We start from the raw sequence: 72,089 nt of genomic DNA, 5'->3' as shown, positions 1-72,089 counted from the left end.
ACCACAAATTGTCATTTTCTAAACTGCACTTGATGCTATGGTATTGCTGATTGTAACATTTGGCCTAACATGTTGTGATTGATCTAATCAGTTTTCCTTCCTAGTATAAGGAAAATAAAATACCCTCAGAGTCATTAGAGCCTCAAAACCTAAACACAAGCCATATCTAGAAGACACCTCTGAAAAGCAATCATTCCGCAAGGGTTTTAAACACAAGCAACACAGATACCTGCATTAAGCAATTTTGAAATATCAACCCAGGAATTAAACCAAGGACAATACCAAAAACAAAAATGAGAAGACATAAAAGCAAGGCACAAACTCAGGCTTGCATGTCACAAAAAGGAAATTCTGGGCGACATGAGGTGGAAAAGTTGGATAATCAACCACCTGGACACCCTGAACTGATAGCACCGGAAGTAACAAACCAGATACATGAGGCTCTGGAAAATTCAAAGCAGAAATAATCTCCCAGATAAATACAGAGATGGTGAGTAGAGTGAAAGACATGATTAGAGGCCCTAGAGCAGAAACAGACAAGAAAATAGATGAGATCAGAATCATGTTCAAAGCCATGAATGCCCAGCATAAGAAAGAAATGGAATTCATGAAACAGATTCAAACACATATTCAGGAGATTAAAAACTCCATTGAAAGCATGCAGAGCAGACTAAGAGAATCTGAAGACAGAATATCAGATATAGAAGACAGGGTCAAAGTTAATGACCATGAAAACAGATATCCCTTGTTCCTGGGTAGGAAGAATCAATATAGTGAAAATGGCCATACTTCCAAAACTACTATATAGATTTAATGCAATACCAATGGAAATTCCAAGAATATACTTCACAGAACTAGAGAAAACAATCCCAAAATTCATTTGGAAACAGAAGAAACCTAGAATAGCAAAAGCAATTTTGGGCAACAGAGACATGGCTGGGGGTATCACAATCCCCAATTTGAAACTATACTACAAAGCTACTGTGATAAGAACAGCATGGTACTGGCAAAGAAACAGACTCGAATATCAGTGGAATAGATTACAAGATGCAGAAACAACTCCAGACATACTCAGCCACCTCACTTTTGTCAAAGGAGCCAATCGGCCTCATTGGAGAAAAGATAGTCTGTTCAGTAAATGGTGTTGGAAAAAGTGGAATTCAACCTGCCAAAGATTAAAACTAGACCCATACCTATCACCGTGCACTAAACTAAGATTGAAGTGGATTAAAGAGCTAAATATCAAGACAGAAACAATAAACTTGCTGGAAGATAAGTTAGGTAGAACTCTCAATGATATTGGCATAGGAAAAGACTTTATGAACAAAACTTCAGTAGCATGGGAGCTAACAAAAAGAATCAACAACTGAGATCTCATCTTATTAAAAAGCTTCTGCACTGCAAGAGAAACTACCAACAGAGCTAAAAGACAACCTACAATATGGGAAGAAATTTTTAGCAGCTGTACCTCAGACAAAGGTCTACTATCTAGAATATATAAAGAATTGAAAAAAATCAGACCCCTCCAAATTCAAAGACACAATTCAAAAATGGGCATCCGAAATGAACAGAGATTTCTCAAAGAAGTAAAAATAGCAAATAAATATATGAAAAAATGTTCAACATCACTGGTAATTCGAGATATGCAGATGAAAACAACACTGAGATTCCACCTCACCCCAGAAAGAAACGCTGCTGTCAAGAAATCAACCAATAACAAATGCTGGAGGGGGTGTGGAGAGAAAGGAACCCTTCTCCATTGTTGGTGGTAGTGCAGATTGGTGTAACTACTGTGGAAATCCATATGGACATACCTCAAAGAACTAGGATTAGAGGTTCCATTTGACCCAGCTATTCCCCTAATGGGTATCTTCCCCCCAAAATTAAAAGAATCATACCACAGTGATACATGTGCACCTATGCTTATAGCGGCACAGTTTGTAATAGCTAAGGTTTGGAAACAGTCCAAGTGCCCATCAACTGGAAACTGGATAAAGAAGATGTGTTTAAAAAAAAAAAAAATGGAGTACTACTCAGCCATAAAGAATGAGAAACTAGAGTCATTTATAGCTAAATGGATGCATATTGAGGCCATACTCTTAAGTGAAATAAATAGGACACATATGTGTGAATACAAAATTGTATCTCTAGTGTGAGAAACTGAAAGTGTAAATAAGGATGAAAATGATTAAAACGAATAATTGATCATTTGAAATAGCAAAAGGTCCAAAGGTGGAGGGGTGATGTGAGGGGAAGGTGAAAGGGAAGAAAGGAAAGGAAAAATTATGTGAAAGAAGAAAAAAATGGAAACAAATTCTATGTAAATAGGGAAGGGTGGTGGGGGTGAAGGGCGCACAGGTAATGGGGAAAAAAAAAACACTAAGATACATCATGTTCAGGTACAAGCACTCAATGATAAATGTAAATGTATTGTATACCTAAAAAGTACCAATTAATATATAAATTTTAAAAAATGAATGACTTATTTTTGAACAATATTAAGAAGGATAAAAGAGACTGAGTTGAGAAATATGGAAAAATAAAATAACAACATGAGGGGAAAGAGAAGGGAAAATAGGAGGTAAGAGCAATCTTTCCCACTAAGCAATATCCAGTATAGCTAAATCAGCGTGAAAGTGAAGGACTTCCCATTTTTTATAAATTCCAGAAATGACATAAAAACACATCAAAATTTTAGAATTAATTTGAGGAGATTTTTCATAACTGGTGAGAAATATGAGGTTGGTTTCATTCTTCTGCATGTAGAGATCAAATTTCCCAGAATTATTTATTAAAAGGACTGTCCTTTGTCCAATGAATATTCTTATAATCTTTGGTAAAAGTCAGATGACTGGAGATGCATAGGCTTCTGGACTATTTCTCTTCTAGTCACGTATGTGTCTATGTCAATATCATACTGTATTTACTACTAGTGGTGTGTAGTTTATTTTGATAATAAATGCTGTTATGCTTCTTGCTTTGTTATTTTTGAGTAAGATTCATTTGGCTATTTGGGTTTCTAATTCCTTATAAACTTTACTTTTTTCTTCCCTTTTTGTTCTGTGAGGAAGGTCAATGTTCTCTTGATAGTGTAGAGTACTTAGGGCAGTAAAGACACTGAAACAATAGTGATTATTCCAATCCTTGAACAATGGATGTCTTTCCATTTTTTGTGTTCTCTGAAATCGCTTTCACCAATATTTTATAATTTTCTTTATGAATCTCTTTCACATTTTGGGGCTAAATTTATTGTTAAGGTTTCTGTAGATACAACTATATCTATTATATCATGTATATGAGATTTCTTTCTAGATTTCTATTTCAGATAATTTACCATTAGGATACAGCTGTGCTGCTGATTTCAACTCAAAATAAGTATAAAACTTGAACATAAGATCTGACACTATGAAAATACTGGAAGAAAACATAAAGGAAATGTTTCCAGATATAAGAATGATGAAGGATTTATTTTTAGCAACATTCCTACAGAACAGGAAACATAAGCAAAAATAGACTACTAGGATTACATCCGAAAGAAGCCCTCTTGCTTAGCAAAGGGAATAACCAATAGAGTGAAACTATTGAATGTGAGAGAATTTTGCTAACTATAAATCTGATTATACACATGTACACATGTGCATTAGAATATAGAAGGAGCTCAAACAAAACTCAATAGCAAAAAAAAAGGAAACCTGATTAACTAAAGAACATTAAACCTAAATATTCATGGGCTGGGGATTTAGCTCAGTGTTGTGTCTGCCTTCCTTACAAGCCCAAGGGCCTGAGTTAGATCCCAGAACTGGAAATAAAACAAAACAAAACAAAACAAACCCTAAATATACATATCTCAAAGAAAACATGCACATTTCCAATAAGTATATGAAAAAGTGTTTACCATCTCTAAATCATCAGACTGATACAAATCAAAAATACAGTGGCATAAAACTTCAGAAAGAATGGTTACCATCAAAAGAAGCCAAAAAACAAAAAAACAAAACAAAACCATAGCAAGTGCTGGTGAGAACGTGGAAAGGACCACTTGCACAATGCTTCTGGGAATGGCAATATTAATTAGCACAGTCATTACAACAGACAGCATAGAGCCGCCATATGATCCAGCAATTCCACTATAAGGTATATATCCAAGGGAAATAACATCAGTATATTGAAATACTCTTAGTGCAGCACAATTCACAATAGCCAAGAAGTGCAAACAAACTGTGTCCCTCAAATGATGAGTGGATAAATAAAATATAATGTATATACACAATAAAACAATAGCCGTTAAAAAAAATTCAATCCTGTCAATATGGACAACTGGGGGTTATTACATTAAGTAAACTGATAGAAGTCCAGAAAGAAAAGTACTTCATGATCTCGCTCATATGTGGAATCTAAAGACATCTCAGAGAAAATATGATAGAAGTTGAAAATCAAACAGTGTTTACCAGAAGTTGAAGAAAGTATGGGAAAGCTGAATGGAGAGGGAGCATGATTGATGGGCAGTGAATTATACCTAGAAATAAGGAGTTTTGGTATGCTCTTCTACAGTAGAGTAGAATAGCATAGTAGAGTTTAGAGAGAACAATAATGTATTGTATATTTCAAAATTTGAAAGAAAGAAATTTGAATGGTTTCATGAAAAGTAATGTTAAACTTCTGAGGAGACAAATACATTTAAGCTGATGCAAACATTATATAATGCATATATGTTGGAAACATCACATAGTACTCTACCATATATATGATTTTCATGCATGTATGTATCAGTTAACATATTTGATTTTAACAATAGAAAAATAAAAAAGAAAGATTAGCAATATAAATTTGTACATTTAAAGAAAAGTATAGTAACATTAAGGGGAAGAGAGAAAAGTGATATTCAACGTGGAGATTGAAGAAATCAAACAGATGCAAGATCAATTTAAGTAGGCAGAAGCTATACACACATATACTCATGAAATATAGGAATGATTAGTTGTGAAATGCAATGAAGAATTTGACTGGACAAAAACACATTTACTGGGTTAAAATAGATCATTATTGGTGACATGAGCAGAAGTGAATTCAACAGAGTGGTGGAGTTATAAATACAGTTAACAAGGGTTGAGGAAAACAACCGCTTTGCGTGGTTTAAGAAGTGAATTGTAGATCACGTTTTCTTTTGAATTGTTTAATTAGATGGAAGAAAGAGGAAGAGGTATAATACATGGACAAATCATTGAATAAAATAGAGCTTTTGAAAATTATATAAATAGGAGGTAAGTATATTTATACACTGAAAGTAAAAGTCTAGCAGCAAGAGTGATATTATGTTTGGAAGTGATAGAAGAAAAATGAAACAAAGATTGTGGCTGAAGAACAATGTAGACTTGATAACCTTAACTACAGACAGCCAGTTAAACAAACATTATTTTTATTTCCAAATCCTAGTTAGTGTTCCAAATCCTGAGTTACCTCAGTGAAAATAAAAAGGGAAAACTGTTTAGCTCATACTCATTTTCTCTCTCAAGAAACTATCACACCTAAATTATGGTTTGAATTTCAGATACATATCCAAGAAATTCAAAAATCTAAACATTTTTAATCATCTTATAATTAGTTGCCTTTTCTTCCTAGATTGAGATTCAAAAGAAAGACTCAAAAATTTACAACCCATTTAACTTCACTTCCTTTCTCAGGTTCAGTGCCTAGGGGTAGATTTCCAAGTGAACTTTAAAGTGTTAAGTAGCTCAGCCTTCAATGAGGAAATAAGATAGGATAAGGAGGCCATAGCAGAGCTCTTAAGTAAGCAGTATTTCTATAAGAAATCATAGAGAGCCTTGCACAGTTGGCCTCATTTTTAGGTGCTGAATCTCAGTCCTACTCATTTTATTTGTAACATGCAAATTGCATAAGAGATTAAGGAATGCTTCACGCGTCATAGAAACGCAAAAGAACACCCTTCATGAAAAATCTTATCTCCAGCACTAGGAACAAAATATACCACTTGTTTGCCCTTTTCTCTTTAGGAAAGACACCAGCTGAAATAATGGTCTATTCAGTATAAACTATAAAATAGGCACACTGAAATTAATTTTTGAATGTTTACTATTACTAGAAAAACATGGATTTCTTTTTCTGTGACTCCCCTGTGGAAAATGACACCTTTCAATAGTTCACATGTCCTGAAAGAACACCAAAGTTAATCATGCTAACTCGAACTGTATGTTAAAATCTTTCATAGTCACAGAGAAATTTAGAAATAATTTCTCATGTGTTACAATTGAGAAACCTCCAAGAAAACTAGACCTAGAGAGATCTGGGTGGTTCAAATAAGTAAGCTAATTACTCTAAGTAGGAAAATAAAATATGCATTTTCTTTAAGGACATACATGCATACTTACTCATTTCATGACTGCAATAGTGTATGCATCAAAGTTTATCAACATGGCACTCATATTGAATATGCTTCCTTGGCACTCACTGTAAAACACTTATTTGTTTAATCTGCTTGATTTCTATCCAGAGGAAATGACAGGCAAAAAATCAGTTATGTGTCAATTAGCTGTTAAAGTAACAAAGATAACTAAGTTATTTTAAAAATCTAATGTGCTTATTTGTAATTTACAATAAAGGAATATTTCAGTTAACAGATATAACAACTACAAAAATATCAGTTAAAAATCTCCATTCTCTACTTTTGGTAGTGGCACATACACCTGGCAAGATTTGAAAGTACTTTTAAAAACATATCTGCAAATAAGAATAATGAGACTAATACTCCTGACAGTATAACTTGAGGTCATACAAACATTTAAAAAATATTTCTTACCTCCTTGGGTTAAAAACTCATCCAATTTCATTTATACTTGTTTTCTCTTCCTCGCCCACTGCCTTTATTTGTTAATTAGAAGATATTTTCTGATTGCTTCCTTTGTGCCAGGTACTTGTCTGAGCACCAGGGACACAAGATAAATCAAAAGAACAAAAATCCCAAGCCAAATCCACAACAATAAGGAACCTGTATTTTACAGAGCTTAAACTCAAATGAAACCATTCTATTTTTTCTGACTTGATGATTATTCCCCTGTACTTCACAATGTTTTTCTTTGGCTATTTCACTCTATTTTATTTTCTGTCCTTGTTTCACATCTAATTACTAAAATGCCTACCTAAGAAATAATTCCTCTATACAATGTATCCATTCTTTAGCCAGCCAATCCTCTTCTATAACTGTTATTTCTTAAAAGCTTTCTTAAAAAAAAAAGAGTTATGATAGAATGCTGCTCAAAACTTTTTTTGCTTTCCCATCACCCATCCACATTGCCCAAATGCTCTTCATTTTTGGACAATTAATTTTTCAGAATTCCCTGTCAAATTATACTACTAAATAAATACTAATACAAATGTTGAACATGACTGTTTTCTACTCTCAAGTCTGTGTCTGGGACTTCTGGCTTCCATGTCTAATTGCTCCTGTACATCAGACAGTTCTGACATTTACCTGTCAAAATCTTGCTTTGGAAGCATTAAATGGTATGACCTTTTCTATGATTTTTTTCCAAGCCCATGTATCTTCCTTCATTTGGATTCTCATGATCTCCGTTTCCATTACAGTGGGAGACTTCAGAATAGATTTTTCATATATATATTTTTTTCTATACATCCTAGGTTTTAGGGAGGGAGAGGAGACCACTTCTAAACCCTCACTTCACTGCTTTCTGAATGGCCTTGAAACAATTAATTCTCTGTGCTTCATTTTCCCAAAACACAGTGTGAATTGTAAAATTGGAAGAGATCATGCATATAGAAATCAGCAAGACATCTACGACCACATATAGACTACAATTTGAAAAAATATGATTATATACTTTAAGAAAATAGACAATGGTAAGACTCTTCATATTTATATTCACAGTGTCTGGCTAATGTTAGGTATGTGATATATATATATATATATATATATATATATACACACACACACACACACATATATATGTACATATATATGTTATATTTATTTTGAGCAGTGTTCATTTCCAATGTATATCATAAATACCAAATACTAGGTATTAATTAAAACCAAAATTCTCAAGCAAAAATATGCACAGAATTTGGAATTGAAGTGGTTGTCCACCAGTAGTTTTGCTTTGATTAAATTGTCTTCCATTTCACCTTCTGGTTTCATTATTTAAGAACGGAGATCTTAGCGCAATATATAAGAAACACGCCACAGCACACTTCATTATAGATTGACCTTCTGTATTTTATTTTCTTACCTCATTATTCTCATTGCTGACTTCAAAAATTAGTCTCAATGAAAGCTTTCAAGCTTTATTACTACTGGTAAATTCCTTATTAAAAGAATTTTGTTATTTAGTAAACATGATTTGTATTTAGGAACTAAATTTCTGACATATTTTATTTAATCTCATAAAAGTAAATTGTAGAAATTCAAAGAAAATAAGACACTAAGTGCAGATGAATGTTGATAAATATAAAAAAATCAACTTACTGCAATATCACTTTATGATAGTCTACTGATTTTCACTGCCAACAAGTATAAGCAGTATTTTCAGCGGGAGTATTTTCAGAAGAATTTAGAAGAGGGAGCATTTTTTTTGGCAAAAGATAGTACTCTAATTATACATACAACAATATTGTAGTACACACTTGTTATAAACATACCCGATTTTGGATATAAACTTTCAAAAAAGAGCAATAGTTTAGCATAGTTCCTGGTAGCTCAGGGCTCAAAAATTGTTTTAACTTAAAATGTTTAGTTACAATTATGATACCAAACCTTTTTACATGAGTTTTGTTCCTCTCTAGGATAACAAACACATATAGATGGGGTATTTATAATATTTTTTCAATTGTGTTAATACATTTTGAATTAGTCACCTTCTATTATTAAGAAAATTACCATGATTGCTTGAATTTTAACCACTGTGAAATTAGGTGAGAATTTATGTAAACCCATAGAACTGAAACTTGAAGGCTTTTCCCCCAGATTTTAAGGGAATGGAGGATTTTCTCTTAAGTGTCATTGTGTTAAATTGTATATACTATTCAAAATTATTTTTGTAAATTTTATTTAAAGATCTATCTTTCTGCCATAGTCATATAGCTAGAACCAAAGTAATATCTGAAATTACTACATTCCAAAGAACTTAGGATATCTTTAGCCAGAAGAGATTAATCACAGTAAATGCTTAGTAAATTGTTTTTAAGACTAATCCATCCATTAGAAAAGGCTTATTTAGTTGTAAGCTCTCTCTGAACTCAACTAATTATTTCAAGTACTTATTAAGGAAAGGTAAAGAAGGAGGAAGAGAAGACAAAGAATGAACTCTTTAATGTCTTGCAGAAATTGATGTTACTTGTCTAGACAATTAGTAAACTCATCAGTAGTAAAGTATGTGTAAGATTCAGGGCATATTTTCTATCATTTCTATTTTCAGTAGTTACTTTTTTGTTATCTTTCGCCATTCATTTTCACCTGCTGTCAGAATATGATAGAATGGGAAATTTACTTCACAAATGTACTTTCCACCTCGTGTAGGTAGGCCACCTCTTGAGGGCCTCCACTCTGTGTTAAAACATGGCAGAAGGGCAGGTGAGCAGGCTCCAAAAAGAGAAAAATTGTGCCAAACTGCTGAATTTGTTCATCCATTCACCACTCAATATTATTATCATAGCTATTATATTTCAACATGAGTTTCAGAGAGGATATTCAACTCATACTAGTATAAATATTAGCTTTAAAATAAATTAGTTAAAACCAAGTTTTAAATGTTTTTGTAGAACTAATGAATAATACTCAATGTTTTAACAATGATGAATTTAAATGAGCTGAGTCAAAATCTCAAAAATAAAATAGAATGTTCTGAGCAGTTTTCAAATACAGTATGGTTTCAGCAATGAATGACTGTGATTTAACAGAACTATGAAAATAATTCAAAGTAATCAGTCTTTAAATAAATATTTGTTTAACATTTAAGTAGCAATGTTTTAGCCAGATTTCTAAATTCAAGTGAGAATATAAAATTATTTTTTAAAATTTTTAATGTGCATTTTTGCAGAGTATCTTCTTCGTGCTTTATGATAACTATTAACCTAATAAGACTTACCATTCATTTATTCAAAATAAGAGTTTAAACTGTGCCTGTTATGTTAGCAAATCAGTCAAAATTAATCACTTTCTAAACAAGAACTATAGTCGTCATCAACAAGTGACCAATGAAATCTTTTTGGTTATTTTATCCAACACTGAGCTAACTCTTATTTCATTATCAAGACCACCCAATAAAAGCAATATGGCAAGTTTTGAAAATAACATACCTTACTGTTGTGATGATATCCTGCTTTTCTGAAAGCGATCAGAATGGCTATCATCTTACTTGTCATGTTACATTTATTATATAAATATAATATACATTATTTATATGCACAGTATGTAATAATTTGATACCGTTTAGTGGTTGTCTCATTTTCCAAAAATATTTTCTATCTTCCACTTTTTCTCTTTGCTTCATTGTCTTCTTATAATTTTCACAAATGTACACACACTTTCTTGTGAGCAAAATCAGCTCCTGTCTCTAATTAGGAATACTGTGCTTCAAATCATATTACAAAAGGTTCATATGAAAATTCTGACTCACATGATTTTCATAGTACTTTTTAATAATTAGATATTCATTCACATGCTATCTCAGTTAATCAGTGAGCCACCTTATTCATGACTTGACTAATCATTACATTATAAGGATGCCTAAAAGAAGTTATGTTCTCTAATCAGAAATATACAAGTCCATAAGGCTTTCTGAAAAAGTGATCAAGTTGAGTTTTAATGAACACTTACTATATAGCCTTCATAGTAAAATTATATCAATCTTTTAAAAAGTCATACGCGGAGATAACTATTTCTTTTTATTTCTTGGTCTAAACAGGAATAAAAATTACACAAATTGTTTACAATATGATTTTTATTGGGTTTTTTTTTGGTACCAGGGATTGAACTCGGGTCCTTGCGCTTGCAAGGCAAGCGACAGAACCATTGAGCTAAATCCCCGGCCCTACAGTATGATTTTTTAATGATAAAGGTATTTATTTATTCCTGGTATAAAAATTGCCCCTTAAATAGACATATAACTGCATAATATATTGTGTCAACACTTTTTGCAATGTCAGACTACCTTTATGGGTGTATATATGTAAACATAACATTAAATATATCATTTAACTAATAATTAATGTCATATTTTTAAGACCTCATTATTCAACTACCAAATGAAAAGCATAGAAATTTTAATTTTGAATGCACATATTCAAATATATTTGTCACTAAAATAGATTAAATTCATAGTTAACAACTGTCAATGAAAATTGAGTATTTTAAATAAAATGATTCCCACTCTTCCTTTGAAGAGTTTTTTTTCTGATATAAATCAAAGTTTAAAAACAAACTCCCAACAGACACAATTTGGTCTACAATAACCCTTAAGTATTATTGTCCTGTGTATTACAAAGAACCATATGCAACAATGTTCAAAATAATTTTTAAAGCCTAATTTATATTGCTCAAAATATATTTCCAGGTTATTTATTTTTGCGTTTTCTAAATATGAAAACAACAGGAACTTCTACAATTCTAAGAAATTAATTATACTTCTCAAGGCCTGTGAAAGAACTTCAAGGTTGTTAACAGTAGGTGAATATTGTGAACAAGAGATAAACATCCTGTGTATGATTCAGCTCAGGATTCAGGGTTACATCAGCAGCTCCAGGGACAGGAGACTAAAAGGAGACTCCTTATTACATAACACATCTTAGGGCAGCCTCCCAGTCTTCTTTTCAATGTATCTCTGCTACTATCCTCTCATTCTAATTTAGATTTTGTCCATAAACCAACAAATAATAGAATACAGCTAGAGCTACAGTGTTTATGCCATTTACAAGTCTAGAGTTCATTGATGTCTATCTGCCTGCATATCTACCTCCAGCTATTGTGTAGTGTTAAGAAAATCAAGACAAGCCTATCTTGAGAATAGGCAGTAAGGAGAGCTGGTAATTTCAAAGCCAAAAAATGCTCGGGCTGAAGAAACACTGAGCTGTTAGGACTACTGATAGGTGTCAATTCCAAAGCAAGATCTCCAAGTGACTCTGATTAGTAAAAGGAATCAATTACTGTAATTTGAAGAAGTTTAGAGGTCACCGTAGTTTAAATTCAATGATCTATATTCATAGCCATTTATAACCCAAATGTGATTACAGAACTGAGAAATAAAATAACAGAACTTGACTCAGAAACAAATGAATTATTCATGCTTAACAATAACATAATATTCACTTTTACATTGTATGTTTTATACAATTTTTCAAAGTAGCACTTGAGGCTTCAATAGTACCCCAACGAATAAATTAACTAAAGAATAAATTTTCCCAAATTTTAGGTTCAATACAACACATCAATTAAGAAAAAAATTTAAAAGCTTAAAATTAATAGTTCCAAAAATGACTTTTCATTATTTTAACTAAGAACCTCTAAATAATTATGTAACTATTATTTAAGAGTGGACTCCACATTACACAATATATCAAGGGAAAGGAGAACTAAAATAGCGCACAGCAAGTAGACCACTAGCATGCAAAACGCAGGGGGCTCTGTATGAATCATCTATAACAAATTGATTAAAAATCAAACTCAAAATGACTTGGAATTATATAACAAGAAGTATTTCAGTATGCTTCAATAATTCAAATATTTGAGTTTAGTAAAGTAGAGGAGAAAATGAGAAATATGCAAATAAGTTCAAGAAAGAATGGCAAGGATAATCTTTATCAATAACTTGCTGTTACATACTTAATATGTTATATCTTATAAGGCAAAACATATCGAAGACAAGACTAATTTACAGTTATAGGTCAATATTTCCCATGGTTCTGCTTTTTTGCCTTATCTCAACTACATTACATTTGGTTTTGGATTATTTGTAAAACAGAGAAATTAACACAAAATTAAACTCTACTTAATGCTGACCTGCATTATGTATATTGTTTATTCAAAAATCTCAATTTTTTCTGGGTCTAGACTATGTTTTTAAATATTCACATATTTAACAATGAATGTGAATATCAATGAATATTGCTAACATCTTCTTTATCTCAAGTCACAAGCCAAACAGATATGCAGCTGAGAAGGTATAGATTGCTCTTGAGACACTAGTTAAACTACTCTATTCCTAAGAATAAAATGAATGGAAATTTTAATTTACAAGTCTTCTTAACATAATTTTCTTCTTGTGATTAATATAGTGAAAGGATTGCTAAGATACAATGTTTTCCTTCCTCCAAATCTTCACCATTACTTTATGTAAATTATATTGAAAATGTTCATGATGGCTTACAAAATAAAAAAAGAAACAAAACACATATCAGGCAACTTTCTTGAAAAACTTGCAAAGCGCAACACGAAAGCACCTATAACCTTCAAAAATACTGAACACAGGGGACATTATTTACTTTTCCATTTCTCATATTTGCATACACAAAAAAGGTAAGTTTATCATACCAGTTTAAAATTGTGAACCAAATTCTTCTCTGTTGGTTATATATTGCAGCATTTAAGCATATTGAAAAATACTAATGGTACTGAATATTCCCAAAATAAAGAATAATCATTTTAATTTTAATTTGTTCATAATATTGTATTCTATGATTGTGATGTTGTGATAAAAGTACATCCAAGAGTAAATCATTTAGATGATCTTATAGGAAAAGTATTTAATGCCTGAGTTTGGGTTTTCCTTTTAAAAGTCTGACTCACAAGACTAAAAACATTTCTGTGGTTCAGACTGCATTTTAAATGGTCAGCTCAAAGATGTATTTTATTCAGAAAAGAATCACAAAATCATATTATTGTTTAAGAGTAGTTATGTTTTTACTTAAGAGGTTACTCAAATCAGAATTAAGAGGCCTTTGAAAAGAAAGAATTAGCTGTTCATTTGAACACAGCTTTCAGAAAAATGAAATACATTAATCAAAGTAGAAATAAAAGATATATGAACAATAAATGACTTACAATTGCATAGTATAACACTTAAATATAGCTTTTCCAAGTTTATGTTATATAAATACATAATTGTTATATCAGCCAAGCAATGAAAATAAGTATAGTATATGGAAAAACTGATAACTATTATAAATCCACTGCATTTTTCTATTAGTATCCTTTGAAAAATGAAGCAAATACAATTTTAACATGTTTCAGTTTTAAGACTCAGATATAAAGTACTTTAAATTATCAGTTGTGGGAGTTAAGGCATAATTTTTCTTCAATGTTTTGACAAACTCCCATCTATTGCCCCTCGTGACCATCATTTGATATTTATAAACCAAGAGGAGAGTTGTTGTCTCATGTGTCTGCCTTTCCCTTTGATGGACATGTTTGGCCTTTCTGTAAGATGAATGTGTTGTGAATTACACACTTTCTGGTGCTCAACTGCGTCCCCTGCCTAGGATCTCCGACTATCTTTATTATAACATAGCCTGTACTTTTACAGCCAGAAGTATAATCATAACCTTAAAATCATTTTTACTGTTGGATGTACCTTTATCACAACATCACAATCATGGAATACAATGTTATGAATGAATTAAAAATTAGAAAGCATAAATTGGTGAGAATATGAATATAATTTCAGGTGATGATGAACTTCAGTTTAAAATGAAAACCATAGGGAGAACAAGACAGAAAGAGGTGGTATGTTTTATCTACTTTAGTTTCTTTAAGTTCAGATTGAGTGAATTTCAAAAGTAATGCAGAACACTGCAAATACAGTATTTAAAAAGTACCATAATCAAAGTAATGCCAACAGACAGTAATATAGTCTTTCACTGAATCTAATATTGTCAACACACATAAGTATTTATAACCATTTAAGATATCTTGAGTTCTATATATAGACATATAAAAATCCTTGTACTCTATTTGATTTAGTAAACAACTTCATCTGGCTCATTACATTACAAAAGAATTAGACATAAATGTTACATTACGTACATTATGTAATGTTACATTACGTTTCATGCATTCATGAAACAAAGAAGGTATAATCTAAAAGAATAAATATGTGAAGGACTCATGAATCACATATAATTATAGCTATAGACACGATAGTAGTATATGATGAAAGGTAGTCCAGCAGTAATATAAAAACATCAATCTGATTCATGTGAATAACTCATTTACAGAAACTTAAGTACCAAAATTTTGTATCCACTAGGGAACTAAAAATTAGTGGGAAAAATGTGACACCCAAGTCCCTAAATCATGGTTAATATACACTGTCATTCCAGGATTTCAGTTATAAAACAGTGTTAATTCTTAATCCAAATGTAAGGATCCATATATTTCCTGATGAATAAATATTTGGCATGAGAAGTTATTTTATGTATGTTATGAATTTTCTTCACAGCACCCATAGTTCCACTGCAAGCCCTCCAGGTAATAAGACTTACGTAGCCTTTAAGCAGAGAAGGAAGAGAAAACAGTGGCAACAAAAATCTGTTTCACTTAAAAAATTAAATCAAATGGAATTGGTCCACTTCTCCCAACATTTTAATATGCAACCTCAGGCATTATTGTAAGAGATTATGATGTATTAGGACTAAGCACTTATTCAAAATAATGCAAAATTTTTGTGATGATCATATTTAGTTGTTTACTGATACTAAAGTCAAAATTCTAAAAGTAATTTATTAATTTATTATTTTAGTAATTTATTTGTTAATTTAAAATGTTTTAGCTAAATTATACCTATATTCTAAGTTTCCATTTAATCTGATGGGACATTTCCTGTTTCTCAGGAACATATTCAAATTGAAGATAATCATTATTAGTAGTAAATACAAGAGAACAAAACTAAAGAAGCTTTGTAGTTCCTATTGTGGTATTTACAAATATTTCAAAGTGATAGCTACAAGTATGCAGGAATAATTTTCATTATCATTTGTTTCAATTTTTTTAAGTGGTATTTTAAAGGAGGCTCTTTGGTATATAACTCAGATACTGGCATTAGTTATTATAAATGAATGTATAGAGGGTCTGAAAACTTGTATTACTAATTGGTTTACTGTTCAAAAAATGTAAAGTGAAAAATAGCCTGAAGTAATTTGCTTCCAAAATATAATTTTTTCTACATATTTTTAAACAAAATTAATTCAAGTAGTTTGTTGTCTGGAACTGGAAGTAATGTACCTAGTATTATTCATACCATATATAATAGATGAAATTTTTAATGTAATTTTATTTCTAAAACATTTCCAAATAGAAACTTCACTACATAGAATTAAATAATACATGTATACCTCATTTAACTTTTAAACAAAAATATTAAATATGAAAATTTGTATTTTTCAAGTTACTTTACAAAAATATTCATTACGATATATTGTCATATATTTTATCAGCACAAAATTTTTTCACTTAATTTTTCTAGACTTTTTTTACTAACACCATAAACAAAAATATAATTTCAACTACTGAGACATTATCTGAGTAATTGTGCATATATATTATTTACATTTCTATTTAAAAAGCGAGGTAAATAAAAGGGAGGAGCTTAGTACCTTTCATATTTTTCTTTTTGAAAGGTATATACTATGTCCTAGTATACTAAGAGATTTGGTTTCTACTTTATGAAATTCATTGGTAAAAGAACTTAGTTCTAATTAAGTTTAGTTTAAGTCATTTGAATATGCAAATAGATACATAAAACTTAGGAATCAATTAACTTATTATTTTTATTTCAAACAAATGGTGATTTTATTTTCACATAAATAGAAACTGAAGTTAAGCCATTTTTGAATAAGAGTAGGACGTGATTTTATCTTGAGAAATGAAAGAGAATACCAGAAAGAAAATATCTTCCATAAATACAAAAAAAATAAATTTTTTATTTTAAGGTTTTTTTTTTTTTTTTTTTTTGGTACTGGGGATTGAACTTGGGACCTTGCACCTACGAAGCAGGTGGTGGAACCACTGAGCTAAATCCCATACCAATCTTAAGTATTTTTAAAAGGTATTTGTTTTTATTCTTAAAATGTAATGCATTTTTCATATTTCAGATTTCTATTGAAATATTTTGCAATTTCAATCTTATGAAATAAAGTCACTGGAGTTTAGTTATACAAGCATACATTTTACAAACAAAAGTGAAATATCAACATATTTTACTATATTAAATCATATATTTAACATTTAATTGGCTCTGATCTTGGAAATAAATCTATAGAGTCTGTAAGAGAAAAAAACAGCTAAAGTTTTAAACCCAAGGATTCAAAAGAGTTTTCCAATATATTTAATGGGCAAAAGTAGGGACTTAGAATTTTTGAATATGCAAATATTCAACATAATGATAAAAGAATTAAAGATGTGGTTACAAAGTCAAGCAACTTCATATTCTCAACTCATAAACTCTCCAGAATGTATGAAGTGATGACAATAAATAAATATTTCATTATCCAAGTGCTTATTGAGGTTAAAATTTTAAAAAAGCTTCTAGGTAAAGAATGAAAATATATATTTTTTATAATCAAAGTAGCTTAATAATTCCTAAAATTGTGCTATTTGGGGTTCATAAATGAAACTCAAAAAGCACTCTTCACTTAAGCCTTTTGTTTTTCATCTCTACATTTAACAAAACATGTTAATTACATGTGACTAATTACTTCATTGTACCTTAAATAAGACACCTAAAATGCTTACAATAAAATTATGTAAAATATGATTAATGCATAAAATGCTTAGCAAGATATGTTAATATATTTTTTAAAAATACTTCATCCTGAAACCATGGAACTTATGAGAAGATTCATGTCTCATGAATATCTTAAAATATTAAAACTCAGCTGAAATATACATGCAGTCACCCCTAGAGAAATACATGTCCCTGTGCAGACAACTGCCCTGAGGAATGTATTATTCCTTCTGGATTACCGTTTCTCTGGAGGTAACATTCTCATTAAAAAGATTAACTGATTTTCTCGAACCCAGGGGTAAATACATAGTGCCCAGTAAATGCTTTCTAAATAGATAAGCACCAAATCAAAGTTTAAAAACACCAGGAACATCTTCAGAAATTTTCACCGGTATCCCCATTAACTCATGCCCTAAAATTTAAAACATCAATGTAATTGCAGAACAAGAACAACTACTTTCTTTATTATTAAACAAAACAGAAACAGCCAATTATTCTAACAAGCAAAATAAATTACAATAAAAAAACTTGGATATGAGTTTTATGCCTGACTGACCTACTTTTTTCCCCTCATTTTCCCCTTAACTATTTGAACCTTTTGCTTTTGGAAAAGTGGACTAAAAGAAAACCATTAAAATACTTTATATGTTTGTTATTTCTAAAATTCACTAACAGGATCCTCAATGATTGTCTACAAATTTTCATGCTAGGATGTATTACACTCACCTAATATTCTTACTGAAATTTTAGCCTTCCTTGAAGTTTATGCTGAGATAAATGGTGTTGTAATGAATCATTCAGGAAGTGTATGATATTCACGGAATTCATTTTAGTCTGTAGACAGCTATAAATACATATTTGCAAATTCATTAAGTGAATGTCTAAGAGGTGACAGGTACAGTTCTAACATCTGGGGATAGATGTAACCATTATGCCAACTATCTTTTTCTTCTGCGCTACTTTTAATAGTAAATGCTAATTACAGTTTTTCCTATTTTATTTAGAAAATTTTGTCAGATAATTAGAAAAAAATTCTGATTCACGTAATGTTGGGTTAAATCTCCCTTATGGAATAGGAATGCAACACTATGTTGTATAATACAAATGTTGTAAGTTGTAAGGTGATATTCACTGATAAGATTGTATTAATATTCTCATGAATGTCAGTTTACTATGTTCCCAGTATCTTTAAAGATATTATTTTTATAGTACTTGAGCCTCTTTAGTAATATAATCTGATTAAATGTATTTGTAGTGGATTTGTCACTCCTATTCTTTTAAACTCTAGTTATTAGAGTTCTCAGTTTATATCGTTGTGTAAACATTTCCTTAAATATTTGAGGAAAAATTCAGATTTTCACTAAGACCAGTAAACAACATTAGTAATGACATTGTAAATATTGAGAGTAGAAATTATTGTATTATTAGGTTAATAGCCAAATTTATATAATAGCAGAAAAAAAGCAAATTAGAACTATCTATATTATTAATCTTTATGTAAAAAGCCATTATTAAATTCAAAATATTAGAAAGGAGAATGATATATTTTGCTACATATTCCCACTGATTGAAAAAAGGGCAAAGATTCTCAAGTATTGAAAATATGTTCAGTATCATTTGAGTTAAAACCAAAAGAATGGAAATCACTCTAGAGCTAATTTCTTTTTCTTTTCTTTTTTTTTTTTTTGGTACCGAGGATCAAACTCGGATCTTTTGCTTGAGAGCAGGCAGCGGAACCACTGTGCTAAATCCTCTATTTAGACCTCATTTCAAAATGTTTTAAATGAAAAGAAAATATGGAAACATAAAAGCCATTTACTAACTTATAAAACACACTCAATTTTGAGAAATATATGAGTTTATATTTTTAAATATATACTGAAAGTTCATTCAACAGTGTCATTTCAAATGGTAAGAATATGTATTAAAGTCAATAAAATTGCACTGTTTTCTTTTCATGGAAGTTGTAACTTTAAATTTACTGTTAATTACTATGAATGAACATTTAATTTTGTTTTGAAAAATTAATGAAAAATTGAATGGATACATTTCAAGTATCTTTTTACAGATAATATACATACACAGTAAGAGAAAGATGTTTTCATCTCAAGGATATAATTACGATTTTTGTATGTGTATAGTGTAAATAGCAATGATTATTAATTTCCATATTGCTAAATTGAGCACTCTGACATACATCCAGTAAGGAAAACTTAAATATCTAGGTTTCTTTCAGATCGTCACAAACTTGAGTTCACTCTACTCATCTTTACAGACTGAAATCAAGGCAGAGAAACAAAGAAAGTTGTCAAGGGACACACCATTAACCTATGGCAGAAAAAATAATATCATTTTGAATCCTAGAATCATTACATTACTTTTGAGCAAATGATTACAATTTGGTATAAAATAACCGCAAATAGTTTCATTATTTTATGCACAGAAGTTTACTTTCAACGAAGGAACAGTTAAGATTATATAATCAATAAATCAAATCAACAATGAAAATTAAATATCACTAAATTATAAAACAAAGCAAATTAACGTGTTAGAAAAATGATAAAGATACAAAAATTATTTACAGTCTCTCAATGTTTATTCTTACAAAAATAAAGAAAACTAACTTAAAAGTAAACATATGGAGAATTTTAGAATTTCATTATATTTTGTTTTAGTTCCGTAGGTATATAATCAATTTTACAACTTAGGAACAATGTCAGTAATACTGAGAAGCAGATGGCATCTACAGATTATTTTGCTCAAATATATTGAAAAATTCCTGAGAATTAACTCCCCTTTAAAAAAACAATTTAGGTCCGAATTCTATAGATCAGATTTTCTAAGTTATAGTCTCCATCCTAAAAGAAATTCTTATAATACTTTATGTTTGACATTTTCACTGGACTGAACCTTAGCACGTTTTTCAAAGGTATCAGAAATTGGACATTTCTGGAAAGCTTCTGGTGTAAGTGGTAATTATTCTTTCATGATAACATACTTCTTAAGTGACTGCTTCCCTTATGATGTCCAGAGCCCTGTGGGAGACAGCACATGTTACAAAATCATCAAAATAGTAGTAATCTCAACTCTGGGAGACTCCAAGTTATGAAAACAGTCAACTTTAAAACATTGATATTTCTAACAAAATATTAATATACAATAAATGAGCTTCCTTTTAACATAAAACCATAAATTTTTATTTTTCTTATATTTCATTTTGATTTCTCTATAATCTAAGTCCACATAAAGTTTGCTAGCTCATGTATTATATTAAATCGGTAATAAACTCTGAGTTTCCACAGAGTAATATCTGAAAATTTATGACAGTTTTTTAATGAAATGAGTTTGAATGTTCAAATGCTCTCATGGTCTAACATAATATAATACTATATATTGTCAGGTTAAAAGAATATAGAAGAGACTCATCCAACCTAAAGTACTTCAAATTTGTCAAAAATCAAAATAATTTTTTTGACAAAATAAAACACAGGTTTCTAAGGAACTGACTTGTGAGCCACCACATGTCAAACATGGCATTGGTATTTGTAAGCATACAGTGATGTTGCTTTGAAAATTGTATGAGCTATTCTTGATAAAGTGTGAGATTTTAAAAACATTAACAAATTGTCACATCTACTTTTTAGTTGCTGTATATTAAGGATTATTAGTGAGTGACAATTCAGAAGTACTAATTTAAAATGCATATCCCCATACTGACATTGTCCAGAATACACAGAATTTTCCTGTTACATTAAGTGATATGAATATTCATATTTTAATTTAACAATATGAGGAGATATCAATAAACTGATAAAAAATACCCTTAAAATTCATGTAAATTACTGAATTGGAGTTATAAACTAACATGTTTTTTAATTAAGAGGGATGACTTGAATTCAAAGAATTAAAACATAGTAATATGATCCATTTTTGATATTTCTGTCCTTTGTCATAGAGCTTTTATATGAAGAACCTGGGGGTGAGTCACAATGGCATAAGATTAGCCAAAGGCTGCTATGTAAAAATGCATTCTCTCAAATAGAAATTCTTTTAAAAAGACAGTTAATTGTCACTTAAACGTCTAAGAAAACACAGACCATATGGAATTAGAAATTTCATAAAATGTGTAATTTCCACAAAGATCATTTTGTAAATGGTTTATTGTACATACAATTTTCTTAATTTTGGAGAAGATATTTTAAATTTAGAATTGAATGTTCAATATTTATTTTTCATGCTTTCTTTTCATATTTTTCAATGAGATTAAATTTTCATCAAAAATCAGGATTCTTTACTCACAACTACATAATGAAAAGATCATTATACTGATTCAATGAATTTAAATGACAGTTTGGTGAATGATTTTGAATAGTCTCTGAAATATATGAGTAATTTCAGAATCTCAGTGTTCTCATTTGGAGGTGCCTATATAAACCTTTAAAAATTTGGGCATAATTATAAAATTGAAGATTACTGTTTACATTTTAAAATTACAGTTTCAAAAATGCTAGTTCATAACTATGTTTTGATATTTGATACTTGCATGCAAAACAAAGTAAAATGTGAAGAAAATATTACGAGTATCTGTATATTTTAAAGGGACTTGAGCAAAGATGAATTTCATGGACATGCAGAAAAACAAGACATAGGAAAGCATATTTGGGAATGGAAATTTAAAACAGATCAAAAACTCAGGATTTAAATAAATGATAGCTATAAGCTTTTCATTATTATTAGAACTTTGACAAGTGAAACATCATTTAATTTTTATTAAATTATAGCAAAAGATAGTCTATTATATGTAAAATGTGTAATTTTATTTAAATAATTTATATACTAAATATTTTATTACATGAAGGATATATTCATTGTCAGGTTTCATTTTTAACTGTCAATTTATATTTTATATTTAAAATTTTAGCCTATTTGTCTCTGAAAACCTCTCCTGTATGAATCATAATCGTCAAAGTATGTGACAAATTTGCTAATCAATTAAAATGTGCTTAGTATTCCTTTCTCTCTCTTTTTTAAATAGACATGGACATGTACCAAACTGAAAATACAAAGTAATTCTGGTTCAGTACCAATATTAAGTATTTTTTAATGAACTATATCATAACAATATTTAAAAAGTAAGTAGTTGGAAAACTATCATCACTGATGGTCTGAATGATTTGCATGTAAAAATTTAAATTATTCACATTCCAGGACACTAAAAAGTAACATTATTTTGCTATTTATATATATCCAAATATAAGTATGACCCAATATTGAAATAGTACAATTAAATTTGAATTGAAACTATATGGTAATACATTGGAAATATTTCTTAAAATGGTTCATATGCAAATAAGTGTGTTCAAAATTAACTAAAGTATTATTGAACCTTCAAAAACAAGTCATAATTCCATCCATGAGTTTGTTAAATTTAAAATTTAAAGACAAAAAATTCACCCATCAAACATTGGTTTGTAGCTTTCATTTTTTGAAACACATTTGTTTTTAATAAGTACATATTTATTTTATAGAAATATACAATATTTCTTCATTTTCACTGAGATAAGTAATTTAAAAAATCATTAGACATTTGCTATTAAACATACTACTATAAACATCACTTCTGTGAAATGACTTTGCTAATACCTAAAAACATCTGATATACTTTGCATTATGGAATATATCACTACATTTTCAAGAGTAAATAGATAAAGTCAAATTATTTCATAATTGCATTATAACATTTCATTTTTTTCTTTTTTTCTTTTTTTCTTTTTTTTGACAAGGTCTTGATATGTAGTTCAGGCTGCCCTTGAATTCACTAAGTAGCCCAGGCTGGCCTTGAACCTGCAGTAATCCTCTTGTTTCACCCTCCCAAGTGCCAGAATTAGCAGCATGCACCACCACACCACACCCAGCTTGCATTATATCAATTCTATCTGCAATATTTTTATTCTAATCATCAACATTTTTGTAAGAAATAAAAATTCAAGCTTAATTAAATTTAAATATTTTTGTTTTAAAATCTGTACAAAAATGACTTGTTTTAATTAACATGAGAAGTATTTGACCTGTGTAATAAGTTAATTGTTCTGCTAAAAACAGGAAGAAAAAAAAGTATCACATTATTCTCTTAAACACACTACACTGAATTCTTTTCTTTTTCACATCTAACATTCTTAAAACAGGAAGCATGAAAGGATAATTTGAAATTCTTGAAAATATTAGAAAAAAACCAAGCCTGGATGAAAATTACATATGTAATGTATCATAATCCATTTGTTTTCTATGACAAAAATATGTTACATATACTGATGGAAATACATATGAGTACTGCAGCTCCAAAAGACATGGCATTGATTATGAATTAATGGTAAAGATGTACAGCTACCAAATAAAATACTAATGAATATAAGGTTTAGTTTGACATAGATTTTAGAATATTTTGGCACATGACTGTTAGGCACAGAACTATTTTAATTTTATTGTCAAGTACTTGTGTTTGTAAAATAATGGGGCATTTCAAAGGGTTTGAGGAACACTATCCATAAGTTTGAGTTAATCGGACAACAATTTAGTTACCATTTGTATAATATTTTATTCCCTTTCAAAGTCAATTCAACAAAGAGTGCTTGTGTTTAAGTGTTTAAAGTAGTTTTTTTGTTGTGGCTAGTTCCTGTCATGATAAAACTTAGTCTTAAAAGTAATAGGAACAAAAATGTGCTTGGCCTTCAAGTATCTTAATTTGGAGCCATCTGGAAAGTACAGTAAGAGCATATTTTCAACTGAATTGAAAGCATGTTTGTGCTATGTTTCATTTTTGTTAATGTGGAGTCATATGATTTGCGGAACAATCCATTGAGCTCTAGAAGTTAAAGAGCCAGTTTTTGGCACTTCAAACAAGGCCTGAACTATATTCTCACTTCATCCTTTGTGCAATTGAGAAATAGTGATGAAATAAGAAGAGAGAAGGGATGAGGAGGCAGAGGGAAGTAATAGCATAGTAAAAGAAAATTAACCACGTTAACTGGAATAATTTTCCCAATATGCAACCTAGTAGCAAGAATAGCATTAATGTATAAGATAAGAATCTAAAGACACAGATTTGACATCCTTTTTCATATTATGTTTAGATGTTTTCACACAATAGTTTGATTTTCATGCTGAGATAGAAGAGCAGTGAAGACACTTACCAAAATTTTCTACTTTACATTTGTGAAGGTGATAATTTGTCCTAAACAAAAAAATGTGTTCAAGTATGGTACATAACGTATAATTTGAATTGATAAAATAGTTCAAATAATTTTGTATATAGGCATACAAATTGGCTAAATCTAAAGTATGGAATATATTTAATATATCTAAGATAATTTAAACATTCACACTATAGCCATACTGAAATGAAAATATTTTGTAATACCCGGAAGTATATTTAAATGAGATTATGCAACAAAGAAAACAGCACAAAGGTTACCTTTAGTTTGCACCTCCATTGTAATTGATGCTTGAATTTGCAGGTTTCTTTAATGCAATCATATACTACTGACATGCTCAGTCTGATTATTTATTCAATTAACAACCTAAACAATCAAAAACCAGGTATGCATAAGCACACAAACAAGATTCTACTGTGTATGTGAATGTATTGGAAGGAAACTATTTATGAGGAGAGAATAATTCAGTTTTTCATTCTATACAGTTTCAGATTATGATGTGACAGAAATTTTTCAAGTTTACTAGAACCAGGATGGGTTTACAGTTACCTTTTTAATATAGTTGGTAAATTTAAAAATTAAAAATAACTTTTGTTAATAAATTATAAAATGTTATTTTCCATCTTCAAAAGAGTTGGACATAAAGAAACAGTAAAGATAGAAACGGGACAGCTTATATGGGACAGATTATATGGCAAGATTATAAGAAATAGTACTGATTCAAAAATATGGAACATTTTGTAAATCTTCAAAAAATACATTGACAAAGTTTCTTTGGATATTATTTGTACTGTCTAGAAATATGTCTTTAATTTTGAGTAATTCTTACCTTTTTATCTTATGTGTTAAGAAATAAAGCTTAGTTACATGGAGGATTCAACTTTGAATTAATATTTTGGACTTTATAAAATACTGTTATATCTTTATATAATAACATTAAGTGGTAAACATTTTCCAAAAAAAATCATAACTAACAATGTAAAGAAAAATTAATAACAATCCCAAATGCAAAGTCAGATTCTAGTATTTAGTTGTTTTTTTTTTTCCTTTTCTAATCCTGGAGCTAATATAGAGGAGGTAGATGAAGAGCAAGAGATTCATTTTATTCTCATGATAAAATCATAGGATTTATTAAGCTTCTTTCTTTCTCCTTTGAAAATAAAATTGACAGAAAATGTGAAGAATATGAATAGTTTACTGCACTTGTTCGACATACCATTACATTTTTTAAAAAATTCTTTAGGGGAACTGCTACCACCAGTTCAATCTGAATTCAAGTAGCTACTGTCAATTTACTCATGGGTGAATGCTGCCTCTATGTGGCAGAATGCCATGACAATTGTTTCTTAAACACGAAGTTCATGAACAGCCCTTGATATTGTGCATATTCCAGGTGAGACTGTGGGGATATCCACCAAAAGAAATGAAGCAGGTGACTCTTTACATTTCAGATTAATGTAAACATTTTCTACCCTTAAAAATTAACCTAAATTCACTGGCAAAACTTATTTGGAGGTGAACAGCTTATACTCACTTACATTTTCAATATTTAGGACACAGGTCAACTTTAGGTGAAGTATCCATCATAATGCTGACGTTAGGTTTGTGTAGTTTAAAATATGGAAACTATTAAAAAAATTAAATTGAATAATACTAACATGACAAAATACACAATATTGAGAGAAAGTGAATATGGAGTACATTACTTACCATGCTCCTTGTATTAGATGAATACTTCAGTAAGGAAATAATGTAATCAAGTGAAATATCATAAATAAGCACATTAAATGGCAGCAGAAAAACATACTTCCCTGAACCAAGAAAAACATTAATTATACATATGTATATTTTGAAATTATTATAATTAACAGGAAAACTTTTTCTATTAGGAATAAAGTTTATGTAGTATATTTTAAATTGTTAATTATGAAGGTTCCACCAATCACACATAGCTAAGTCTTGTGCACCTCGAGTAATCATTACTTCAATCCCTCATATTTGACATAGTTATCAAGTGTTTATTCAGAAACTATTTAAAAAATTACATGTGCTGGGATACATATGAGACTGTAACAACAGTAGCCCCATCATACAGAGATCCTGTTTGTCATTATCATCATTGCTCGCTGCCCAGAGGGATAAAGACATTGTTGTATAAGACTTGTAACAGGCTGTCTTTTGGTCTTCTGAGGTGCCAGTACATGTGGATCTGTACAAATGCAAGTGGGTTTGGCTAAACAATTGAAACTCGGCTACAATAGTAGTCAAATCAATACACAGTTTTGGTTCACTAATAAAAATACTTTTAAATCTTCTCTAATAAAACCAAAATCTTGCACACAATTCTCTTGAATGGCCCAATTAGTCACCCTAACTTTTTTTCTTTTATACAGTGGGATACAATCAGTATAGAAAAATACAGGTTCAACTGAGTGGGTTGCATTGGCTTTTAAAGATTTTGCCATTAAGTGCTCCATATTTTTAATGATCTAAAATGCCTTCTGGATAATCACTTCAGTTTTGGAAACGCAGCTCCTGATACAATGTGACACCTCTGCGAAAATCATAGGCTAAATAGTGAAGGAAAGAGGAATGCTAAATGTGCATATAAAAATAGGTGCTACAATAAAATATTTGTATATTTCATCAATAAGTTATTTTGACTAATCAATTATGGATCATATAGCTCTGTAATTTTAATGATTTGTCCACATCTCTAGTGATCCTTTTCTGGATCACAATATTTTTGTTTTTAATTCAAACGTCCAGAATGCATACAAACACATCCTTTAGAAACAAAGGAAAGGAATAAGGAAGGTGGGAAGGAAGGGAGGAGGGAGAGACACCAAACTTCCTATTTAGATTGGGATGTGCTAACCTCTCCACCAAAGCCATTTAGACCCACCCCTGGCTTACAGAGGGAGAAAGGGGGAGGGGGACAAGAAGAAGAGTAGAATCTGTGAGTTGACATTTTCCACCATTCATAGCACTTCCAACCACTACAAAAATGACTGCGACCTTTAACAAGTCACCCTCTCAGCAAATCTCCCTCTGTAAAGCCCTTCTCCCCCACCCCCACCCCACCCCCCCACACACAAGAAGAGAAAGTGATGTGCCCAGTTTACATAAATGTTTCCCCCGTGGAAAATTAAAAGGAAATTGCACACCCTTTCAGTATCTTCCGTCGAAGCTGAGAATCCCGTGCCAAGGCACTTCACCCTAAACGTTGAAATGACACAATCGAATGTGTTCACCGCGTGTGTCTGCTCGCTTGTTTGTTTTAAACGCAAAAGCTCCAAGGGAGTTTCTTTGCTTTTAGAACTGGCTAAATGTGGTCTGTTTTTCCAGCACTTCGAGGTAGTCCGGCTCAACGTTTAGTTTTGCTTTTAACTCCAGATACTCGTTCCGGTTGGGTTCTACAAAGACAGCACTCGGGGGGCTGTAGAGCACCGGTTCCCGCAGCCTACTGTCCCCAGCCCCCGGGTGCAAATACTGATGGGGGCGTCTCAGGTCATAGTTAGGGGAGAAGGTGTAAGCAGCGGGGCTGCACGGAAATTTGGGGTATTCGGGGAGGCTACTGCCGGCGGGGGTGGTGGAGCAGAGTTTGTCTGGTTCTAAAATGCCCCTGTAAAAGCGGTCGGCGTCCTGCACCGGTGACAGAAGGTCCTCCCGGGGCTCGATGGTGCTGACGCTGTAGGCGGGGCTCCGCAAGTGGTGGCTTTCCCGCCTCTCCTCCTCCGCGGGCTGCAGCTGCAGCTGCGGCGGGGGCTGCGGTTGGGGCGGCGGCGGCGGCGGCGGCGGCGGCTGCTGCTGCAGGTGGTGGTTGCTGCTGTAGGTGACCTTGAGCTCGTGCAGGTCTTTGTAATCCTCCACGGAGTTTCCTTCCCGGGACCGGTAGATGGGGTTTTTGCACATGTGGCCCAGAGGATGAGGGATGTACTCGTACACGTGGCCCGCGGGCGTCTTCACCTTGGGCAGCGCGGGCCCGCGGTGGTGCACGCGCGCGTGGGGGTGGCCGCCCGCGCCCCCGCCGCCGCCGCCGCTGTACACGCTGTACTGCATGTTGAAGGAGCTCACGTCGGAGTTGTTGGTGCTGGTGTGGTCGCTCTGGTTCTTCTTCCTGCGCTTCATGACCAGTACAAAGAGCCCAGCGGCCACGAAGACTGACATTATGAAGACCAGGAGCAAGCTGAGAATCAACACAGACAAGGGTACAGAAGAAACCCCTCCGCCTGCGCCCAAGCCCGCGGGGGCCCCAGTGCTGGTGCTGTTCAGCCGGACGGCAGGGGTCACGGCGCTGGTTCTGGAGGGGACTTGGATGGAGGAGGGCGTGGGTGTTGAAACCACCACATCTGAATAGTCTGGGCACAGCGACTCTGACTTAATGGATCGCATGTCAGTCTCGGCGAATTTCTTGGGTGCCTTACAGATCACCTCGTCTACTAGGACCCCCACTTTGAGCTGCTCCACCCACAGCTTCATGCCCACCACCTCGCAGGTACAATCCCAAGGGTTGTCATGTAAATCGATTTGAATGAGTGAAGTTAGCTGGTCCAAAACTCCACTCACTGGCAAGGAGCTGAAGTGGTTACTCCTCAGGTTCAGCCTGAGGAGGGTCAGGCCAGAGAAGACTCCAGAGGGCATGGACTGCAAGAGGTTGTTATTCAGGAAGAGCAGCTGGAGGTTTGGGACTGGATCAAAAGTCCCAGCCTGGATCTCGCCTATGAGATTGTATTGCAGGAAGAGATACTGCAGGCTCTGCAAGCCGTAGAATAACTCTGGGCTAAGCCTCTCAATCCTGTTGCCATTTAGGTAGAGGCGTCTCAAGTTGCTGAGATCCCCGAAGGCGCGGTCCTGGATCATAGAAATGCGGTTGTTACCCAGGTGCAGAAGGTCCAGCCCAGTGGCCTCCAGGAAGTCTGTCCTGCGAACGACAGCAATGTAGTTCTCCGTCAGATACATTTTCTTGGGATTGTAGGGCTTGGGCTGCAGCTCAGCTATGCTTTCAATCTTGCGCTCCTGGCAGTTGACATTGAGACCCAGATCAGAGATCTGCAGGTTGCAAGTGCATGCGGTGGGACACTCCAAAGGCACCGGGGATTTGGTCTGGTAGGCAATGCTGGGGCCATAGTTACTGTAGCCCAAGTCCTTAGAGGGCTGCCTAGAGGTGGGGCGCACTCTGGGCTTGTTGGGTTGGCGGGTTCCCTTGGGGGGCTTCAAGGGGGGTTTGTAAACAGCAGAGGAAGAAGTGGCCACGGAATTCACTGAGGCCGGGGTGGTGTGTAAATACCCCGTGGTGCTCAGAGGTGTCTGTGGCCTCATCTCGTAGTCTGAAATAAGTTTTCTAGGGCAAAGTTCCTGCTTGGATATCTCATCCAAGTCCCTGCCATGTAAGCGGAAGGGGGTCTCACAAACCACATCCCCCACCAGGGCCGAGTAAGAGATGCTGTCCAACCAATCTTTGAGAGAGATCAGCTCACAAGAGCAATTCCAGGGGTTTTCCTCTAGCTGTAACTCCACAACTTTATCCATGTGCTGCAACAGCCCCAGGTAGGGAAGAAGTTTCAGCCGGTTCCCCCGAAGGTCCAAGTGCGTTAAGGGCACAAAACGGAAAAGATTGTTGGGTAAACTTGACAACAGATTGTCATTGAGGATAAGCACTTGCAACAAATGCAGTTTCCCAAAAGCATTGGGTTCAATGACACTGATGTAATTGTAATCGACCTGTAGATATTCCAGGTTCTCCAACCCAAGGAAGGTATCATCTCTCAGAAGTTCCAGTTTATTGTTGTTCAGATGCAATCTCCTCAGACCCTGCAGCCCATGGAAAGCCCCAGTCTCAATGTCTTGGATAACATTGCTACCCAGATGCAAAATTGAAGCCCCAGTGTAATTGACAAATTCATTAGGATAGAGACGGTTCAAAAGATTTCCAGACAACAAGAGGTGATAGCTTGGGAACCGGGGAGGGCTAATTTCAGAAAGACTAATAATCCCCCGGTTTTCACAGCTCACAGTTAAAATGCCATCCTTTTCCTCACAAGGACATGCATTGTCACAGATTTCCCCATAATAATCGATGGTTTCTGCACATGAGAGGACGAGAGATGTCACAGCAAACGCTAGAGTCTGCAGCATCCAGCTATGCATTTTTCTGTGAAGGTCCTGTTCCAAAGTTACTGGGATACAGCAAGGGTGCATTTTACCTCCTGCAAGGGAGAGAGGAAACAAGGAGACAACAGAATATGACAACATTTAAGGGATTAATCAGAAACTCTGTCTCTTCCTGCATACTTTCTCTGAAATCTAGGAGGGGATATGAATGGCAATCCCCACCCCCACCCCAGTGGAACATCAGACAGTTTCCAGACTTTATTAAAATTTGATATTCATTTTGATCTAAAGGTTCATTTCATTTTCTAATGAGCATGCCATCAATGTGCTGCTCTTCACAAGATGAGGGCAGATAAAACCTCTTTTTAGTTTTCTACTCTGCTCCCCCCTTTACAAAACCAGTCCATAAATATACATAAAATGGCTGTCAGTTCAGTTTTACGCTTCTAATTTAAGAGAAAAGAAACATCATTTTACAAGGTTCCCCTCCTCACCTACATCCAACCTCCCCCCTTTCTTTCAGAATCACTTCACTTTAGCAACAGTTCACCATGAAGGGCTCCCTTTTCCCCAGAAAGCAAGGAGCCCCAATACTTGGGCTATTTTAAACCATTGAAAGAAATGCCAGGATGGGAAACTAAAAGAATACTTTCCAGAGGCAAAAACGATGCAAGATAATCCATCAAAATGAGTCAGGACTAGCTCTTAAATTTCCAACACCAATTGTCCTCCAGAGCGCTGAGTAAGGAGAGAAAGGAGCGCGAGTTGGCTTTGATGGTGGACCTCACTACCACGCCATTAAGCACATCAGCGTCCTAATTGCATGCACGGTGCCACTTAGCAGCGCTTCCCCGAGAGCGCCCTGCCACCACTTCTCCTCATTGATCAGGTCAGCGACGGCACCAAACCGCATCTCTAACCACTGAAATAGTTCTGCACGATGGATTACAAGAACTCAGGGCAGGCAGCCGCAATCTCCAAACGCCTCTGAATACCTTGAGTTTAAAGAAGGCATTCCTACCGCTCACCCGGAATCAACTAAAAGTAACCAAGGACCAGCGCCAAAGCCTCCCTTACCTCGGGCTCCGCGTCTGTTTGCCACGGTATGCAAAACTAACCCTACTGAATTAGCAAGATTTGGAATGATGTACCACCTCGCCAGCCAACATCTCCATCTTTGGAGTTGCTTATTACATTTAATTGTCAATGCCTCCCCCCATCCCCCCCCCCCAGGAAAGGGGTCCTGGGGTGATTGAGAAGAAATAGAAAGGTGGAAGGGAGAACAGCAAGTGACATAGGTCAGTGTTTTAATACCCGAATTTCATCTTCCCAGTGAATCATTCCCCCCTCCCCCTTCGCTCTCTCTCTTTTTGTTGCCTGGAAGGCTTCTTCGGACTTCCTACTTCTGGTCGAAAACAGCACTCTTAAAGGAAGGGCATAAAGGGAGCGAGTGTGTGAGTGCTTGTTGCCTTGGTTAGCGGGGCAGCAGGAAGGGAGAGGTGATAAATGCTGGGCTCTGGGAACCAATGCTTTTTCTCCAGTCAGCCTTGGTTTTCCCTCACCAGCAAAGTCGGGTGTCAAACCGCAACCCAGAACTAAAGCTAGGACGTTTCTCAGACACAGGTTCTAGCCTGGAGACCTTGCTCTCGATCCAAGTGGACTCCAGCCCGCGGTATAAAAAGCGCCTGCATTCACACGCACATGTGCAAGTGTGCCTGCGAGTCGTTCACGTTTGGCCACCCAGACGTGTCGAGACGAATCGGAACACAGTGCATAAACCTTGCTAGTATCTCCCGACCTCCCATCACCACGGTCGAAGACTCCCGGCTTCAAACACCCCCTAGGAAAGCAAAACGTTTACCTTGAAATTTCGGATCTCCGCTGGATCAAATGTGCACATCCATTTGGCTGGGCTGGGTCCCCTCCCCCTCCCTCCTGGTGCTTCCCCGCCCCCATTCACCTCCTTCCCCAGCTGAGAGCCCATTGCAAATTGTGTCCAGCCCGGATTAAACTCGAGCGTTTACAACTTTAATTCACTTCTGGTTAGCAAGGGTTGAAGAGCTTCCTCTCGCTCCACTCCCTCTCCCCTCCTTCTGGCCATCAAAGGAGACCGAAAATTTGAGCAAATAAAGTTGAATGAGCCCGGGAAGGCTGACATTCTGACTGGAAAACGCACCACCGATGTAAATTCGCGGGTGCGCGGCACATCTTCAGATTAAATATTTTTGGAGGGTGGGGGCGGGAGGATTTTATACCACCCCTTAAAGAAAAAAAGAATCGAGACCCTGGATGGCTGCCTGGCACCTCCCTGCATTAAGCAGCACGGAGCCTCTCGCGCTGGAGCCCAGCACCCAGGCCTGCCCGGGCTCCGGGCACAGCTGCCGAGCGGTCGCACAGGCGCAGCCCCCGGAGTTCCAGGGCGCGAGGCTCCCCTCCCCCAACCCGCCCCGAAGCGAAGGAAGGGTAAAGGGAGAAGGGGAGGGAGGAGAGGGAAAGCAAGCCAACCTGCTACACACACACACACACACACACACTCACACACACACACTCACACGCGCGCACACACGAGCCTCTGTTGCAAAAGTAAACGACAGACTTACCCCGTCTCACATCTTCGGCCCACTCATCCTAGTCACCCTTGAAAAAAAAAAAAATGCCTCTTTGGGGTGTGCGCCTGGTTTCTGAAGCCCAGGCAGAAGAAGAAGGCGGCGGGCACTGCGGGGCTGAGCCTCTGGAGCAAAGAGGCGCCCGGACTCCGGCAGCCCCGAGCCGCCGCCGCGGTGGTGACCGCGGGTTCCGGGGCTCCCCGAACGGCTCTCCCCAGCGCGCTCCGCGGTCGTCAGCGCGGGCCGCGGGTGGGGGCGCGGGGGAGACCGCGAGCCGAGGGATGGGAGGCGCGGGGGAGGGGTGCGGGGCCGGCCGGAGAGGCGCCGCGCAGTAGGGGCGGGGCGGGAGGAGGGGGACGCGGAGAGGCTGCCCGGCCCCGCGGCCCCGCCAACGTGACGGGCAGCCCTGCCGAGCGCTCGGGCCACTCACACGCACGCCGCCTCGCACACTCGCTCCCACCCCGCGCCACGGCGGCGCTATCGCGGGGTCCCGGGAGCCCCCCTGGCGCACCCCCGGGCGGGTACTTACAGTTCCCATCTGCAGAGGGGGCAACTTTCACCGACCCCGCGGTGGCCGCCGCCCCCTCCAGCCTGTTCGGGCGCCCGGCACCCTCCGGCCTGGGTTCGCGCTGGCCTGCGCGCCCCTCCCCCGCTCTGGGCTCCGCTCAGTCTTCACCACATTGCCCCCAGCTCAGCGGCGAGCGCCCGGGGAGCTGCCGGAGGGAGCGGGGCGCGAGGCTGAGCACGCATCGCAGGGCTTCTTCTTGCAGCGCACACTGTACATGGTAGTGTGGGGGCGAGAGAAGGTGGCACTGGCCCCTGGGCTCCTCCAGCGGCGGCGGCGGAGGCTGCGACTCCTACGCGGTCCTCCGCCTCCCGCGCGGCGACCACCGCGCTGGGCTCCCGCCGCCGCTGTCCCCAGCCTAGCCCGCCGCCACCGCGGCCCCTAATTAGTATTTGCACGGTTCCCGCATCCTCTTGGCCGTTTCGTCGCTCTCGGCGTCTGCAGGGTTTGTTCCTCTCTCCCTTCCCCAGATGCGGCGCTCGATCGTCATTATTCGGAGCTCTGTATCTCCGACCTCCTTCGGGGGTCTGAGGGGCTGGAGTAGCGCTGCTCTACGCCTGTGGCGCGTCCTGGCAGCCCGGAGGCTCAAAAAAACTCAGAGAAAGTCGCGTCTTCTCTCCTGGGCGATGAGGAGGTGGCAGCACGAAAAGCATCGTCCGGGTCTCTGAGACCTCTGCTTCGTGGCCGGCGCTGGGCCAGTCCGGTGCACTTGTTTATTGTCGCGCTGCTGGTGCGAGCCACGCTGCCGCAGACATGATGGGCCCGGGGCGAAGCAGGCACGCGGCGGCCGATAGGTGGCAGCCAAGAGCGCGAGCCGCGCTGGGCTCCAGAGGCTCAGCCGGAGCCCCCCTCGAATGTCACATCCTTGGGAGACAGAGGAGTCTGGGACCATGTGCGTAACGCGAGCGTGGGAGTGTGCAGTTCTCGTATTGGAGAAGGGAGGAGTGGAGATAACCCCGACAGTGCTAGGCTTGGTGGTGGGGGTCAGGGGCAGATGATTCCAGCCCAGTGCTGCCCGCTTGCTGCTTGCTCCCTCTTCCATTTAGAGTGGGAGAGCCCTTGCTGCCGTCTCCCACAACACTGTAGAGGACCCTGGAAGAGGGAGTGGTTCGTTCTAGCTGTAAAGAGGGAGCTACTTTTATTTTTAAGAGTTACGTTTTTATAACTATGTTTGGGCAGTTCAAGGGAATGTGAACGACTTTCAGAAAAAAAATGGTTTGTGAATGCACTGGGAATGAACTAGAAGCTGGAAAAGCCCTAAATAGAGGCAGTCTCAATAGAAAGCGAGTTTCTTCAAGAGTCACCTGCTAAACTTCACTAGCTTCGTCTCTACAGTAAGTATTCCTCGATCTTTCCATGAAACCAGACATGTTCCTCCCCAAAAGGAGGCCTTCACATTTCTGTGTTTGGAATATCAGGCCTGCAGTCCATCCCGAGTACAGAAGAAACCTTTGTCATAATAAGTGACCAAGGCAGCCAGAGTGCACAGTGCCTGTCCCTGCCACAAGTAGGTAGTTTACTTTGTGGAGGGATTTTGGTCTATCTTACTTTGGAATCAATTAGGCCTTAAGTATAACTGATATTGTCTGATTCTTAGTAATATTTGGGATAATATTGTGGTTGTATTCTGATTACCCATAACAATTAATAGCTATTCAGAGATACTGTGTGTATAGATAAATCCATTTATGTGATGTATGTGTTTCTATATATGTTCATATATATGATATATATCACATCTTTCCACATCATCTGTATATGTTCAATTAAGAGTTTTCTAGAGGAGATAGATATTGAAGTCTCCTGAGGTTTTGTAACATTTTGAAAATTATCGTCTGCATCTGTTGTGTAAATATCAAGTTAAGCCATAGGGTTTTTAAAAAAAATTTTTTGGAAACAACTCTGTTCTGTGTAAGCTGTAGTTTTGTTAAATGGAGATGGAAAGAAGTAATCTGTGATGTCAGATAATAAAAATAAAATCTTATAATAGAAATTCCCATTAAATTTAGAAACAGCTGCAGGCTACAGGTACGATATACAGAAAGAGCTTAAATTTTACCCATCAAACAATTGTTACTCTATTTGTATTTATCTTTTTATAAGATATAAATGCTAAGAAAAATAATTTCAAGAATAAATTGGTTTTATCTTTTTTAAATTAAAGTATAATATACAGTTTGAAATTACACATTAACCAACAATAATTCCTTCAAAATATCAATGTTGAGTCCCACTGGAAAGTTTTTAATATTTATTAACTTTAAAGAAGTCTTGAAAAGTTATAGAGGTCTGAATAAATTATTACACTTCACCAAGTAGCTATTATATTTCATTATCTTATTACTTTTCCCTAAATCTTCCCAATTTCTTTTAATAACAAAATTTAGTTTATTTTGGATTCCAACATTTTATTATATTTCTATTTTAATATTTACTGCCTTAATTTAAAAACAAAACAAAGAGTATTGAATATTTTTCGGATTAATTTAGCTTGTAGGTTTGTTAGAAACATTTATACTATACTAGCATTCTAGATTGCTTCTTCTGGTTCAAATAAATGAATGATGAAAATTGTCTAGCATTATTTCGGTATTAAGGATGGTTCACTATTTACCACTAGGTGTCTCTGTAAACTGCTCTGCAGGAAAGTGAATTTTGAGAAAATATTGTGACATAAAGATACTAGAATAGAATACAGGAGGAACTATATCATAGAAATGAGGAAAATCTTCAATTTTTAATCTGTATATTTCTCTTTGCTTTGAATATTGACTAGTGCCTAGAGAAGACATAAATGAATCACATGCTAGTGATCAGATTTGAGCCGAGACTTTCACTCACATGAACAAACATGTCTGTTTTGGCGTGTATTAAGCCACATGTGTTCATGTTTTCTCATACAGTATTTAAGTAAACATAAATACTTACATATTTGGGCACTAGAAATTTATCAACTAGATCTTCCCACAATTAAGGTTATTAATGGTAACTAAGCAAAATTTGAGCTGGATATGAAAAGCTGGGAGACTTTATCCAAATGTTTGCAGATATATTAGGGATATTATAATTAACACATGAACTAGTACTATCACAAATATATACTGCATATTGAAACACACTTGACAGTAAGTAATCCAAATTTTGGCCATACTTCATACTTCCACATTAAAATTTAAATTTAAAGCATAAATAGCACACTTTTCTATTGAAATTTACCATATATTTTTGTAAACGCATTTGTATCATTTTAAAGAAATATTGTTCTATTGCCTTTTGAATGTTTTGGAGTTTTACATTAAATGCATTTCTGCAAGTGTTTCCTTATGTAATATTTATATATCATAGTGTAACACCTCTCAAATATTAAAGCTCTGAGTCCAGAATTATAGACCCTCATGAGGTAACCTAATGAAAATTATAAAGAGGAAAATTCTAATTGTGAGACTTTTATAAGTATGAATCAATCTTATTGAAATCTAAATCCAGTAGATTTTCCATTGTTTTTTATTAACTTAATTGATAAGTTGTGATTATGCCATCCTAAATGCTAGATTTCAGACTTCCCCAAAACCAGTTTTAATAAGTTACATTTGTCATAGTAAAGACTAAGAAATCAGTGCCTCTCAATTTGGGAAAAGACAGACTTTTAAAATTAAGTTGAAAGGTATTTGTGTCTTAAGTCATTCAAATGAAGTTCTATATACCATATACCTCTAGAAAAAGAAATTAATGTTTTACTCTTGAAGGAGAGAAATGAGCCATCCTTTCTGATTGCCTCAGTACACAGTGGGTAAACTGTAAGGCACATATCTTTGAAGAGTCTCTCATATTTGGCATTATGACAATCAGCCATAAAATGAAAAAATATCTCTCAAATCCAAAATTGTGGGGAAAAGTGAATAAGAGTACTGAGATCACTTGTAAAACTAATTAATTATTTGCTGTCCTCCAAATATGCATCAGAGACATAACTGAATTATGAGCATAAATTAGACAGTTTTCTTCCTTACCTCATACAATTCTTTGTGTATACATCCTCAGAGATTTTGGTAATTTATATATTAACATATACTCTTTGGAAGGAAAATTGGAAATATCTCCTAAAATTTAAAAGGCATGTATCTTTTGGACAGTTGCTTTTCCTGAAATGTGCTCACAGGTGTAAAACATACAAAACAATATATTGAAAGATAATCATTGTAACAGATTTTACATTTGAAAATTACTAACAGTAACTTAAATGATTAGATGAAAAGTAGTACACAGCCATCTATAATTTAGAATATTCTTCTACATTAAATAACAGGCTGTATACCAATACTGTGGTGTCATTAATAGAGTATATAGCATCAAATATATACACTGAAGAGAGTGAAGAAGAAAGGGAAGGTGGAGGGAAAGAGCGAGAAAGGAGAGTGGATAGGAGGGAAAGGAGAGAGAGAGGGGAGAGAGATGGAGAGCAAGAGAGAGAGAGATAGAGAGAGAGAGAAAAAAAAGAAGGAAGAGGGAGATGGAGAGATCTAGTACTGATGATTACTTCTTGGAAGGAGAATCAAATTCTTGAGTGGAGTGGAGGTATGACCTTTTATCAGATACTCTAGTTGTTATTCCTTGAAAATTTCAAATTATGCACATTTACAATGAAAATTTAAAAAGGAATATATTTGATAAATAAGGATAATATTTGGAAGAATGAATCAAGATCTCATGAGAAGATTTTCTATAGATTAATTTCTATCACAGTTATCTAAAATTTTACTCTATTATACATTATATATTATCAATAGATACTGAATATGTTTCTAAATCTGAGTGTAAATTAGTTAAATGATTTCTCTTAATAATTCTCTTATATGACATTCAATTTTGGCACCAACTTCAAATAATAGAATAAAAATCAATACAATCAACTTTCCATTACATTCACTCAACATAACCATGCTGTCTTCTAGAAACATTAGGTTTATTTGAAATTCTGATGGGTAAATGGGTCTGTAGAGAAGATACTTGATAATATTTCAAATATTCAGTAGTAGTTCTTATTGCCAGCTACATCCAGATGACTGAGTGTGTAATTGTGACATATTTTAAATATACAAACCCTGCTAAAACTGAAGCTGATGCCCTCTAGTTAATGATAACATTGAAATATTCACATTCCACTAGAAAAGAGAAAGCTTCTTTACATACTTAGACTTGCTTTTCTATGTATTTATCAATTAGAATTATGACTAGCTTCTTGGGACCCATTGATTCTTGGTTCTCACATAACTTTAGTCATTTTTAGAAATCGAATCCAAACAGCCATTAAATTATGACTGTGTTTTGGAGTCCTTTCTATTACTTTAAAAGAAAAATAATCATCCTAAATCACGTATTCATCAGAAACATTTGCAGTTTTTTAGATGAGCATGTCTACATTGATTTACAGTATTTGACTTCATCCTTTGGAATCATTTGTCCATCAGGACACACTCATAATCTCTCTATTCCCTCAAAACAATCAGCCTTCCCTTTAGCTCTGAAACTGTTTTTTTACTGCTCTTTCATCACAGAGTTTTGCACTTTCCTTTTATCTGTTGTTCCACAGAATTTCATGTCAGGCTCTTCCCCATCAGAGAAATCTTCATCTTTGAAGGCTTACTCATCTTAATATCTTCTTGCATTGGATATCACTTGATTCACCACAGTGGTCTTTTGCTTAACTTAATGTGTTTAGTTTCTTCCAGAGTAGATTTTCATTCCTTATTGAGGGAAGAATTTTATTGTTTGTTATCCACTAAATGGTAAGAAAAATGAACTCCAGGAAACTCTTTGTATATATAAAAAGGCTGACCTTTTGGTGAATTTATTCATTCATAAGATATTTATTTAGTACATATGTGCTAGACACTATCTCCTATACTTGAGATAAAAATGTTGATTCATCAGGAAATTTGAATGATACTAGAGATATTTTGACTCTGACAAAGCATCGTTATTCCTTGCTCAAAATAAGTGAGATACAATATATAAAACACAATTTCATTAATGGTGTTTTCAAATAACATTTGTTGTATCATATTCATGCCAACCCTCTACAAAGGCTGATCAATAGAACATTATATAATGATGGAAATAATTTTTATTTGTGCTATTTAATATGATAGCCATCAGGGACATATGGCTATTCAGTGATTGAAATGTAGGTGGTGTCGTGGAGGAACTACAAATTTAATGTTATTTGAGTTGAATTTTCTAAATTTAAATAGTTATATGTGGCTTCTAGCTACCGTACTGGACAGGACATGTCTAGAGTATAAATTCCTAGAAACCTGAAATTGCAATATGCAATTTCTGGGATGCCTTGAAAATTTAGCCAATATAAACAGATGCATTTATAATTAACAATGATGAGTACAGCACCCTCAGTAAATAAGAACAGTTAGGATTCATGTTTGGAAAGGGGCCTGAGTTGCATTCTGTGGAAAGTCTCTACTGAATTCTTTCAAATTGAATGAAGTTGAGAACCTCTACTTTTTTTTTTAATTTCAAGTTATTTTACAGGCATTTCTAAAATCCTTATTACACTCTCATTATACTCCTATAAAGAGAGGTAGATTATTTTAATTCAATAGAATTTTATTAGAAGATAAGTGCCTTCTTATGCATGGTAAAGTACTCTCCAAAGTAATTTTCAACACATCACAGAGTAGGATGATAGTTGAACTGGAAAAGAAAGACTAAATGAGTATTTTGCCTTAGGAATTATAAAGAATATGTTTGGGTGTAAAGGTGTTTCTTCAGGTAGTAACAAACTTTCACATTCTATTCATTTTAATACAAAAGCTGGACTTTGAAACTTAGTGGTATTTGTACAATTAGAGTTGGCAAAATAAATTATAATTCATTTATTGAATGCATTAAATTATCTGATTTCCATCATGAGCTTAATAAGTCTCAGTTTAAGTGAAATCACTCATTTATATTAATTTGATATATCATAGCTTGTAACCAGTCTCAGTTACAACAATTATAATTTATTTAGATTAAACTTTGTTTTTTATTAATCTGTCAGAATGTTGGTGTCATTAACATATTTTTCATATTATGCATCTTTTATGAACACAAAGGCTATAGACATAACAAGATCATTAGGGCCAGGGATTTAGCTCAGTGGTTTTGCCACCTGCCGCGCAAGTGCAAGGACCCGAGTTCAATCCCTGGTACCAAATAAAATAAAATAAAAATAAAGATCATTAATTGTGTAAAGAGTTGAGTCCAGTAAGTAGGAATTCACCTAGTTCAGAGCAATAGAGTAGTTCTCAGAGATCCTGAAACCTAATCCTGACTGTGGCATCCCACCAACTGTATATTTGTATTCATGAAAATTCATCCTTAGAGTAGTTGTCAAAGTTCTCTTCATAGAAACATGCGATCTCCACAGTACCTTATAAAATATTGTATATGTATTAATTTTAAATTACAGATATTAAATTATATGAATTATCCTAAAATTTAATTATGTCTGTTTAAACAAATAATGATAATTTTATGCTAACTTCATGAAAAGAAGCCTGTGAAAAACAGCTCTGTGCCAGCTCAATTTTTGATGTATTTTATACTGCAATTAAAAACATCCCTTCAATCTAATGAAGCTTGTACAGTGACACTTGATTCACAGTTACTGTCCTATGACATGCTACAGTGTAAACTGCAATTTTATTTGGTTATTATATATCCCAGTGAAGAAATAACCAATTTGGATTTGAATCACTTATGTTAAAATCAGGATTCATTCTAAAATTAGTTTAGGTTCTTACTTCCTATAGTAGTCACTGCTATAGAAATTTGATCAATGACTACACGGTCACCTATTCAAATAAAGATATTCAAAAAGTTAAAACTAGATGTCATTATCTAAAAAAATTCCATTTAGAAGTAATGTAGTGGTACAATTTAGAATTATTTTAGCACATAGAGAAAAGATGGTGTAATTGATTTTTTCCAAAGAATCAGACTGGAGTTTTTGATACTTAATGTAATCTTCCAGTCACAATTAAAACCAGCATTCAGAAACAATTGATATAACACTTTAATGGAAAATGAAAGGTAAGTGTATTATGAGTACTATAAAATTAAAAAGTTATTGACGTTTTCTGGTTTTTCCCAAACAATACACACAGTAAAATGACATTACTCTAATTTTCTAAATAACTGAAAATTCATTATGATTTATGAAATTATTCAGAAATGACCAAAGACCACTACAAATAAAGTTTTATATATTCTTTCTAAACATCTAAAAATCTATTTAAACTTCCATGTCAAGTAGTACAATTTTGTCCTAAATGCAGTATCTCTCCATATATTTCAAAGAAAATAATTCAATGTTTGCAAATGTCTGTAGTTCCTTTTGTAAGTATAATTATAGGTGGAATGATTTGACGTTATTGAGTCTCCAGATATTAAAAGTTTATAAGTAGTAGATAAATCACAAGCTGTCATTTCATCTATTTATATCTGTGCTGAGATAGATGTTTGTGAAGGAAGAATACATGCATCTCTCTGCCTTAGCGATACATGATGTTTCTGACCACCTTCTAATATCCACTGAGAGCCTGCAGTAGCACTTGGGATTGCATCTTGGAACTCTTCCAGAAGCTCTGAGTCAAAGAGCAATGCCTGCATTCACAAAGAAGCATTCACAGCCATTAGAAGTTAAATGTCCATGAGACTAATAGTACAGCTACAGTCCTGCCAGTACACTAGTATACTGATGATATCTGTAGAAACTAGAAGTTGATAATTATTTATTTCATGGGGAAGATATCACAGAAGAATAATTAATTTTTTCCTTTAATGATAATAAATAATTATAAGTTCACAGTATATGAAACATAATTTTCCTGGAACATTACTTTTGCCTGCAGTGCTTTTGCAGCTGATTTCTACTGCCAGAGAGATTACTTTGTTGCAACAAACTGTCAATGAACTTCTTGTACACAGACATCTGCAGACACCTGGGGGCAGTGGGTGCATGAGATTTAAGACTGCAGAAATTGCAGTGTAAACCAGACTCTGCAAAGCAGTACCGGGAGTGAGGAAGCGTGTGAGAGAATGAGTGGCTGAGAAAGTGCACATATGAGTAGATATTTTGTGTTGTGCCTACTTGCTGAAATGAGTGGATTGAATTATAATATTGCTCAGCAGAGTAATACAAAAGCAAGCTACATTTGTAAATAAGACTTGCAATTTGGAATAATTCTCCCACTTTATGTTTCAGTGTTTCTTAGGGAAAATGATGACCAGGCTGAAAATGTTTAGTCAGATGGTACTCTATGCCCCTATAGGTAACTAGTCACCTTGACTTTTAATTTCTTTTTGTAAAATGGCTCAATGTGCTTTTTAAAAAAATATCTGAAGCATTTTAAACCACCTTTAATCCTATTTCTGTAATACTGAAGCCGATTTGACCCCCAAATGAGAGTAACTATATTGACTCATGTTTGGATGACTATTCACCTTAATGGTTTAAGTGGAGGAACTCATTTAAAATGTATTGATTTTTATTATTGAATCATTTAGCTGATCAATAGTCTTTAAATATAAAAATCTTATTTCTAGCATTTGATGAATTATGTAAGATTTTCTTTATGATATTTTTAAAAATTATATCCTAAAAATAAAAACAATTAGAACATTTTAAAAGGTGAAAGATTTATATGATCTGAAGAGAAACACAAGTAATTAGAACCTTTTAAAGTGCCAACTTTTAACTTTATTTGGGAGATGTTTTTATGATAAATGAATGCAAATGGAAAGTCAGTCATAAATTTTAGGAGTTTCAGAGCCCTTAGAGATCATGGAGTACTACAAACTAATTTAAAAGAGACAGACAAACAAGAAAAAAAAAGAAAAGAGACAGATAACCAATAATGTTTTAACCATAGTGCACCACTGCTTACTGGACAACTGGAGAAGTCTCTCAGTTTTCTGATTCCTTGGTCATTGTAAATCGGGCTAAGCGAAATGTATAGTTAAGTTTCTAACTTACTCTGAAAAGCACAATAATAGAACTAAAGCACTGTCCACCACAGGTCCTATGCTATTTTTGCCAGCATTCCATGCCATTTACTTGATGCTTTCAGATACTGACTGGATTATCATTATAAATTCAACTTGGATTACTGAAGAATTTCCTTATACAAGGGGGGCAACAGTTAATTTGTAATTTTATGGTATGTGTACACAGGTAGAAAATAAAACAAGCAATAGGTAGGTTAATTTAATGGAGATACAATTTTCCTAGGATGTATGGGCCCTATAATTTTGGCTATTTACTTACACATTGATTAATACCTATTAATTATGTTATCTATAGGACAACCTTATTACTGTTAGTGGACTAATTTGTACATATCTGAAGATTATTAACACATTATAAGAACACTATACTTTGTATTGTGTTAGTTAACTTGATCACATTTTGACAGAAGAAAATTAAAATTTAGACTCTTGTCCAAATGGCATTTGGGAAAGAAGATCATATACAAGGAGATCAAAAGAAAGTCTGAGGTATATAGCATGGTTTGTTTTTCTTTCAAATCATTATTTGTGATGGAAAAATTGTTTTAAATTATTTAATAATTTTGTGGCATTTCTAACCAATGATTCTTTCTTACCAAAATAACTTTAGTGTTTCTGTGTTAATATTTAGATCTTTAATCCACTTCGATCTTAGTTTAGTGCATGGTGATAGATATGGGTCTAGTTTTAATCTTTGGCAGGTTGAAATCCAGCTTTTCCAACATCATTTATTAAATAGGCTATCTTTCCTCCAATGAGGGTGGCTGGCTCCTTTGTCAAAGATGAGGTCGATGAGTTTGTCTGGAATTGTTTCTGCATCTTATATTCTATTCCACTGATCCTTGGATCTGTATCTTTGCCAGTACCATGCTGTTTTTATCACAGTAGCTTTGTAGTATAGTTTCAAGTTGAGGATTGTGATATCCCCTGCTATGTCTCTGTTGCCTAGAATTGCTTTTGCTATTCTCGGTCTCTTCTGGTTCCAAATGAATTTTTGGATTGTTTTCTTTAGTTCTGATAAATATATTGTTGGGATTTCAATCAGCATTGCATTAAATCTGTATAGCAGTTTTGGAAGTATAGTCATTTTCACTAAATTGGTTCTTCCTACCCAGGAACAAGGGAGGTCTTTCCATTTTCTTATATCCTCTTCAATCTCTTTGGTCATACTCTTAAGTGAAATAAATAGGACACACATGTGTAAATACCAATAATGTCTCTATGGTGAGAAACTGAAAGTATAAATAAGGATTAAAATGATTAAAATGAATAATTGATAATTTTAAATAGAAAGAAAAGGTCCAAAGGAGTAGGGGAAGTGGGAGGTTAAGGGGAAAGGAAAGAAGGGAAAGGGAAAATTATGAGAAAAGGAAAAAATGGAAACAAAGTCTTTGTAAATAGGGAAGGTTGGAGGGCATGAAGAGAGCACAGGGAATGGGGAAAAAATAAGAACCAAGGTACATCATGTACAGGTACAAGCACCCAATGATGAATGTAAACGTATTGTATACCTAATATGTACCAATAAAAGAATTTAAGCAAAAAAATAACTTTAATTGTTTTAAAAAGGGAAGTAGTATTTGTTTTTGTTGTTGTTGACTGTGAAGTTTCTTTTACCATTAAAGAGATATTTTTGCACTGGTAGTGATTAGAGGTTTGGATAAGCATTCCATAGGATTCCAGTGCCACCTGTACCTCTCAATGACTCTGAAATATTAGTGAATTTATTTAGATTCTGTTTCTTAGTAAGGCCTACTTTTGTTTGAGAATTCTTTGAGATAATCCACACAAAATACCTATCAGGTTTGTAAATTATATGGTTTATTATGCTTCTTTAAATGTAAATATACACTTAAAAACACTTATTTTGCTGGGAGACTTTGAATTTATATTTCAAGATCAAAAACCCACTTTGAATTCCATTATTAATGTTGATTTTTTGTAAAACTACTACTAAAAAAATATTTTTTAAACAGAACTTTTGAAGCCAAGAAGAATTATGACCTCTCAAGTCAAATATAAGAAAAAATACATTTCTTCCTAAAGAAAATATTTCTACCATGAATATTTTGCTTGATTTTATCATGTTTCACATGATGATAGCCTGTAATCTTTATGATAACTTTGCTCTCATGCTTCTATAGGTGAAGAACTTAGCTACAGAGAGGGAGAGAGAGAGAGAGCGAGAGAGAGAGGAAATAAAAATGCATCCTGTGTGCGGTGAGTAATTTGGAAAATCAAAGCATAGTAAATACTCTTACCATCCTGAAAACAGTGAATTATCTTTCTGTTGTCAATTTCAAATGCACCACATATTTGAGAGTAAACTCTTTATGTGTTCTCATAATTGTGCAATTTCCTCTATAGGAGCTGTCGCACTAATAGTTATCTCCAAGGAGCTTCACTATTTGTGGATTGAAACTCACATGAACATTCTGATTTTGCTATACCTGCTCATTATTTGAAGAACAACTCTTATTGTATTTAAGGTTAGTTAATAGATACTTTTGGAAGAAGAATGGTCAAGTGATTTAGATTTTGCTGGCTTTTGGAAATTTAGATGTTTGGTTAATAGTTATGACCTTGATTATATATACAAAATTCCTGAGTTGGGATCACATTCAGATGACACATTTAGACACAGTCCTCAAATCCCAGGTCATCCAATCCTTGTTAAAACCTATGGAAAGCTATGTCTCTTTACTTTGTAAAAATTGATTAAATGATCTTCCAGCCATATTCATGCACATACAAAATAAACTAATTCTCTGAGCCCGACTGCACCGAAGGCAAGGCCTCAGAGCACAGGAGCCCTCTGAGGCTGTCTGAGCTCAAGGCCCCTTCAAGTCACACAGATAGTTTATGCCACCAGAAGTCCGTGAGAACCACAGGGCTTCCGTACATCATGATTGGTCAACTAGGCAGGTTGTAGGTGAGCATTTACACTAACTGATGCCAGTTTAAAAGATTGCAAAAACTTCTGACAGCTGCTAGGGCTGTTATTAGTAGAGATGCTTTGTCTCCACAGAGAGGTGTGTGACTGAAGTGCTAGGCCCTCCAGAGCTCTTGAATTTGCCCTGTGAAATTTTAAGATTGAAACTTGAATACTTCAATCAAAACAGAACATTTTGAAATGTATTTTATTTGCTTATTCTGTTTGTTTTAGAATTCTTCTAATTATGTTATTCAAAATAGGACCTGAATGTCTGCCAACACTTGAAGATTATATAAGAAATTTACACTTTAAAAGGAAGCATAATCGGTTTATAATCGCAAAATTATTATTTAAAAATCTGTATTTACTTTTAAAAGATAATTCAAGTTTTCAACCAAAAATATGGTTGCAGAAGAAATAAAAATTTGAGTAAATTCACTGAATAAGCTCAAGAACTGTACAAAAATTAGTTCCTTAGGAGTGAAAAATAATCTTTATAACCAGATATTCCTTAAATTTTTATGTTACCTAAGTTAGGAGGGTAATGATTATGGAAATTTTATTCTTGTCTTCTTTGATTTTGATTTCATGCTCTTAAGTTTGTCCCTGAAATTCCATAGTTAACACAACCTGACCTCATTTTTTACTCTTGCTTTTTTTTTTTTTTTGTATGTGAGTTTTTGTTTTGTTTTGCTTTTGTTTTCAGACAAAGTCTTGCTGTGTAGTTCAGGCTGGCCCTTAAACTCAGTATGTAACACAGGATGGCCTTGAATAGTGAGATCCTCCTGCCTCAGCCTCCTTAGTGTTGGAATTGCAAGCATCCACCATCACCACACCTGGCCAACACTGGCTTTTTAAAATTAAATGATTCACTATCTCTTCCTTGTACCTGATGACATATGTAGAGCCAACTCCGAATAGAAATCCTTTATTATTGCTGGTATAATGATTTCATTTCCCCAACAAAATGACTATGATACATTTTTATCTTTATAATTTTGCATCATGTAAATAATAGGTACTGATTCTATTTATAATTGTTGGTAAGAACAATGTCAAACACACATTTCTTTTTTATCCCCTTTCCCACTTTTCTATCCTCCATCTCTGGATCCCCTTCCCATCTGAAAAAGATCCATCTCCTTATTTCCTGTTATCTATCTTTCATTTTGCTCTTTATAGTTTGAATTTCATATTTATGCTTATATGTCTGATTTATTTCACTTACGATTATGACTTCAAGGTGCATCTATTTCCTACAAATGACTCAATGTTTTCCTTTTTATGGTAGAGTAGTATTCCATGGCGTATAAATAGCACATTTTCTTTATTCATTCATGTGTTGCTGGACATAGAGGTCGCTTCTGAGATTTAGCTGTCATACTGCTATAAACATGGGTTAGCATGTATCAAGTGCTATGGACAGCATTGAGTTCCTCCAACTTCATAAACCGAAGCTGCAACCCTCAGTAAAAGGTATTTGGAGAGAGGGTTTATGGCAGATAATTAGGAGAGGGGGCTGGACAATTGGATCAACACCCTTCTAAGATCAAAACAAGAAACCAGAGGTCTCTGGGGACCATGTGAAGAGCAAAAGGAAAAGGTGGCCATCTGTAAGCTAAGACATGATCCTTCACCAGGAGACAAATAGCCTGCACTTTAGTTTTGGACTTCCAGCCACCAGCACTGTGAGAAATAAATTTCTGTTACAGTGGTTTGTTTGGCAGCCCAGGCTGACTTCTACAGGATGGATGAAAGCTGTTTTTTTTTTAATAAACTTGCATACAACATGTTTTTGTAGGAATTGTTCAATTATGCTTATTTATAACTTTATTCTGTTATAATTTAAATGTAAAATAAATATTATAGATGTATAATTTAGAAAAGCTGATCCCTAGTTTTTACCAGGATTGGAATCTTTATGACTTGATCCATAATGAGCATCTTGTGTCAGCTTTTAACTACAAATATACTTCTCAGTCATTACTTGAAGGGAGAGAGTTTTAGCTTGCATTTTAAATTAATTTGTGACATGTTTTATAGAGGACAGTACTTCATTGTGAGAACCCTATATTCTTCAGCATAAGTAATTTAAGATGGATATACCAGTGGCACACAAGCATCCTCAGGAAGCTCTGAAATTTACTAGTAGATTGTACCTGAAGAAACACTGAGTATATATAGGAGGGTTCTATGAAATTCCAAAATGAAAGATATAAAAATTCATAGTGCAAGAGCAAAGACACCTCCTTTCTGATTCTCTGACTCTTACTCTCACTTTTCTTTCTCTACAACTCTTTCTATCTCCATCTTCAACTCCATCTCCATCTCAGTCTCTATATCTCTTTGTATCTCACCAAATCCACCGCGTATTGATTAGGATTTTGCTTGATCTTAATAGAAGTTTGTGGACTTTCTAACAATAGTTGTCTGACAGTGATTATAAGACACTGTTGACTATAAAGTGCAACCTTATTTCCACAATAAGAAACATGAACTCATACATGTGTTACATACAACTAAGTTGAACCTAGCTTAGGAGTGAATATTCACAGCTCTGCAGTAAAGGATTCTATATCTTTCATATGCGTTTCCCTTTATCTGTCATGTCTTCTTCCACATCTTTACCTAACTCTTCTGCTCAAATATTTTCAAAACAAGCTGAGGGTTAATTTCCCTGGAAAGGCTTTCTTCGTCTCTTCCATAAAATTTATATCTGTCTTTCTTTGCTTTAGAGAAACTGTGTATACCACTGTGACAGTACTTACTACTCACAGAAAGTCATGGTTTATTTGCTTAAGTGCTTTATTGTAACATAACCACTTAAAGCTTTCAAATGTAATCAGAATTGTGATGCCAGGATCACATATAAGCAGCTCATGATAAGTATCAATTTGTATTTCTAATTTAAAAAGTTAGTGAGCAAGCAATAGTTATTAAATATTTTTGTCATTAGTTTATGAAAGAAAATATTGTAGATGGAGGGAAGTTGAGGGAAGTTTTCCCAGAAATAGAGTGACAATTCAAATTTTTCTCTCTGTATTCTAGTCCAAAAGCTCTCTCCATTACTCAAAATGAATTATTTCTTAATCATGTTGTGGTTTTCTCTTGCTAATTAGGGACACCAAGTGATTGCACAATAGAATTTGGCATAGAGACAAGACATGGCAGAGTAGGCATCAGTTTGAGAATTAATGTTTTGGCAAATTAAGTTACGTGTAAACTCTGGACAGTTATGTTCAAAATAGCCATGGCAAAGGACCTGACTGTTGTACAGTCTTAAACGTATAGATATTTAGGAATTTCTCACAGTGGAGTCTATCATGAAAGACTTATTTGAGAAAAAATTTGGGACCTAAAATCAAGTATAGGAATACATTAATAACTAGATTTTAAAATTTAAAAATTACTACAAATTAATTTTGAAAATACAATGGATCCTTGACTAATGAACTCTATTTGTTCCTGAGGGCTGGCTGTAGCTAAGTCAATACAGCTGAGATCGGGATGTTTACCTGGGTACAAGCTAAAGATAACTAGAGGCAGATGAATCTTTCATTAACCTAATTAACCCAAGTAGTTCATATGACAGGCAAGTCGTAACTTGAGGGTCCACTGTATTTAACATGCCAGATATTCCTTGAATTATTTCCTATAACTTTGCCTGAGAGTTATTTAAGATTTCCATGGCTTACAAATTTATGTGAACTTGTACAGATTTGAAAGTATCTGTTCTCTCAGTTTTTCTTTTTTTTTGTTAAAATTCTTAGCTCAAAGTATATGTTAACAACATAAAAATTTTATTTTTAATATTGTATACCTGAGCAAGCAACAATACTTCTTTGAAAACTCTTGAGATTTTCAACTGTATAAGAAAAAAATGTAAATTATTGGAGAAAAATGAACAAGTTTGCTTTCCTCATAAGTTACATATAAATTATAAACATCTTCCATTGAAATTATTTCTTAAGACAAGCAGCTACAATCCATAAGATTGTGGCAAAACTTGCCAGTAGCGTCTTTTAGAAACTAATATCCATGGATTAAGAATATGTTTTTCAACATAGATGTCATTATGTTTTACCATTAAATTGAAGAATATTATTAATATAAAAATCATAAAATGACATGGCAAAATATTCTGAAAAGGCTATGATTAGTGAGTTTTTAAAATTTTGAAGACATTTTATCTAGTGCATTTAAAAAATACAACAATTTCTATTCAAAATTTGAAAATATATTATGGCTACAGAAAATGTTTAGTCAGCAGAACAAGTAACTGGTATCAGTGGCAAAGTTTTGTTCAGAAGCATTACATACTGATTCACACATTTTTCAATTTATTGCATCTAAGAAAGCGAAATAAAATGTGAAAATAAAGCTGTTAGTTAATTAAATTAAGGAAAAAACATTTTGGATGGATTTCTGTGTAAAAGTTACATTCCAGACATTCCAATGTTTATTATTTGTACATATAAAGTTTTCACATTCCCTTGGAAATATACGTTGAAATTGATGGCATAATTTAATTGCAAGAAAAAAGTTTCATTTCCATACTAGTAAATATCTAAATGCCCTAGAACTCTCACAAGTATTTATTGAGTGAATGTGAGTGAAAGAATGTAGACTTTTCTGGTTTTAGTTAAGTACAAACCTAGGGTTGAAATTTATATCATGAACTACTTTTGTAGTAAAAGTTCTCCAGTTATATTCTAAAAGCATTAAATTATCATCCTTTGTCAGAGGAAAAATGAAATTTAAAATAAGCATACTAACAATAGGAAAAATAAACAAGGCATGTTAAAATGTGTTTAATGTATAAACAGTAAAATTTGCACTGTTTGAAATTGTAACTACCTGTATGAATACTTCACTTGTGTCATAGAACTTAGTTTTATAAGCTGCTAATTTTAGTGTATGTTCAATTGATATATCATTTGCTAAACAAGAAACTATATTTAAAATAAAGATTCCATGTATCATTATCAACAAATATTTCATCTATATATATATATGTTTTAACTGAAATTTGTAAATGTACTCTAATATTTTTCCTTTTATAACTTTTATAGCATATTCTGATTGTATACCCCTACACATTCACTGGCCAGATTATTTTGAGATAACATACATCTTCTCATTTCACTCCCATGTTAGTGTGGATCTCTAAGATAAAGATTCATTTTTAAAAGCATAACCACAAAATCATTTCACACTTAAAAACCAACAGTAATATCCGATGAATATTTGGCTCCATCTCCTGTATTTTATTTACTGATTGCCCTCATGGTATGGTTTTAGATGTTCTTTGTTTACTTGCATTTTTTATAGATTGCAAGTAAATTGAGAAGTTGATAACAGCATTTTGAAAATCAATCACGATAATTAAGGAAAAGGAAAACATCAATTATAAATGGAAAGATTTGTCAGTTGTAAAGGGGATGCATGGTTCAATAATCATATTTTACAGGTGATAAAACCAAGATCCAGAGATACATTAAAAGTCATAAAACTCATCGATAGTAGAGTTTCTAATAGAATCTAGATGCCCTGAACGAAATGAATCGGAATAGAAATTTCAGTAAACAAAGTCCTCCATACTTAATAAAGAACAGTAAACTATGTTGGGTACAGCATTTATAGTTGGAAAATTTGTCTTCACTGCTATATGTTGATCATGTGATATTAGGAAAATTCATGATTCTCCAAGCTTATAGGAGATAATACAAAGGCTATAATTATTTTTTACCACAGTAAAAGCAAAGAAATACAAATATTTTGTCAAGTAACATTTATTTGGCTATTAAAGAAGGTAGTGAATTTATCCAGATTGCTGTATTCCCAGATGGAATTTAATCATTGTAACCAGAAGTACAGTATTAGGAATATAATTGGGTTTGGAGATGTATTGTGGTGAACACTTCTAGCTACATGTCCAAATGTATTTTGTTTCTGTGATTTTTTTTCTCCTATTAAATACCATTATAACAGAAAAGTATTTATACTAAATAGCATGCCACATAATGGCTAAAGGTTGTCACTAAATGCTTGTAGAATTTCTTCTTTTAGATTTCTTAGCAAATGAACTTTCTTAGTTGGATAGTTGACTAAAATGTTGTTCATTCTCATATATGCATTATTATATATTTTCCAATGCAGTCCCACTTCACTTATTGTAAATAAAGAAATTATGCCCACAGAAAGCACTTTGTGACCTCTTGTTATTGCAATCCTCTGGTTTCTCTACAATGGAGAGCACCAGTCAAGAAATGCTGAATATAAAATAACCAATCAGGGATCATTGCCATGAAAGGGAACATTGGAATTTAAAAGTCAAAACATCCTTCATCTCTATATAATTTCTCTACCGTATTAAATTATTAGACCAAATATTCAATACTTTTTGTTGAAATCTTGCTTTCCGGAGCTCCCTATTAAAATAGAATTTCCCTGTTCCTCATAACCTATTAGTATTGTGAGGTATATGAGATTTATGAGAAATTATAAATTTGGCCTCCAGAGAACAATTAATGAACATTTGGCTACCCTTTCAGCATCGTCTCTCCCTGTTCACAAGAGAGGTGTTCAAGTAATCGAAAGCCTCTGGGTATGTGTCCAAAATGTTGGCAGGAGTTTATAAAGATAAAGTAACTGGGTGATCTTAGGTACATGTTTCCACTTTCCATAATATTTTCGTCTAAATCCAGCTTGCTCTGGTTAATTACACAGTGTCTTAACCGAATGCCCCACAGTGCTGACTTTGTCAGCAGCCACTTAAAGCCTCAGGACACTAGAAATACTGGCAGAGCTCTAGAGACATCTTCTCAATATCTAAAAACAATTACACAAAATCCATAGATGCACTGATAATGACATAATATTTAAATTATATGATTAAAATCTTAAAAATATTTCAGCCAACTCATTTGAAAAACTGTTGCTATATACTTTTTATAAGATAAATCTCTAGTGACTATTTTATTTAACAACTTGGAGTGTTAATAAAAAATATGGTATTTTATTTTGGAAAGTTACTTGGGTCACTGAATTGAGAAATAAGATTCTCTTAGTGTTGTAGAAACATCCTTGGCTTGGGCAGCAGGAAACATAAACTTGTAGTTTCCAGTTGACTACCTGTGATCTATGTGACCTTGGAGAGACAGCTTGATAATGGTGAGAATGTGTGTTTTTCTTTCTTTCTTTTTTTAATGCCCTGTCTAAAAGCAGTTTGTTCCTCTGCTCCACATGCCTCCTGCCATCTGCCAAACTCTAGCCACAGTACACAATCTCAGTGCATAAATATGGTTGTCTGATCTGGTGATGCTCTTACTACAGGACCTTGCACCTGCTTATCAAAGGAAAGTCTGGAGGTGGATCCTGTAACACTCTTCTTCCACGACTCATTTTTTCTTGATTGTATAAGAGTGCATCTTTTTAGTACAGTGTAGATATCACTTCCTTCCTGGAAGATTTCCTGACTCTTTTTTTGTTTGCATCCTGAGAAGCTTGGGTGTTCTCCCACATGACTAGGGTGAATGTACACATGTGTTTCCAGGTGTAGACCCACGTTACATCTGTTTCTCTAACTGAATTATTTATAGTGACTACTTTCACACATGAGTGTCCCTGCTTGTACATCAAATTATACAGCTCACTTAAGAGCATCTTCTATTTCTGTCCTCCTCTTTTAAACTTCATTGTTATTGTCATTTTAACTGTTTTACTCATGAGTATATAAGGACCTTAACATCCGATGACTCCTATTACTACCAGCAGAATTTAGTGTGTAGCTGCTAAGTCTAAGCAATTTAGATATAGTCATGTTATTTCTACTGCTACAAGTTGACAAATTGTAAGCTCCATAAACATGCTGGAAATGGAGGTAAAATGTTTTTGATTATGCACTATTAGAATAAAATATTATGTGCACATTAATATATAAAAAATTATGTGCACATTAATATATATTTAATTATTTACAAACTATAGCCAAACTATAATCTATTGTTATGTTATAAAATTATAAAATACATTAATAAAATATTCATGTTCATTAAATAAATGAATCTATGTACATATAGTAGATTTAATTTTTTGTGTGCAGTATATCACTAAATTATATTGAAATTTTACCAGAATGAGATGTGGCCAGTTGGACAATGACTAGAGGGAACAGAAATAATAGTTGTTTGTACTTGGCATCAAGAACAAATTAAATATTTTAAAAATAATGAATGTAGAGATTTGTAATTGTTGCAGAATTTTCATCTGAAAATTTCTAAGACTTTTTAATCTAGCTTTTGAAATTTCTAGCAATCATTATCCAAGGAAGTAGAGTCATTCATATGTCATACAATTACAACTATAGTTATCAAAATAAAAATAACGTGGTATCTGATTGGTGTTTTAAAGATAACCAAGACTTTCATTATACATTATCTATTTTTTTCTTTACAAAGACTTTGACATGAATATATGTTTATATGTATATATATATATATGTATGGGGGGGGAAGAGAGTTGGAGAGAGAGAGAGAAAGAGAGAGGAAGTATTAGTTTTATTTATTTTATTTTGGAAAATTTATGTTAATTTGTGAAGTTGCCAAAGAATTTGAATTTTGTCATTGTAAATGCAGCACTCCTTTTATTAAAAATTTTTCTCAACATGGTAATTTAATACATTAATTAATAGTAATATAATACTTAAGTATTTAAAATAAAACCTCCTAGTTCCTATTAACTAAATCTGTTACCCTAATTCTATTGTACCAGTGTCTTCTGTAACTATGTCCACTGTGAGAAGTAATTAGCTATTATGACAAGTATAGTCTCAAAGACGACATAAGGAACTCTTTTAATTAACACCTCCAGGAACCATGATGGCAGAAATACTAGAAAACTTTTTTTCTTCTCTCTTTATAGCTCTAAGTCATAATTATGTGTCCTAAACACGGTGTGGCTCAGGAGGCGGGGTGTGGAGGCTGCTGAACACGGCTGACTAGGTAGTGGAGGTCGATGGCGTGAACTGTGTTTTTTCCTTTTCAAAGTTCTTTGAAGTTTAAGTTCCTTTCCTCATAAGGAAAAGAGTTTATCTTTTGTGTACTCAGTAAAATGGTGTCTAAATCTTATACCAATATCAGGAAGGTGTCCATGATAGGAGGAGGTGTAATCTCTGATTTGACAGTTAGTGCCAACTATCAAAAGCTGAGAGTGTGATCAGCCAAAAATTTCAACACTGAGATATTTGCCTTGAATGAATATGATGCTAAATCTCAAAGGTTCCTACAACTTCTAAGAAATCAAAGTAGAGCCCAGTTTAGTGTAAACTGGTTTAACAAACTACATTGTATTATGATTTGTTAGGTGCTAGAATAATAAACTAAATATATGAAATTTTGAGTGTTTTCTGGAAAAACACATATTAACTTTACCTATTAAAATTAAATTGTTTAACAACCAAAATAAAACTCAACAAAAAGTTATTTTTAAGTACTGGATTTGTTAACATTGCAGTATACTTTCTAGTTCTCATCAGTCATGTCTTAACTAAATCCTGAATCCTCACTGAATCACCTTATCTAAGTCTACTACCAGCTCCCTAAAATCATGCTCCAACATTTTTCTTCCCACAACTCATCATTAGTTTATATTGATATTTTCCTTTACATATTTTAATAATGTCTCAAATTCTATTTTATTATATTTATCAAGTGCTGTGTATTTCCCCCTTAGTAGAATATAACCCAAATAAATTGAGAAATTCTACTTCTTATGACCATGATTTTCTAAGAGGCATCGAATGTTACTTGAATATGTCTTGGTTAAATAATGGATGAATGAAAAGACTAATGTTTAACAATTGTTACAATGAGATTAAAGTAATGGAAAGAGATGGGATGTGGGGTCAGGTAAACCTCAGTTTGCATTATTAGCTCATTTACCTCATATTTAGAATTGGAAAAATAGTAACACTTGTAACATAAAATTCAACAAAATGGTTAAATGGTAAAACTTCAGTCCTAGCATCACTGAATGTTTGCGTTTCTAGGCTCACACACTGCTTTTAAAGGACACAGCCTGGTGTAGTTATTAGTTGGATGTGCTGTCAAATTGGATTTGAATGCTCGTTCTAGTCCTCAGAATATTGGTGTCCCTCGCAATTTAATTTATTTAGACTTCTATTTTTTCACTTGTAAAAAGGAGATAATGCTTTCTATCTTAAAGATTTTTAAAAGAATAGAATTTATTATTTAGAAAATACTACTGATACAACAATTCTAGGGAATCTTTGAGGCAGTTTTAAACCTGTACTTTATTTTAAAAAATCTCTTAATGAAAATAGCTGGTTGCTTTTTGAACATTATGTGCTATTTTTGGAATTAAGCAAGAAATTAAAATATTTGATTTTTGTTTTAATCATTAGCTACAGACCATTTAAAGCTTTTAAACATTAAATAACAATTATTACTGTAACAATAATTAGAAATAGATCTAGAATTTCTTCTAAGGCTTTTAATACCAAGTTCTAAAACACAAATTGCTTGGTATCAGGAAATGCTTACTGTATGCTATGATAGAAAATCTGACTTTGGATAATTTTAGGTCAGGTTAGAGCAGACCTTTTATGAAAGAAAACTAAAACATGAAAACATTTCTCATAGTTGGCTTTTAAAAAGATTTGAGACTCTACCAATCAGAAACAGCCAGTGAGCTGATTGGTTGCATTGACCTCTCAATGAACTGAATAAGGCTAAGATCCAGGGAAAGTCAATTAAATAATTTATGTGCTTAACTTCAACTTTCAGCCTATTGAAGCTTGCCAGTCACTTTTCTGGAAGGAAGCTCTCCAAACCTCTTGCAGATTTGAAAATTGCTCCATTCATGAATTGTTCTTTGCTCAAAATGATTGGTAACTTTTTTTTTTTGCCTGAAGTTTTTTCTTTAAATTATGTGTAGTAGAGTATGCCTATAATTCCACCACTCTCGGAGGCTAAAACAGAAGGATTATACGTTCTATCCCAGCTTGGCAATCTATCCATTTGGAAAGATCCTATTTAAAAAAAAAATTATAAGGTTGAGCATACCACAAAAAACTCAGTGTGTATGACAAAAAATATTTTAGAGTAATGATAAAAATGTAAAGGTGTAGGCCAGGGATTTAGCTCAGTGGCACTGCACCTGCCTCGCAAGCACCAGGTCCTGATTTTGGTCCACAGTACTGAAAGAAATAATGGAAGGTGGTTTGAAAATTGGGATATCATGATGTTTTATACAAAGTCATTAATGCACATTCCTAAATACCATTTATGTTTATACTCATTTCATGAACAGTTGTCCCCTTTTATTCAGTTTTTCTTTCTATGATTTAAGGTACTCTTAGAAATATTGAATAGCAAATTCTAGCAATAAATTATTCTTAAATTATAAATTTCACACCACTCAGACTAGTGTGAAGAAATCTCACAACCTTTTGCTCTGTTCCAACTGAGAAATGAGTCATCCCTTGGTCTATCTTATCCAAGCTGTATAGGTGACCCATATATTAGTCATTTAATAGTTGTCTCGGTATTGGGTTGAATGTTGTGGTATTGCAGTGTTCATGTGCAGGCACAGTTTTGTAATAGCCTAATGCTAGGTCACAATGGCTATGTATTCACCTCTCTTCATCTCATCATGGAAGCATAAAGGATCTTGGAATGTACCTCTGGGAACTAAGGGGAAGGGCTACTGCAGATATGTCTGAATAGATCTCCACAGCAAAAGAGCTATTCAGTATTTAAGTACATTCCTTTTCTTCTTGTTTACAGTACTAAAGGCTAAGAAAAAAGGCATTCGATCTGTAAACAACCTTACTTATTACTTATACATTTCTTCAAAGACAGAGACTGGCACCCTCTTCTTTAATGCAGTAGTTCACCCTAAAGATGGGCAATTTCTTTTACAAAATATTAGCCTGAGAAAGATAAAATTGATGTTCAACACAACCTAGAATTCCATTCAGATAGAAAGTCTATAATTTTAAAAAGGCAGAATTTTGTCCTTAAAATTGAGGGGATAAACTGCATTTTAAGTTAATCCAGTCAGTTCATGTATTTTTCAAAATGTGTGATCAGATGTAGGAAGTCAAAATTCAGAATGATCCTTGAACAGTTTTACAAATATCACATGCCTTTGCTCATTTAATTTTTATTATGTTATGGTCATTTTAGAGATTTCTGCTTCTCATTATAATATGACCAAACTGAGATCAGGATACCAAGTGACGTATGGAAAATTACACCATTTAGGTTAGAACAGAGTGAGACTCAAAATTAACCTGAAGGTAACTAGCTGCAAAAACTGTCTTCATATATGCTAAGTAGCCTGGCTCCTCCTCATGCAGTGAATAGTCTTGGCTTTTCTCATGTCTTATTTTTTTATAGGCATTTGCCACAAGTAGCCATGAGTTAACTTGAAACATTGCCAGAGGGACAATATTGTGCTGTATATGGAACGTATTTTGAAGTCTTAATATGAAAAAATAATGAAAAAGTGTAAAATTATCAGTAATGTTTACAGTGAGCACTTGTAGAAATAATATTGAACTATATTAGCTTAAAGTACTGTTAATAATATAAAAATAAATATCATTTTTTCTTCATACTGTATCAACTTTTTAAACATGATAAATGTGAAGTGGAATAGTAAGCTCCAAAGCAATATTTTATATATAAATTAATTAATTGATAGTTCATGGATCCATTTTGCTGTGGTCTGAATAACAAAATTCTATTTCCATGTGGATTTGCCAATATTTACTCTTTTGTGAGAGTCTGTGTCTGCAAGACAGGGTTACTAATCTTTAAATGTTTGAAAAATATTTTTGAAAGTCACTCTTGAAATATAATTCACATACAAAATTATGATATATAGTATGCATAATACATATATATATATATATATAAAGAGAGAGAGACAGAGAGACAGAGACAGAGACAGAGAGAGACAGGGAGAGAGAGATAAATACACATTTGTGAAGACAATCCACAGTCTGTCCCTTAAGCACATCCATTACCTGAGATATATAACAGGAATACTATTATTAAGATAATATAATAGCATTTACTAGGTACTTGCTTGCTGGGTACTAGTGACAATTCTGTTCCTTCATATGTGTCACCTAATTCAATATTCACAATAATATTATCTTGGCATTATCGGTATCTTTACTTTACAAATGAGAGAAACAGAGCCAACAGAAGTTAACTAAATTTATGAAGATCAAGGATTAACAATTGATGAAAACACAGTGCAAACCCTGCCAGGGCTCTGGTTCCTAGGGATGGGGACTTGAATAAAGGTATAAATTCAAGGTAAGATCTACTTTCTGAGGTGGAGTCTTGTCCTTAAGCTTGCTGAGTAACACTGGCCAAGGCAAGTAGCTACATTTGGTAACAGTTTGCTTGAAGGAATTGAAATGAAGTTAACATATATTATTTTACAATACCTTATTCTGAAACTACAGTATGGATCTAATTTTTTTCTAGGCTTTTATCCCAGTGTCCCCTGCACAGATCATGCACAATGGTCGACATGGACTATTTATAGGCTCTTGCAGCTATCTGCACCTTATCTATGCTGTACTCTTCACATGCCAGTTACCCACTTTCTCTCTTACTATAGAAACTATTTAATGACCACTGCTCATTGCAGTTTCATAACTTCTTTTTATTTTTTTCATCAATTGCAGGTAATTTTGTGGTCTTTTGAATAAACATTGCATATTTAATTTATTGTGAAATTGATCTCACATCACATTATATCATCGTTACTGTATTCTTGCCTAATTGTTGCTAATTTATAAACTTCACATAAAATATTTACTTTAATTTAATTTAAAATACTTTACTCTGTTATGATTTTTCTGCATTTTTACACTCAAGCATCGGTGCTCCAATGTATTTCTTACACTAAATGACATGTTCGCCTGACTACTAACACATCCCAATTGCTAATTTCTTTTTATAGAAAGGCAAGACAGACAGAGAGAGAGAGAGAGAGAGGAATAATATTTCTATTGCAAGTAGAGATAGCTGTCAAAATTTTTGAAAATCACTGTAACATTTTCAAAAAATGATATAGTTTGTCTTCTTCCTACTTCCCCTCTACAAAAAAACACAGAATGTCCTATTGTAATCCTAGAGCAATGCACAAAATATCCCAGTCAAGTTAATATCCAATAGTATTCTTCGATATTTCTTTTTTTCATTAATTTTCATTAATTTTGAACCCAGGCCAGTCACAGTAGGCCACATTCTTAGCCCTATTATTTATTTATTCATTCATTCATTCATTCATTCTTGCTTTGAGATAGGATCTTTCTAAGTTGCTTTGTTACTCAGGGTACACTTGAATTTGCAATCATCCTGACTTAGTCTCCCCAAACTCCGGGATCATAGGAGTATGCCATGACACCTGGGCTTCAGTATTTAATCTTAATGAAATAAAAAATAGTTAGATATTTAACACATTCATGTGTTCATTGTATGGCAAATTGTATCACGAAATATTCATTTTTAAAGTTTAATTCTCTATATTAACATAAATAGAAATACTAGAAATATTTGTTTATCAAAATGTTAGGATGTAAACTTGTGAAACAATTCAAAACTACTCATTTGGAAAGAATTAATTACTAGAAAGTTTAAGAGAAACTTACAAGTTTAATTTTTACTGATAGATTTCTTGTATCTTACTGGAGACCCTGCCGTTAGGTTCCAGTATCCTGCCCAGTACATGGTGCAGGCCTGAGGAAAAAGTAAAACACAAACAAACAAACAAAATAAAAAACAAAGAAAAAAAACAAGCTAAAAGAGAAAACTAAGAGAGAGGAGAGAGCAGGGTGCCAAAACTACCAATGCTGGCTAAACCAACAAAGGCACTGGCCAAGCCACTCATTTTTATTAGTAATCAATTAGGGTAAATGAAAGCTACATGCAGGGGCAAGAGTATGTGACAGGATGCACAGTCATGCTGTTTCTATGGAAATTAATCTCCTAAAGGACAAGTCAAAGCATTCTTGAATTAGGAACAGAATAGACAAAATATATGGCTGTGGATAGAACACTGTCCTTCTAGTAAGAAGGTTTTAATTGTGGGAATGGAATTTGGGTGCGAGTTACTCTGACCTTAGCATGTAGGCTTTTGCTAGACTCACTTCTATAAATTCACCAATTGTGAGGTTAACCCTTTACAGCCTACTTTAGGCATAATCAATATTGTGGTCTCTTGTACTATCTATTTTATTTTTGTAGAGAATGAGGTGTTTATTATATTGTTCATTTTAGAAATTTGGAAGAACAGTGAACTTTGAAGAAATCATTTTAAGATACTGTTTTATAGATCCATAATAATTAAAAATCAGGTAACTGGAAACAACTCTAATGGGTATTATTATTGGTGTTTATGCCTTGAACTTGACACAAGGTGTTATGTGAAAAAGACTTAGTTCCCAGGTTCATGAAGAGAATTAATAATACATTTTAATAACTCACAGTTATGAAGACATCAACAGCCTTAATAAATTGTTAAACTCACAGTTAACAATTTCAATGTTTAGAAGATTAACCTAATTTCAAGAAAAAAATTGTTGTTATTCTCTTTGTTAATGTCATCATTTTATAGATAAATTAAGCATCTTAGCAATAAAAAACTTTTAGTGATGAGTGTAAAGATTCTTAATTGTAAATATTCAGATTCTGAAATAATTACTTGGCTAAAAGGATTCAATACAGAAATTTCCAGAAATGAGCCTGCATTGTTCATTCTTTTTTGTTTTAACTATGGAACACTTCCCAAATTTGTATGTCATCCTTGTGCAGGGCCACACTCATCTTTTCTGTATCACTCCACTTCTAGTATGTGTGCAGCCAAAGCAAGTACATTGTTCATTTTTAAATATATTTTTATATATAAAGGAAATGCATTTTATCAGCATGGCGCTGTTTTCTAAGGAATTCAAAGTACATGTATACATTAAAATATAATATTTATTATATATGTTATTTAAATTTATAAAATTACATGGGTATAGTACACATTTTTTGTATTATTGGTATTTGTGTGAATTGTGTGTTATTTACTAATTCCTTAGAGCACATTGAAATGGAAAACAATTTACATTTTATGCAAAACCATTTTAGTACTTTGCAAGCCTTTCATATAGTATTTGTGAAAGGAATTGGAATTGACAGCAACCATAAAGAAAGGAAATCTCCATAGAATGGGCATTTATAATACTAAGTCTGAATCCAAAAGAATGTGAGAAAAACCATTATCCTTTCTTATTTAGTATTTTTCTCTCTCTACTTCTTAATACAGAGGCATATAGCTGAATAAAAAGTAATTTGCTATCTTTCCATTTTAAAATATAGTCATTATTGAATAAATGAAAAATATTTTCACTTTTGAACTGATGAAAATAATTTTGAATGTTACATTATTCAAGCAAAGTTATTTCACATAATAGTAATAAACTAATATGAAGAATTACATTTTACCTTTGAATGTAAACTTTTTAGTTATAATTTGAAAGCATTCTTCACTATTATATTTATATTAGGTTTGGTTTTCTATAACATTTACAAGTATTTGAAATGATTACTGGTACAACATTTTCAGAGAAATAAATATTGACAGATTTACATATACACTAATAGAATTAAACCCTTTTAATATATCACTATTTGCACTAAATAAGGGATAGATTATATCAAAAATAGTTTTTTATTAATATTTATGTGGACCATGCAGGTAAGTCAATGTTTTAGGATTTGTTAGCTGAGTTTGAGAGTTTGATGTTTTAAAAATTTTTATGTATCTACAAGAGATTAATGTATTCTTAAATTACAAGGCATATTTGTTCATTGTGCATCTAAAGTACACATTTAACTTTAATTCAGACCATGAAAATCACATGATGAAGTATAAATGGAGCACATTATGCATTTTGATTCTATTATTTCTCGTTATTATCCTTCATTTTTCTCTTTATCAGTGCTTTCTTATAGCTCTCTGTGTTCACACTTTATTGTGTTGTTCATAAACTTGCTTTTATATGAATAAGTTAGATATTTTTACTTGACTTTCTAGAGCTCTGTGGTTACTACAGCATTCCAGAGCTATGGGATAGAATTTCACATAATGTGGTTACTGTATCTTTTTTGTTTCTACCTGCATTTTTATGGGCACTCATGCTAAGAAACACTCTCCTCTTCTTTTAGCCAACTGTGGTTCTCCTTAGCCCCCTTGATTTATCACTATGACCTGCCCAAAAACATTCCCCAGACTACTCATCTCTTCATTTATTGTTAACAGTGAACCTAAAAAATGTGACATGCACAATGTAAAAAGAAACAGCATTTGAAATTCAGAAAGTTGAAATATGTTTTCAACATTCATTATCTCTTTAGCAATGAATTGTTGCCTTATGTGCTTAAAATAATTTTCCAGTGAAATCTATGAAATGGGTTTTGGGCCATATGAAAATTGAATAAACTCATTACTTAAAAGCCTACCAAAATTTTGAACTATAGTGTTTATTTAGTAAGTTGCAGTTTTCTACAAAACTAAAATGTAATATTGCTTTACCTTTTATTAATCATGACCTAATTACTCATTTCCCTCCATACAACTGCAAATGCCATGCTAGATGCTATCTTGAATATAAATGATATCGGTGAATTTAAGAACACATTTTACTTTACTATATGATCTTATCTAAAACCTTAACTGATTTTTATTGGTAATCTTTAGTTGAAAGTTATTTCTTAAGATTCACTGTAAGATCTTTCATTGTACATATTCTAATAGCCTATGTAAACATAGGGTTAGTGTTATGGTTTATATCTGAGTGTCCTCCCAAAGCCTGATGTGATCATAGGTGGGCTTTGGGGAGGTAATTGGATTATAATCAGCATTCCATTAGTCCACTGATGAGTTTGTAGCTATATATGATGTTGGGAGGTAAAACCTGGTTAGAGGAGGTGGGTCTCTGGAAAAAAGGCTGGAAGAGTATATTTCCCTCCCTCTTCCCTTGGTCTCTCTCTCTGTTTCCCGCCCGGCAGGTCATGAGCAATTCTTTGCCATGTTCTTCTCCATGCTGTCCTGTCTTGGAGGCAGCCCATTCTAGACTGAAACTTCTAAAATCTGTGAGCCAAAATAAACCTTTCCTTGTTAGAGTTGTGGGTGTCAAGTATTGTGTCTCAGTGACTAGAGAATAACTAAGAAAAATAGTGAATGCCATCATCATTTTCTTTGACTTTGCAGTGCTTGACATTGATCAACATCTCATTTTTAAATTCTCCCCTTGGGAGCTTGTATTATTTCATACCAATATTCTATTCTACATGATTCTCTGATTCATATTCTGTTTATTATTTTAATATATACTTCTACTAACACTTACCAAATTGTATCTCTTGGAATTCATTCCCTATGTTCAATCTTTTAATTGATTTCTTAGTTCTCTTCCTGACCTCCCAATAAATTTCAGTCCTACATTTTACATGATACATCTACATCACACCATCTCAAACTCTGTTAATCTTATTTTACATTTTCCTTTGGCATAAAGCCCCTGGGACTAGTTTTCTGGTTATTATTATTATTTAATCAATCTTACAGTTATTCACTTTTGTCCCTGGTACTTAAGAAATGACATAGAGGAGGCATTGGATAAAGTGGCTCAGTGACATCAGAGGAAGGGGAAGCATGGATCGAAAATTTTTAAGTTTTTCATAGTAATCACTTCATCTGTTATTTTTAAACAATAAAACATAATTCAAACTTACAAAGAGTTCTTCTCTCATACTTTATGTAAAGCTATAAAGCTATAAATTATTATTATAATAGCAATATTTTCACGATAATAGGCACTTAAGGTGGCTAGCAGAAGCCCAGCGATGTAACGAGGAGCTCAAAAGTCCTGCCAACCCTCACTTCAGTACATCCCGGAATATTGTCATGGATACATGTAACTATTTTCTCCACTTCTCTTTTCAATTATTCAGGAGGCTCACAATTTATTTCTCACAATGCCTCAAATCTGTCCCTTCCTTTCTATTGCCACTGCCACAATCCAGTCTTTAGGGTTCTATGACCTTTCATCCAGAGAATTAGAGAAAACTTCTGATTTATTTGCTTCCAAACTTCTGATCACACCATCTATCCAATATATTGCTTTCAGATGATTCCTTCTAAAGTAGAATTTGATGGTAAAATTTTGACCTGAAAAATCTTGCAACTCAGATTTTCCTAATGAAAACATTTTATATCATTTTCTGAAACTGAGAAACTTACGTGATCAGACATTATTATTTACAAATACTTTCAAACACACACACACACACACACACTTTAAATTAGCTTATTAGCCTTTTGGTAACTGTACTTTTACTTTCCTGCTTTATAATTCCTGCTTATGCCTGTCTCTCCTTATCTTTTATTTTACTTTGCTTCCTTTGTTTTTCTGATCAAGACTATTTAAACTTTGTCTCTCCGGCCTGATGGACAAGCAAGAGAGGAGCCTGTGCTTTTCAGAATTTTGCATATTTTACATAATTGCTTACATAAACTACAAATATGTCTATGTGTATACATACTTGTAAAATTATCACATCATCTAATTGTAGGAACAGAGGTTTAAGATGGGTTTGATTTTACTTCTGGAGGCTAAATATTATACCATAGATAATAATCTTCACAGCATTTCTAAATGATCAACTCATTTACTTCTAAATGTTCACAAAGAAGAATATGAGTTTGAAAAGAGAACTAAAGTAGAATAAAATTAAGTTAATCCTTATCTTCACAATTGTGTGTAATTAAGCATGTAGAAAAGCAACACAGCTAGCCCTTCTCAAAAATAAAATGATTCGCTCTGTGAGGCCAATTCTAATTGAAATTGGACAATGAATAATTATTTTTAAAAAGACTCATATTGATGACATTTAAAAGCATTAAAATTAAGTAAATCGTAAAATGGTATATTCTTTGGTTTCTCAACTAAACTATTTTACTTTTTTCTTATTACTAAGTTAATTTAAGTACTTTCTGCTTATCATTATATGTGCATTCCTCTTTATGGAGCAATCACATTATAAAATATTGAAATTATGAGTAAAATGATTTTACTTTATTAATGTATCCATTTTAATGGACAATATAAATTTTATTTAATTTCAGAAACATTTGTTCATCTTAACAAACTATTGATATTATATCATTCATTTTTTTCTTTCCTTAATTTATGTACACAACTTTTTTGTTTCAAAATAGTAAGCTTCTGGGCAGTATAATTAAATGTTCCTAAACATATGGAGTACTTTGATGTTAATTCAATTAATAATTTTAAGTTTTGTGACAATGATCAAAGTAGATAAATTTTCTTCCTTTGTATAATCAATTAATTCCCTATTTTTAAAAAGTTTCCATTAACAGTAATAAAATACTTGGATAGAATTTTTAAAATAAAACAGTAAGGAGCAAAGAAACAAAGCAAGAAAGTAAACATATAAAGCAAATCAAAGGAACCATTGTTTTCTTCACATCTATGTTAATTCACATCTATGTACAGTATAGGCAATTATTTTTGCAACTGAGATAACTCAATGTCCTCATCAATTCTTCAAAATGAGTTAATATTTATTTTTCCTCTAATCAAACATTTAATTCTCTTAAATTATGTCTTTGCCCACTGACTTGCATATGCATGAGATTTCTATTTTTATATTTTTTTCTTTTCCAAATATACTGTAGCTCTCTTCCTCAACTTTGAAAATTGTTTTAGGCAGTGATTATCACCATAATGTTTAATAAACACTGTTACTAATTGATTTCAAATTCAAATACAGTTATGATTTGAAACTTCATCTGATGTGTTGATATATCTTGTTTACAAATAAAGAGACTCGATTTTTATACTCATTAACTTAAATATATCCATTATAAATTAATGTGAATGTGACCTTTTAATTAGTACTTTCCCCAGGAAACTGACAAAGCAAAATAAAAATGTGGTGAAAGTATAAGCCAGATTGATGTTTGCAATTGCTATATTGATTTATAGAAAAATTTTATATTTATATACTCTTCATTTTAAGAAATCTCTTAATATGAAAATTTGGGTTAGGGAATTAATAGTAATATTAATCTTCCAAAAGCTCACAGTATAATAAAGAAACAGAAAAAGAAGCTATAATTTCATTGTACTGTAGAGTAACATTAAAAAATATTGCATATAAAATTGGTAATAGGATAACGTTTGATTATTGTGTAGGTTACTGCTGTAGGAATGTCTGAAATAGATGAGATACCAAGGAAACTAGAGAAAACTAATTCACAGTGTATTAAAATAATTCCTTCAAATAATTCTTACAAAGGCCTAAACTGAGATGAACTTGGGAATTCTTTGGACTAAAATGATTAGGGAACTACTAAAAAGATAATAAAAAATGTGTCATACTTTTGATTATGAAGGTCATAAAGAATTATCAGATTGTGACCAAGACAATGACTATTTTACTCGCGATATGAAATACAAGGTACACATTTGCTCATCTTTGGGGAAATAAACTCATTTTTATGTATTTTAATTTAATTTGTAAGGTTATGTAAACGGTGGCATCCTGAAAAAAGTGAAATGTGACAATATGTAACATAGAAACCCAGTTTCACTGTATAAAAACAAAATTTAGAAATTCTGATTCAGTCATATTTAAATGTGTGTCTTAGTTGAGATATGCTACTTACCCTCCTCATTCTCCAGTTTCTTCATTTATATTCTAGCAACACTATGGAAAAAAAAATGTTAACTTTATTAACATAATTGAAAATGCTTAAATAGTTCTTGAAAAGTATGTGGTAAAGGAATATTATCTAAAATAAATAAGAAAAAGGCGATGTCTCCGTTTTCATATCATCTGGGGCGAAATTTTGTACTGACAGAGCTGTTCTGGAGCCAGATGGCCTTGAAGGACTGTGGAGCAGCTTGTAAAGAGGAGAAAAATTATCATCAATTAAAGTGTCTTGCAAGAAGACCAAGTTCTGGACTCAGCTGATGAGGGAAAGTGATGTAGTAGCAAGGAATAAATATCTACAGTTTGTTCAGATTTGTTCAACAAGTGAACTTGAATTTTAAGTATGACCCATCTGTTTCAAGACCTATCCCTCTATCCTTTAAAAAAAATCACTTATCAACTAGTCCAACTATCTTTCACTCCTGAATCAACAGATTCATGGAACCTAGATATTTCTTGATTCTGCTCCATCAATTTATACATCTATCACAGGTGAATCCTAGAGTTTCTTCATTATTTTAACTTTAGGGATATCTTGCATAAATTTTCTATAAATCTAGAAAAAATAACCTAAATATTTTATGTTATCCACTCAGACTAAGTTCCATTAAAATTATATACATGGAAAAAATAAACAACTCATCATTATAACAAATAAAATATTTTATTTTAACCTCCATAAATATATAGAAAAATGCAGCCACAGTAGAAAATTGTGTAATTTTTGTGTTATTGTTAAATCTGAATAAGACATTGGCATCATCAAGTGATAGGAAAAGGTGACAAAAGATAGGAACAAAATATAAATTATGTGGGCCAGGGATTTAGCGCAGTGGTTCTGCTGCCTGCCTTGCAAGCACAAGGTTCCGAGTTCGAGCCCCAGTACCAAATATATATATATATATATATATATATATATATATAATTATATTTGTCATTGAATAAGTATTCATTTCACATGTATTTTTAACATGATGTTATTACATATACCTTTAGAAGATATAGGTAGACAATATCTCTTGCTCATAGATGTCAAACCTAGTCATAGAAATAATTGCAATAGTAGTAAATGTTATAAAGGAATATAACTGGCATTATATGGAACTCCAAGGGAAACACATTTCAGTAAAATTATTAGAGAATTACAAATAATAAGAACAAAGGTGCTGAATTGCAAGAAAATTTGATTCATATAAAAAGCATGAAGTGAGCTCACAGACTTGCACAATAGTATGAGATGGAAAAAAATGTGAAAATAAATGAATTTGAAAATGTGGTAAAATATCAAATCAGAAAGGATCTATTAAGCTCTGGTAATTAATCTTGGCTTGTGTTTTTTACCAATTCACTGATAATTTTTTGAAAAGTATGTATTATCAGAGTTATTTTTTCTAGCAGATTATACCAAGTTTTTTGGCATAACAGAACAACATTTTCTTTGGTTTACTCATCTGAAATCTGGTAAAATGTCTTGGCCGTATAATATCATCTGGGTCATACTAGCTATGAGCTCGACCATCCAGTGTAAAAATAGATCTCATATATTGGTGAAATTGAAGGCTGGAAGTCAGCTGAAAGCCAGGGTCGGGAGTCTCACTGATCTTGTTCAATAAATTCCATAACCTTCATCCCATCACAACATCAGGAAGATTATCAAGGATTGTAATCTCATCATCTGAATTATGTATAGATATGGATGGTGCTATTCTGGTGCAGTCCTTGGTTATGTCTCCTCAACCATGATTCTTTGACCTAAAGGCAAAGGATATGCAAAGGCAAATTATCACCCCAAAAGACTCCCAACATTTATTGGTTGGCCAAGGAAGGAATAATTACAATAGTCATTAAAGAGGGTGTAGTGGATAGGAACCAGAATGTGCTTGTCCATAAATATAATAAATCCAGCCAGGAAAATGTAGCTAGTTTATGAATTGCCTCATACTGGTGCTTCAGGGATGATTCTTTATGTGGTGGCTTCTCCCTTTTTCTTACTTTGCCTTCTGAAACATCTTCCACTTTTTGATAAAATATGTCCCCTGTTTGTGTCTGAATAGTATTACCAGGCTGTTCTCTGTAAAAATTCATGAGCTCAAAGCTCTATTTCTACTTAGTAGTGTCTCTTCCTTTTAGTCTGAGATCCTAGGGCTAGTACTACAACATTTATGGACATTTTGTGAATCTCTATGAGTATCCTTAGTCTCACTTAAAGTCCTTGTGAGACTGCTAAGGGGCAATAACAATTAATTGAGCTTGCAGTTTATCATGCACTGGCAGTGAGACGTGTCCAGAGCTTGAAGAACAGGTGGGTTGGGGCTGATCACATCTCTATATTTATACCCTCAGGGTCCTCTCAGTGGAATCTCTCCATGTGGGCTGATGTGGGCTGTTACAACATGGTGGCTGGGTTCCAAGATTGAGTAGCCCAATGGAACTATGTGGAATTTTATAGCCTAGTGTTGCAAGTTATGTGGCATTGTTAGTTTCAGTGATAGAAAGCCTCCAGGACTGAATTAATGACATCAGAGAATCCTACCTCTTGTTAGGAGAATGGTCAAAGTCATATTGTAAAAGAAGCATGTAGAAATATAGTATAGTTGTCACTTTTGGAAAAATATAACCCAAGATAAAAATTTTTAACTTTTAAAACAATGATACTATTTGTAAAAGGTAGGAGGAGGGTTTTTTTGTTTTGTTTCGTTGTTTTCTTGTTGTTTTTCTTGTTTTTGTGTTACATGATAGGTCAGAATAAGTGGGCCAGGTCTTGAATTCTCAGAAGGCTACTTTCATCCTGGCTGATTTAGAAAACACTGCATCCCTGCTGGTGGGTAAAGCCAAGGGAATGTATGTCATGCTCGTTATAAGTGACACACTATTTCTGATCCTTTTTGATTGGAACCTCAGTTGCATTATACTAAGTGCAAGGAAACATGGGACATATGGTCCTTAGCTGGGTAAATGTCGGTCTCACACAGACCTAGTTTTTCTATTACTAATAAAGACAAAAATGGAG

The 72,089-nt window shown here is 33.7% G+C and overlaps 1 protein-coding gene and 1 non-coding gene across 7 annotated transcripts; both read right to left on the bottom strand.

Annotated features, from left to right (window-relative positions):
- Window positions 1-26,950: 26,950 nt before the first annotated feature.
- Window positions 26,951-34,994, bottom strand: Slitrk5 (SLIT and NTRK like family member 5). Of its 6 annotated transcripts, XM_004855188.3 has the most exons (3): window positions 34,205-34,358; window positions 33,670-33,706; window positions 26,951-31,164 (listed from the first exon to the last, which is right to left on the bottom strand). In XM_004855188.3, the coding sequence occupies exon 3, from the start codon at window positions 31,154-31,156 to the stop codon at window positions 28,271-28,273; it is 2,886 nt and encodes a 961-aa protein (XP_004855245.2). In that variant the 5' UTR covers window positions 31,157-31,164; window positions 33,670-33,706; window positions 34,205-34,358; the 3' UTR covers window positions 26,951-28,270. The 6 variants fall into 6 exon arrangements, with proteins under 6 accessions (XP_004855245.2, XP_087049114.1, XP_004855246.2 ...); XM_087192988.1 differs by lacking the exons at window positions 33,670-33,706; window positions 34,205-34,358 and adding an exon at window positions 34,393-34,994; XM_004855189.3 differs by lacking the exon at window positions 33,670-33,706.
- A 28,064-nt stretch (window positions 34,995-63,058) lies between these two features.
- Window positions 63,059-63,164, bottom strand: LOC147823529 (U6 spliceosomal RNA). Its single transcript, XR_015443747.1, has one exon. It is a non-coding gene; the product is annotated as a U6 spliceosomal RNA (small nuclear RNA).
- Window positions 63,165-72,089: the final 8,925 nt, after the last annotated feature.

Source organism: Heterocephalus glaber, unplaced genomic scaffold (assembly GCF_053883595.1).
Source record: "Heterocephalus glaber isolate CG9 unplaced genomic scaffold, H.glaber_assembly_v1.0 deba00001577, whole genome shotgun sequence".
Lineage (NCBI taxonomy): Eukaryota > Metazoa > Chordata > Mammalia > Rodentia > Bathyergidae > Heterocephalus > Heterocephalus glaber.
The sequence above is the reverse complement of the archived record's forward strand: the minus strand, read 5'-3'. Positions and strand labels throughout refer to the sequence as shown.

Bases quoted from the DNA above. Each gene is read 5' to 3' on its own strand.
- Slitrk5 (XM_087192988.1), bottom strand. From the start codon at position 34,459: ATGTACAGTGTGCGCTGCAAGAAGAAGCCCTGCGATGCGTGCTCAGCC. The intron at 31,165-34,392 runs GCAGCTCCCCGG...TCTCCCTTGCAG, and splicing joins CTCGCGCCCCGCTCCCTCCG to GAGGTAAAATGCACCCTTGC.